This window comes from Gigantopelta aegis, chromosome 2, assembly GCF_016097555.1.
Source record: "Gigantopelta aegis isolate Gae_Host chromosome 2, Gae_host_genome, whole genome shotgun sequence".
In the NCBI taxonomy this organism is placed as follows: domain Eukaryota; kingdom Metazoa; phylum Mollusca; class Gastropoda; order Neomphalida; family Peltospiridae; genus Gigantopelta; species Gigantopelta aegis.
The window spans coordinates 43,184,019-43,243,372 of record NC_054700.1 but is presented as its reverse complement, the minus strand read 5'-3'; the positions used below and the strand labels follow the sequence as shown (position 1 = coordinate 43,243,372).

The 59,354-nt window shown below is 37.8% G+C and overlaps 2 protein-coding genes across 2 annotated transcripts; one reads left to right on the top strand and one right to left on the bottom strand.

The window, feature by feature from the left end:
* Positions 1 to 14,379: 14,379 nt before the first annotated feature.
* On the top strand, positions 14,380 to 20,098 carry LOC121378423 (DNA repair protein complementing XP-A cells homolog). Its single transcript, XM_041506601.1, has 7 exons — positions 14,380 to 14,533; positions 15,603 to 15,759; positions 16,332 to 16,441; positions 17,216 to 17,321; positions 18,201 to 18,366; positions 19,185 to 19,302; positions 19,793 to 20,098. Exons 1-7 carry the CDS (start codon positions 14,521 to 14,523, stop codon positions 19,942 to 19,944), a joined length of 822 nt encoding a protein of 273 aa, XP_041362535.1. The 5' UTR covers positions 14,380 to 14,520; the 3' UTR covers positions 19,945 to 20,098.
* A 4,607-nt stretch (positions 20,099 to 24,705) lies between these two features.
* On the bottom strand, positions 24,706 to 58,369 carry LOC121385946 (T-complex protein 1 subunit gamma-like). Its single transcript, XM_041516743.1, has 17 exons — positions 58,292 to 58,369; positions 58,147 to 58,208; positions 52,022 to 52,072; positions 39,402 to 39,464; positions 38,064 to 38,160; positions 35,815 to 35,935; positions 35,105 to 35,185; positions 34,717 to 34,822; positions 32,362 to 32,444; positions 30,862 to 30,928; positions 30,474 to 30,508; positions 30,041 to 30,220; positions 28,933 to 29,031; positions 28,339 to 28,525; positions 27,327 to 27,467; positions 25,867 to 25,998; positions 24,706 to 25,104 (listed from the first exon to the last, which is right to left on the bottom strand). The coding sequence occupies exons 1-17, from the start codon at positions 58,311 to 58,313 to the stop codon at positions 24,994 to 24,996; spliced, it is 1,638 nt and encodes a 545-aa protein (XP_041372677.1). The 5' UTR covers positions 58,314 to 58,369; the 3' UTR covers positions 24,706 to 24,993.
* Positions 58,370 to 59,354: the final 985 nt, after the last annotated feature.

The following is a 59,354-nucleotide window of genomic DNA, read 5'->3' as shown; positions in this document are numbered from 1 at the left end:
ATCGGATCGAAGTGGACCCGCCGGCCCGCCCTGACGTCTGTACCTCCCCGGTTCGACACCCCCACCCGCCGGCCCTTTTAAGGGCCAATATTATGGCGCCGCTGGAAGGGATCGACCGGTGGTCGCACCAAACCGACCCAGTGCAGAGGGATACCGCCCAGCTGGAAAGCTGGGATCGGCCACATCCGCTGTTAGACGCTGGGTCAACCAGATAGGGACGAAGCCCCTGGTCGTGTACGCCCCAACACTGGAGCAGCTGCCTACAACACCGACCAGAGGAATATTCCCGCACCGGTACGACAGACAACGGGGCAGCTTCCACATCAACAGCGTGGAATCCCGCACCGGTGCACTGCGTACCATGCTGACGATGGAGCACGACGGCGTATACCAGCAGGCATACGTGGGGGAAGGCTCCATACACTGTCAGACCCACGACATGCTGCGCAGGGTGTTCGCGCAGCACTACGGGGACATCGTCAGCAGGTACCAGAGGGAGATGCATCACCTCCCCAACTTCGACAGTGACGCCTGAACACCGCACCAACCCTTAGGGCTAACCTGGTTCGTATAGGTCGGTACGTTTAGGCTTAAATTTAAAAAATCCGACACCCTTTAAATTTTTGGCCGAACCGTCTAAATTTGCGTTCAATCACCAGCAATATTTCGGACATAACGCAACAAATTACTTCAACTTTTTGGCTTAATTCTCCTTCTGAGAAATTTCAAAATTATTACCGCCGCCTCTTCCGCCTCTTCCGCCTCTGCCGGTCTTCGGTGCTCCTTGTGCCAAGTCGTAAGCGAGAAGACAACCACCCCCTCCCCCCCTCCCTGTCTTGGACGGAAGAGCTTGCTTTGCAAGCACTTGCGCCCACGACAGGCGTGCGCTACAACAGCTTGTTCTGAATGTGCACGTTAAACCCTATGACCTGACCTGACCAGCGTCAAAGGCATGTATATGAGGCATGGCAGGCCTTAAAAGATGGCGAAATCACATCGATTCAGCTGCTTCCAAGCTGTTCTGATGTCCATGGCCCAGTCTATTTTGATTAAAAATTTGTAGTACATTTGGTGTCAAAGTGTCACATCACTATTAAACAAATAAAATGTTTTAATCTTGTCAACTTTGTTGTTAGTGTGTTATCGGCTACTGGACGTCAAACATATGGTCATTCTGACAGTTTTTAGAGAAAACCCGCTGTTGCCACATATGCAACTCTTTTATGATAGGCAGCAAGAGATCTTTCGGTATATTAGGCATCAAAGTATGTACAAAGAGTGAAGTGTACCAATGTAAAAAAAAAATGGGGTAGTAATGCACTTGGCGCTCTTAATTTACGTATTTACATCACGTTATAATCTATTAATACGTAATATTAGTAGTAACATTACATAAACAGTGTAGCCAGTCTACGTCATCAAAATGGAAAGACTTCCGAATTCACACACCCCTGAAATTAAAAATAAGATAAGTTATAATATATATTTATATATGGTGCCGTTTTCGCCAACAAAAATGGGTCCGTTTTCGCCATAGAAAATGGTTCCGTTTTGGCACGGTTCCGTTTTAGCCTGTACCCAGTCAGGGCCTGACCATAACATACTTGGAACAGGTGCGTGACCGCCCATGGCTCTGACCTAGTTAGAGGGACAACGCCCCCCCCCCCCCCCCCCCCGTGACCATGGCCTATTTAGAGACACCGTGCTATCCTGTCTGCGGGATGGTGCATATAAAAAATCCCTTGAAACTAATGGGAAAGTGTAGCGGGTTTCCTCTCTAAAACTGTCAAAATTATGTTTGACATCCAGTAGCCGATGTTTAATAAATCAATGTGCTCTAGTGGTGTCGTTAAACAAAACCTACCACTTCTAAGGACTCGGCCTCACGCCAGGTAGTGTGTTTAATTTTAGCGCGCTGAATGTTGAACAGTTAACTGCTTACATCCGGCAAGTGGTGGTATCATGTTTTGTTGTCAGTCGCTAAATAAAATACTCTGCGAAACTTCTACATTCTCAAAGACGCTAAGCGTGTGTGAGAAATACGAAATTATTTAAATAGCTACAAAAAGGAATTCTTGGTCCGCGCTGTTAATCGGACAGCTTAGTCCTAGAGTAGAGTATTAAAGCGATAATATAGTCAGCAAAGGGAGCGTTTCCAGATATTTATGTTGAATAAAGAATAAACGTGTTCGTGCACTGAACGTGATGTGCATTACTGGTAGGTCCATAAATATCGTATAAAACAAAGTAAAGATATGTTTATAGATAGATAAATAGCTAGTTTAACGTGCTCATATACCACTAAGGTTTTGAACACGCCAGATATGTTCAAGATTGATCTACTTCGTCGCGCAAATATATGGTTTAAATGACGGGGCTTGTTGATATTTGCTTATTTATTTATTTATTACTTTACGAATTTTTTCAAGCGGCTTCTTTTTACCATTGTACAAGCAGCTTCTATAACCTGCAGGGTGGGGCCTGCATAGGTGGTTTGTTTTAAAATTTAACATTTCATGTACGTGGTTTAAACAGCAGTTTAATTCACTTATATTAGATTTTAGGGTACATACATATATATATTCACACTGATAAAGAGGTTGTGATAAACTAACCATGCAATATCACTGCTACAGTAGTAAAAACAAAACAAAGTTGGGTTGTTGTTGGGGTTTTTTCCCCATTTATTTCTAAATCCAGAACTTTTATTACAATTTCTTTGTGATACTGACTTTTATTCAAAATTTTAATTTTATCTAGGTGTGATATTTGTCTTTTTGAACAGGCTTTTTTACACAGTGTTTTAATTTAACTGCTGCATTTCGAAATCGATGTGGTTCAACTAAAAAGGCAAAACAAAAATTATTTTAGTAAAAACAAATTGAATGCGTTACGTAACGCAGTTCAGTGCGGACACACACCCCACGCACACACACACACACACACACACACACACATGTACAATACAATACAATAACTTTATTTTCATGTTCATTTATGAATAATAAAAACATGTAACGCCTCATACCGTTTGCGCCTACGCCTCCCGCCTCCCCCACACCCTTAAGTTTCATATAATATTTGAATGACCCCAAAGATAAATAATAATGTATAAAATATTCTGTATGACCCACATTCAGGGAAAAATATCCCAATTGCAGTGAACAGATAACACAGGACAAAAGTAATCAGTCTAAAATATATAAAGGACCACACCAGTAGGTACATTTTGGTTGGGTGCATTTCAGTTTAGGTACGTTTTGACTGGTATTCTGCGAAACAACTCGGTACCTAATTACTTCCCCTTTTGTGTTTTTCTGTGCCAGTTACAACGACGTCGACAAAGTGTTTTTTTCAATCAGTCTAGGGCTTTGACCACGTCAAAACGGTTTCTTGTTGACCAAGGAAGGTGTTTTTATCGTCGGAACAATGACCCGTAAGTTGGCATTAACTAGTTTGACGTTTCTTGTGCATTTAAAAGTTATTTTATTTAAAAAGTATTTCTTGAATAATTTTCATGTAAATTTGACTGTCACAGTTCCAGATTTCGTTTTGTGATTTGACACAATCACATTGTCACATGATAATCATGATTGTCAACATAAACAGCTATCGTCCGTCCCACAGGAGACACCTTTTTTCATGCTATGATATTTACTACAAATTATTGGAAGGACTTTCCTTTGCCTTTGGCCACTGTCACTAACCCTAACCCTAACTATTAATGATAAGTATTAAAATTTTATAATGTTCTTTATACATAACAGTGCCAAAGGAAAGTCCTACCAAATTATTTATTTATGAACCCTTTGTTTATGTTTGTCAACATGCTATTGGCAGAGTAGGGAACTATTTGGGAGGAGGGTACGCTAAATGGTTTGTTTACATATTTAGTTAATTGTATATTAAAATAAAACTGACATCGAAACCGTTGGCGTGCGCTACAACAGCTTGTTCTGAATGTGCACCTAAAACCCTACAACAAAGAAGTCTGCAAATTAAGTGTATCAATTTCGATACAGTGTTGTATCATAGTTTTTAATAATAGGTCGGTCTACATTGTCCGACATAATATATTTTTGGTAGAATAATACAACTTTTTGTTTCAATTCATCCATTTGTGTTAACACATATCATTTGGGATCTTCCGCAACACATCCAAAGTGCTATTTGCCATGATTTTAAGCAGACGATCATAGTTTGCAAAAAGGTGTGTGCATATGTTTCCTACATTTTTTTTCCTTTTTAATTAAATGTTTTTTATATATTATTATTTCCTCTTCGTTTTTAAATTGTTTTATCGTTTTTGTAATCCAATACTTATAAAGGACTTGTGGTGGTGAGCAGAATAATTACACCAGTTATCTCTAGAGCCAGTACAGGTCAAATTCATCCAATTAGCGACAACATTATTAATCGTTTAGTCTAAAACGTGTCAGCTCAGGGTGTCAAATGCTCCAACGGTGTCATCTTTATATGGGAGTTAAAATTTATAATTTTTTTTTTTTTTTTTTTTAATAGTTATTCCATTATGTTAAATATACACAATATGTGTGTTTTTTCATTGATGTGATAAAAAAAAAAAATTCTTTCATGTTTTGATGTTTATCGTTTCGTTTCATGTTCATGATTCAAAATAAAAACATACAAATGCTACACTATGATTTTTTAAAACACTATTTGGCAAATATAGCCTTTTAAATGATTTGAAATGGAACCCACACATAAAAGAGGTTGAGAACGGAGCCACAAGAAAAGTCTCTCTCATGAAAAAGTTGGCAGGCACCAAATAAGGAGCAAACAGCAAGATCCTACAACATGTGTACACAAGAGCCGTCATCAGAGCTGTTATGGAATACGGATCATCAGCAACTGCTGCAAAGACAAATACTAACAGACTGACAAAGATACAGAACACAGGAATGCGCATGAAAACCACTCCAGTCAGTGTACTGGAACAAACAACAGGACTGCTGCCACTAGACATACGAAGAGAGGAGAAACAGCCGAGAAACTAAAGAGGCTTCTATCTCACTCAGCACATCATAAACCACCTTGCCAGACAGCTTGGGCACACTCTGATATCCTACCAAGGACACTTGAAGAACGGGAACCATTGATAGATGTAGATGATTGGACAACATCACCAAAAGACATAACCATTGTAGAGGATGTTCCAGGAATAACCAGGAAGGGAGAACAGTCAGATGCCGTCCTAAAGTCTCTCATGCTGAAAATGCTTCAAGACAAGTACTACACCTCACAATGGACCCATGCCTACACAGATGGCTCGGCTGAAGAGGCCGTAAAAATGCTGGTAGTGGTGTCCACGTAAGATTTCCTGATGAACGAGTAACTTCCAGAATTATACCCAGCAGGAAAACCGTTAACAAACTTCAGAGCAGAAACAAATGTCCTTCTTCAAGCCACCAGAATCATCAATTTGGAGAATCCACTTCCATTATATGTTGTGTTCCTGACAGATTGCAAATCCCTCACTCAGAGCATACCTAGTAATAGCAGTTCAACAGGGACTGGCTGACCTTTGTCGACACATGCACGTTTCAGTCCAGTGGTACTGCAGGGAATGAACATGCTGACAGGCTGGCAAAGGATGGAAGCACAATGGAACAGCCAAATCATCTAATCTCCTTCAGAAAGACCAAAAAAAACATAATTAAGAGAAAGTTACGATGCACCCATGCTACAACCAAGGATCCAATCCATCATCTGGAGAGATACCAAGAGACAACCATTTTCAGGCTAAGAACTGGTCACTGCCATCTCAGATCCCATATGTACCTCATGAAACTGGCAGACACTGATGAATGTCCATGTCAAACAGGACCACAGTCCCCAGAGCACATCCTGCAATTCTACCTCCTCTACGATGAAGCCAGGATAAAGCAATGGCTGAACAGAGCAACACTGGCTGTCAAGCTTTGGGGTTCCAAAGAAGACTTGATAGAGACAGCATTGTTTATCACCACTACCTGACTCCAAATCTAAAGCATGATCAATTATAGCTTGATTGAACACAGAAGAAGAAATGATTTTATAATTTTTAGTTTTATTCCTTTTTTGTATGTTTGCCAGTAACACAGTTAACTTCCTAATACTGTGGATGAGAGTTGGTGGAAGTCAATAGTTGCTGTTTCTATTTTTGTGTTCCTTTATTTCTTTTCATCAGGATAAATTACTTAATTATCAATAAAAAAATAATTAAATGTGAATTGTGATGACAATATTTACATATATTTTCATTGATTTATAGGAGGCAACCAGAGGGAACTGGCTCGAGCCAAGAACATGAAAAAACAACAAAAGGCAGATGCAGCCAAGAAAGGTAGTGGCAAGTCCTTAGAAGAGAGGAAACAGCGGTAAGACCTACAAAACTGCTGTACATTCTATGTCGTGCAACCAGTTTCAGCGGTGCAGTTGTAACCCTCAAAATTCAAATTGTCTTGCAACATCAAGTTAGTACAGATAATAACAAAGTAAATACCCGATAATGATGAAACTGCTGTTGCATGTCAATTTTGCAATAGGTTTCTGTGGTGACATTGGTAAATTGCCATTGCTAAATGCCATCGCAAATTTCAAGGGTGGCTGTTGTTACCGTAAGTTGGTTACATCATAATTTTTCATTTAAGGGAACTGCTAATAAGTTACATTGTTAAATGTTCACAAAGTCACTTGATCAAGTATGAAAGGAACTTTTTTATTATTAATTTGCAGTAATTTTATTTTGCCGAAACAGTAACATTTGGAAATGCCAATTTTAAGATGTTAGTTCAGTGTATGTTTGAGGCAAATGTTTAGGTTACGCCAATAAAATTCATATAACTGAACAATCGATTAGTTAGTAAAAATCACGTGAAAGATAAAATTATAAAGCTAAATGATGGCAAACGTAATTTATATAAAGTTTTAATTTTCCAGAGATGCTGAGATAATGCGACAGAAGCAGATGAAAAGTAACGGTCCAGAAGACGGGGCTAGTGGCGGTGGTACTTCGAAATAACACAACGCTGATCAACAAATCACCACTGAACATTTGAATGCTGTTTCTGATGCGAAGATCCGACAATAGCATGCCTTTGTAAATAAAACTGACATTAGACTTGCAGGTCTTCTTACTCTTTTTTAATAGTGCTGATTTGGGTATTTTAATCTCAAAGAACAGAATTCTTTGTTTCATATTTCTGCTGTCATTGTACATTTCTCTATCGGATTATTCTGTCTTAATATCTTAAAATAAAAAGATGGTCAATCTGGAGTTTGAGTCGTGTTTTGAAATGTTTTACTTTTTTGGGACAAATTGAAGTCAAACATAATGCAATGCAGATGATAATTATTTATTGCTAGCTGTAATTCGTCCGGGAGCCAAGTCCCGATTTTAGGCCATACCCTGCAATCAGAGTTAGTTTTTTTCTTTGGTGATTTTGGTAGACTGGGTGGTAGTCTTCAATTTCCAGGTGGATGACCGTTCGTCACCCTTGAGCAATTCTCTGGATTAATCCTTTTCTGTTGGAACCGCAAAATCAAAAATTGCCATGAAAATGGGGGTAAGGAACACAAAAAGTCACCTAGAACCATTGTTATAGAAGATAATCGATCACGTGACCCCTCAAAATGTGGGTCTTCGGGAGCTCTTTATAATGATAGGTGTTATATGCAATTGGGTTCAATAATTAGGTCAACATAGGTCAAAAGGTCACACATTTTGGGCATTGCCCAAAATCTCGAATACTGTTATAAACACCCTTACACAGGCCAAGAACAAACCTAAATTGTCTCTTTTACAGCTGAATCTGTTTGATTAGATACCCTGCTATGATTTTGACCAACCTATTTTTAAATATATTGCATAATGACCGCCCTGTCGGAAACGAAAGACAACCTATGTCAAAAAGTGCTAAAATAGCTATTTTTGACGGCAAAAGGGGAAATGCCCACAGTAATGCAGCCAGTCAACCTAGAATAACAAATGACCTTCAAATACTTGCATTGGGGAACTCGGAAAGGTTCATCCCATATTTTGACATTCAAGGTCACATTATCACGGTCAAAGGTCAAACAAGTTAACAGTTAGATGTATAGGAAAGATAGTTGTCTATTCTAGGTTTTATACTTGTGACATTGTCTAGCTCTAATGAGCAGACCCTACTCCAAACAGCTCTCTTTGTTTTGTTTTGACCATAGGAAAACTGTCCCAAACTGGAGAGAAAGCCCATACTTCTTTAATTTTCTAAGAATCATTTGGCTCTTTGGCCTAAAATATTTGGTGCACTTTGTAAATTTGGTCTATTGGAACCAAAGCTATGCCATAACCCACATACTTAGTAGATTCAGATGCTGGCACTGTTCAGGACTATGTTTCAAATGTAAAGCAACGTCTTCAAAAACTATTGCAGGACTATGAAGTGTACCTTGTGTTCGACCGTTTCCGTGATTTTAGCACGAAATCCGGAATCAGGGGTGCAAGAGAGGCCAGAGCCAGTCAAGTCCACCATCTCAAGTTAAAGACTACGTTGCCAGCCCAGAAGGTTGGGACTAACTGTAACAGCGAACAAGAAGCAACTCATTCAGATAATTTTTGAAGAACTGTGTCAGGACATATTCTTCCACACGGAAAGCACCAGTGTACACAAGCTAGTGGTCACTGCAGATAGCAACTACTGCCCTGTTGAAATTCAAAATGAGGAGATCAGAAGACGGCGTGATCTCACGACAACCCACGAGGAAGCGGACTCTATTATTGTCCAGTAGGTGTTGCGGTGCAGTCTAGAAAGCAAATCCATCACAGTGATGTCTGATGACACTGATGTCCTCGTCCTCCTTGTTTACTATCATGATCAAACTGATCTCAAAGTCTCATTCATTATGGAATCCTCGATTAAAGGCAGGACGGCCATAGACATTGGTGAGACAGCAAAACAATACAGGATGATTGTACAGGATCTCCTCCCAGCTCACGCCCTTTCGGGCTGCAACACGGTTGCCATCTACTTCGGCATTGGAAAGGGAATGGTGTTCCGAGTCCTTCAGGCAGGCCACACCTTGTCTGCTGTTGGTGACGTTAATGCAGACCTAATAGATGTCTACAAGCAAGCTACGACATTCATATCCGCATTCTATGGCATGAAGAATGCAGCAAATATGTCGGAGATTCGTGTTCAACTTTGGGCTGCCAAAAAATGGTAAAAGCATCACCTCGTCACCCAAACTGTGTTCACTGCTACATACAATGGAAACATTCTTAAATAATGTAAAACGAGCGCACTACCAAGCCATTCTGTGGCGTTAACTTAAGGAAAACGACCCATCTCAACTGAATCCTGAGGACTTCAAATGGAAGAAAGAAATAGAGACCAAGACACTTACACCTGTCACACTCCCTGAAGACTTTGCAAGTCCCCCAGATTATGTTTTTACCCTGATGAAATGTGGCTGCTCTAGTGATCGCCCTTGCTCAAGAAGGTGCAGTTGCAAAGATGTTGTTCTCTTACCATGCACAATGTTCTGTGCCTGCTACAGCACAGGTTGTTCTAGAGAGGGTTAATTAAGTGTTAGAATTGATGTAAAAAATTGGGATAAATGAGAGTCTAGATGGTACATGTAGGCCTACAGACTACTTCATGAATAGATCAAGACTACATGTATTATCATTAGAATACATATTGCATTGAAATTTTAAAGAGTTACCTGTGGGCTGGTAGAAATACCTCTAATACTTTCGATAGTGTCAACACTTTTAATATGTTGCCGAGTACAGTCACTTTCGGCTCAACCTAAAAGAACTAAATTGTGTGAAAGTGAGTGGCATTGCAGATGCAGTTATCGTCTATGAAATCAAGTGCACTTGATTGACTTTTGATCTGGCTGCATTACTGAATGGCTGCATTACTGTGGGCATTTTCCCTTTTCCTGCAATAGTTTTTGAAGACGTTGCTTCACATTTGAAACATAGTCCTGAACAGTGTCAGCATCTGAATCTACTGAGTCTGTTGGTTATAGCATAGCTTTGGTTCCAATAGACCAAATTTACAAAATGCACCAAATATTTTAGGCCAAAGAGCCAAATGATTCTTAGAAAATTAAAGAAGTATGTTTTTTTCTCCAGTTTGGGACAGTTTCCTATGGTCAAAAGAATGTTTAACAAAGAGAGCTGTTTGGAGTAGGGTCTGCTCATTAGAGCTAGACAATGTCACAAGTATAAAACAATGTCACACGTATAGTGTTGCCATCTTTGTTTTAGTGTGTTACTAATTGCTGCCTGTCAAATTGCTGCCTTGAATGTCAAAATTTGAAGGAGGTCATTTGTTATTCTAGGTTGACTGGCTGCATTACTGTGGACATTTTCCCTTTTGCTGTTAAAAAGAGCTATTTTAGCACTTTTTTGACATAGGTTGTCTTACGTTTCCTACAGGGCGGTCATTATGCAATATATTTTAAAATAGGTTGGTCAAAATCATAGCAGGGTATCTAATCAAACGGATTCAGGTGTAAAAGAGACAATTTAGGTTTGTTCTTGGCCTACGTAAGGGTGTATATAACAGTATTCGAGATTTTGGGCAATGCCCAAAATGTATGACCTTTTGACCTATGTTGACCTAATTATTGAACCCATTTGTATATAACACCTATCATTATAAAGAGCTCCCCAAGACCCACATTTTGAGGGGTCACGTGATATATTATCTTCTATAACAATGGTTCTAGATGACTTTTTGTGTTCCTTACCCCCATTTGCGGTTCCAACAGAAAAGGGTTAATCCAGAGCATTGCTCAAGGGTGACGAGCGGTCATCCACCTGGAAATTGAAGACTACCACCCAGTCTACCAAAATCACCAAAGAAAAAAACTTTAACCCTCGATGCAGGGTATGACCCCTCGGCACCCGGACTAAATTCATACTTTGCATGGGAAACTTTGGATGGGATGTGATGACCTTATACTGGGTTTGTGGCGGGACGTAGCTCAGTGGTAAAGCATTCGCTTGATGCGCGGTTGGTCTGGGATCGATCCCCATCGGTGGACCCATTGGGCTATTTCTCACTCCAGCCAGTGCACCACGACTGGTATATCAAAGGCTGTGGTATGTGCTATCCTGTCTGTAGGATGGTGCATATAAAAGATCTCTTGCTGCTAATCGAAAAGAGTAGACCATGAAGTGCGACAGCAGGTTTCCTCTCTCAATATCTATGTGGTCCTTAACCATATGTCTGACGCCATATAACTGTAAATAAAATGTGTTGAGTGCATCGTTAAATATAAAACATTTCCTTCCTTATACTGGGTTTTCCTCAAAATGTACAACCGCCATATATAAAGCCAGCCCTCATTAGCAAAGATAGCAGTTAGCAGTGCAAATCAAAAGAGAAGCTATCCGAAGGATCAAAAACTGTTAACTTACGGCCCTGTGTATTATAGATTTTAATGCTTATATTCAGATAATGTTCAAGCATGCTGTTTGTGGGCATGGCTGTTGGAACAGTAAGCTGTCTTTTATATACATACCGGCGTCGTGGTAGGCCATCGGTCTACAGGCTGGTAGGTACTGGGTTCGGATCCCAGTCGAGGCATGGGATTTTTAATCCAGATACCGACTCCAAACCCTGAGTGAGTGCTCCGCAAGGCTCAATGGGTAGGTGTAATCCACTTGCACCGACCAGTGATCCATAACTGGTTCAACAAAGGCCATGGTTTGTGCTATCCTGCCTGTGGGAAGCGCAAATAAAAGATCCCTCGGAAGAGTAGCCCATATAGTGGCGACAGCGGGTTTCCTCTCAAAATATGTGTGGTCCTTAACCATATGTCTGACGCCATATAACCGTTAATAAAATGTGTTGAGTGCGTTGTTAAATAAAACATTTCTTTCTTTCTTTCTTTATATACATTTCCCCACAAATAACTAAGGGGTTTGGAGGTTGAACTTCTCCCCTGCTCAAAGTGGATTTTTTTTTTTTCAATATATTTTTCAGGATATCATGACCCAACTATTCCCAACTCCTACTAAAATCTTTGCTCCCCACACCAGTTTAACAGGATAACGTTGGCTGTTGGTTTAGTAGTCATAGAGAGAGCAGGACGTAACCCAGTGCCTGGCAGTGGTAAAGCGCTAGACTGCTATGCAGTCGATCTGGGATCGATCTCCATCCATGGTCCCTTTGGGCTATTTGTCGTTGCAGCTGATATATAAAATACCACAGTTTATGCTATCCTGTGTGTGAGATGGTGTATGTAAGATATCCCCAATTGCTTCTAATACAAAAACCGGCCTCGGTGGCGTAGTGGTTATGCCATCGGTCTACAGGCTGGTAGGTACTGGGTTCGGATCCCAGTCGAGGCATGGGGATTTTTAATCCAGATACCGACTCCAAACCCTGAGTGAGTGCTCCACAAGGCTCAGTGGGTAGGTGTAAACCACTTGCACCGACTAGTGATCCATAGGTGGTTCAACAAAGTTCATGGTTTATGCTATCCTGCCTGTGGGAAGCGCAAATAAAAGATCCCTTGCTGCTAATCGGAAAGAGTAGCCCATGTAGTGGCGACAGCGGGTTTACTCTCAAAATCTGTGTGGTTCTTAACCATATGTCTGACGCCATATAACCGTAAATAAAATGTGTTGAGTGCGTCGTTAAATAAAACATTTCTTTCTTACTTTCTAATATAAAAATATGGCGGGTTTTTTCTCTAAGACTACAATAAAAATTTGTTTAAAAAAAATGTTTAACATATTATAACAGCCGATGATTAATAAATCAATGAATGTGTTAAAAAACCCACACGTAATTTTAACTTCTTATCAGTCAATGACTCGGGGGCGGCACAGTGTAAAAAAAAAATAGTGGTACGGCTCGTGGTTGCAAGACTCGCCTTTCAAATTACTTGTAAGCACATTTTCACAGATATAACAAATATAACATACACACACAAAAGTGGTACGGCCATGCCGTACCTCTTTGAAAAGTGTATGGCCGTACCGTCTGCGCCGCCCCTGGGACTCATGGAATGTGTTTGCAGCAGAGTGTTCCAAAGCATCCCATTGAAGTCAAAATAACCAAGTGTAACTTTACCTTGGTATCAAGAAGAACCAAGATATCCAAAATCTGTGCTTCGTGGAAGCATGGAATCGTAATAAATTTGGGAACTAAATTTGCAGCCCAGTGTCAATGTAATGTAGAACTTTCAGCTTCTAAGAAATTGCATTCTGTTTCAATGTCAACTGAAAACTTTGATTCTTTAACGCGGGGGGGGGGGGGGGGGGGGGGGTCCCGTTAATTTACACATACACACACCATGCGATTTTCAGCTGCACCCCAACATTTTTCGGGTTAGCAACAACCCTGATCAGACTAAGCATCAACAAAAAATCTTATGAACAAGTACAAGTTAATGTGAAATCCTACGAACAATGGATCCAGTCTATTTGAAGGGTTGGGTCAACAACATCCAACTTTAATGGATGGCTAAAAGGAGTGGGGGGGGGGGGGGGGAGGAGGGAGAGGACGTACACATTGCCAAACCCACCTTCCTCTCTCACTTGAAAGGCGAATGTTAATACTCCAGTAACTGCATGGTCTCCGTTTGTTCATCAAGATTAACCTTGAATGCAAGTGCAAACACAAATGCTTGGACTTGCATTCAAGGTTAGGCCCTAATCTTGATGAACTAAGAGTTCCCCGTTTGCGATGCCTAGTTTGTTTATACATTTATACTGGGGTTTTTTTTAAATGTACAAATGATAGTTTTGTACCTACTCCATGTGAGTCTTTTCATGTCTAAATCCAGCTGATCTAGATCTATTGTCACTAATGAAAGAAGTGTTTTACTTAACGACACACTCAACACATTTTATTTACGGTTCTATGGCGTCAGACATATGGTTAAGAACCACACAGATTTTGAGAGGAAACACGCTGTCGCCACTACATGGGCTACTCTTCCGATTAGTAGCAAGGGATCTTTTATTTGCGCTTCCTACAGGCAGGATAGCACAAACCATGGCCTTTGTTGAACCAGTTATGGATCACTGGTCGGTGCAAGTGGTTTACACTTACCTATTGAGCCTTGCGGAGCACTCACTCAGGGTTTGGAGTCGGTATCTGGATTAAAAATCCCATGCGTCGACTGGGATCCGAATCCAGTACCTACCAGCATGTAGACCATTTTTTAATTTAAAAAAAAACTATTAAATTATAAAATAATACATATAAACAGTGTGGGTCCCCCCCCCCCCCCCCCCCCCCCACACACACACACACATACACAACCCACCCCCGAATTTGCTGCTTTCGTTTCTTTTCCCAGTTAGGAATTCGATGTACCGGGAAAATCCGATGTTTTCCGATTGCAGATGCCCTGTACCGGAATCGGCCGATCTGTTGTGCAACACATTTTCATCCAGTGTTTTGGTTTGAGAATGATCACAAGCTAAATTAAAACACCGAGTCTGTATTACTGCTGTCTGTTAATGTTAGATGTCCCTGGTTTTATGACATTGCAGCTTTTATAATGAAATGTGATGGTAAGAATTTTTACATATTTTCGATCATCTTCTTGGATTTCCTTCATGTGATTATGGCTCCATGGTTATTAAATATTTCTCGTCCCAAACCAAAATAAAATGCTGGTTCTATATTCGATAAAGCAGTTACCTAATCAAAGCCTTTAGGGTTTAACTGATACAGTATATTTACAGGGCATATACGTGTGTATATCTGCTCATTAATTGCATGCTTTATTCTATGGTTTAATTAATCAATGTGCTCTTTCGCCCTTATTACTAGTTCACCCCGAGTCATTTTGAACAGGGTCGATTTGTACCACAAACCGAGTCGTTTTACCCTAATTTTTAGTTTGTTAATAAAGTACATTTATTTATTGATTTTTAGATTTCACACATTGCGTGTTTATATTTACAAATACATTTTTTATAATTTTTTTATTTCCAATATCATTTACTCACGAAATACGTACATGCCTTAGATAATATATTCACAACATGACTAATTTAACTTATAAAGAGTCACACTGCATAGTACTGATGTGCTGTGGTTTCTTATTAAATATACTATATACCCAGCTGAGGTTCAAACGCTGAGTTTGGTATGTTGATTTTTCCCAGTTTCAGTTGAGAGAAAATAAACCGCTGATAAGGCATTAATATCCAAAGACAAAAAATTAACTAATATTTGGTAATGCATAATGAATAAACATAAGAAAAAAGACTTCAAAACTATAATTTAAAAAAATTGGGGGGGGGGGGGGGAGGGGCGAAACGACTTGGTACGAATGAGATTTAGGGGGAACCAATCCTGGGTGAATAGGACTAAGGGTGAAACAACTCATGGTTCGAAATGGTTTTAGGGAGAAACGACTTGGAGTCATGTGCTCTAGTGGTGTTGAAGTATTATAAAATGAGATTCACATATTTAAATTATTTACCGTAGTTCGGAGGGACGTAGTAAGTTCAGAAACGTATTGACATAACATGCCCCGTGCACTAATATTTGTCCCAGCTTTTCAAAATATACCCCCCCTCCAATGTACAAGTACATACATGTATGTAGTTGTTTTTTCTTTCTTTTGCAAAGGTGAGTCAGCAACATGTAGTAATGTAGAGGAGGATGAACCAGTTGAGGTAAAGCTGTCAGACAAACAGCGAGCCCAAATTGAGCGGAACCGGCAGAAGGCATTGCTGATAAGACAGGCTCGTTCACAGAGCCAGCCAAACACAAATGAAAAACAGGGGTATGTCATCGTAAAATAGGGAAGTCTTAATATTTTTGTTACATATTCACAAAGATTGATATGTTTTTTAAAAAAGTTTGTTTTAACAACACCACTAGAGCAAATTGATGAATTAATCATCGGCTGTTGGATGTCAAACATTTGGTAATTCTGACATATCATCAGAGGAGACCTCCTACATTTTTTCTAATGCAGCAAGGGATCTTTTATATGCACTTTCCCACAGACAGGAAAGCACATACCACGGCCTTTGACCAGTTGTGGTGCACTGGTTGGAACCCCCAAAAAAAACAATCAAGTAAATGGATCCGCTGAGGTGGTTCGATCCTGTAAGCACCTCGAGCTATCACTCAACTGACTGAGCTAAATCCTGCCACTTTTTTTATCAGTTAAATGGAATCTTTTATATGCAACATCCCACAGACAGAATAACACATACCAAATATGATATTAAAAAAATTTCTTTTTTGTTTCACACTTTAATTCATTCTTTGAGACCATGTATGGTTTGTTATATATGGTATGTATTTGATCTTTATGTTCAATAATAAAAAAAATTGTGTGTTTAACAGACTGACGTTAAAACGACCTCGGCAGGAGATAGACACTGGAGCGGGATTTTTTATTGAAGAAGATGAAGAAGTGCTTTCTAAGGTTGCGACAAAGGTCAAACATCCATTGGGTAAGACATGCACAATGACATATTATGTCCTTCAGGAATCTTTATCACTGGGTATAGCAAGCATCCTACTAGTGTTAAATGGGGAGGGGGGCAAGTAACTTAATGTTAAAACACTCACTTAGAGTTAATATGAGTTATGTATCAGTCTGCTAGGTTTATGGTTTAAAAATCGATGGTGATCAAGAAGCTGGTCTGCTGAAATTATATAGAGGAGAGCAACTGCTCTCGGTGTACAAATTCACAGTAATTGTAGTTAAATAAATTAGTCATAGAGGTTGTGCCGAGGTAAGCAGCTTTTCGCGCATGTAAAAATAATTTTGCATGAACACACATGAGCAAAAGCAATTGCTCACATCAAGCCATAGGGACTGAGTTAGGTTTTTTCCATCTCATCTTGACCACCACAGTCTGGGGGGAAATACCTATGAAAGATCCCTTCTTGTTGTTTGGTGGCAGCAGTGTGATTCTGCCTTGGCATCTTGGCCAGTTGTTGCAATAAATATGTTTGACAGCAAACAGCCATTGTAAAAAATGTGCCATGTTGTCCATTCTAAAGAAAAATCTATGAAGCTCTCCGATGGGCGGCACTGCAGGCATGTGTTTGTTTCTGATGTATTTCCTATGATCACTTTATTTTAACACTAAATAGCCATTGTTTAATATGTCAAGTTGTCCATTCTAAAGAGTAATCAGTGACTATCACTGATGTGCGGTATGCACTGCAAACATGCGTTTGCTTCTAGATTTATTTCCTACCACTTTATTTTGTTGCAGGGCCTGTCATGGCAGTCGATAACTTGATTTGCTCCGATTGTCAGAAAGAATTCATGGAGTCCTTCTTGTATGAACATTTTGATCTGGCAGTGTGTGATGTCTGCAGGTAAGTTGGTCAAATTTCATTTTATATTTAAATGTTTTTAGATCAGAGTTAGACAAATATTTTAACCCAGGAGTTACATTTTGATTTATCAGCAATAATGTTTTCAGACAGGTGAAAAATCCTCCAGGCTTATCTAGAATTCTATGCCCAACATTTTCAAAGCAATCTTAGCTCTACAAAATCGTAAAACCATTGTAGGCTATGACGTCACTACAGCACATGCCATTGTGGTGTCATAGCTTATGATTTTATGATTTTGTAGTGCTAAGATTACTTCGAAAATATGTGCCCAGCATTTAAGGATTACCCATGGTGGATAATTCTGGGCTCAGCTACCCACCATTCCAAATTGTCACCAGGCATTTTCAACCATGTCAGGCTTTTTGTTTGATACTAATATCTTTTCAATAAACAGCTTAGTTATCCAAATTATAAAAAGTGCAAACAAATTTACTTTTTGTCTGACACTCCGAATCATCTAGACACAAACCTGTTACCTGAAAATGGCTTAAATCTAAGGTTCTTTAACCTTTAGACTACTACTAATAAAAATCTCATGGGAATCCGTTATTTTTGAAGACTTTTAAATGTTTTTTGATGTTTTTGTCCAGTGTTACTTTCATCTTGATCATGTAAATAATCATCTGTTGTATTTGAAAGTTGTGTTAAAATGGTGATTGTTCTATTACCAAGGTTTAATTCCATCAAATTAGTAAATAAAATCACCAGCTGTCATATTTGTTTCTTTATTATTATGTGTGATATTTTGGTATATACACAGAACAAACATTAGTTAAGGGACATAGCTTATAGAGCTACTGCCTCTGAAAATGTGAATATTATCTTTCTGTACAATAATTTTCTATACTTTGTTTAAAGGGAAAAAGAAGAAAAATACAAACTGATCACAAAAACAGATGCTAAAAGCAAATATCTGCTAAAAGACTGTGACTTTGACAAGCGAGAGCCTCCACTCAAGTTTATAATTCGCAAGAATCGTCAAAACCCACGGTGGGGAGACATGAAACTATACCTCAGTATGCAGGTGGGTTATTTATTATTTAAATGTGTCATAATATTTACAGACTTCCCTGTCAAAATAATACTGTCTTTCCTCTAAGACGAATTTAGATTGTGGGAAGCCATTTAAGATATATCCATATTAAATATATATATTTTAGCTCCCCTAATATGATGAGGTTTATATTTCTACAGCAATGGTTATTTTGCTTTTTGTAGACATATTTTCAAAGATTCAAATGTTAAATATTGCCGTATAATGTACACCACATGTATGCCTTTTGCTTTACCATGCAACAGCAGTAATTTTTATCGATTGGCATAAAAGTGCCATCAGTGATGCTACCAATTTACATCAATTTTAATGCTGTCAGTGTCATCGTTAAGTTCTAGCCCTGACTTCATCTGGGCGGGACGTAGCCCAGTGGTAAAGCGTTTGCTTGATGCGCAGTCAGTCTGGGATCAATCCCTGTCAGTGGGCCCATGGGGCTATTTCTCACTCCAGCCAGTGCATCACGACTGGTATATGAAAGGCTGTGGTATGTGTTATCCTGTCTGTGGGATGGTGCATATAAAAGATGCCTTGCTGCTAATCGAAAAGAGTAGCCCATGAAGTGGCAACAGCGGGTTTCCTCTCTCAGTATCTGTGTGGTCCTTAACCATATGTCCATTGCCATATAACCATAAATAAAAGGTGTTAATTACGTTGTTAAATAAAAAAATTCCATTTCCATTTCATATCTGCATCTAGCCTAATTGACACTAATAGACTAATATATTTTTTCATATTTTTATCTGGTGGTTATATAATAGCAGACACATTTGCAAGATTTCTTGTTGCAGGCAGAAGCGAGAGCTCTCGAAGTGTGGGGCAGTGAGGAAAACATTGAAGAGCAACATGAACAACGGGTAGAGAACAGAGAAAAAACGAAACAAAAGAAATTTGATAAACGGGTTAAAGGTATACAATTTGTGTTTGATATCAAGTTTGTTTTGTTGTAACACCACTAGGCCATATTGATGAAAGACGGTATGTATTTTGGGGTTTTCAATGCATATATCAGATATCATATATCAGATTTATCAAAAACATTTCTCATTCCAGCCAGTGCATCATGACTGGTATATCAAAGACCATGGTATATGCTATCTTCTCTGTGGGATGGTGCATATAAAAGATCCTTTGCTATTAATGGAAAAATGTAGCAGGTTTCCTCTCTAAGACTAAATGTCAAAATTACCATATGTTTGAAATCCGATAGCCGCTGATCAATAAATCAATGTGCTCTAGTGGTGTCATTAACCAAAACAAACTTTAACTTTAATCTAAGCAAACTGTTTTCTGCTGGACAGTTAGAATACATATCTGATGATATGTCTACGACTATGTACAATGTTTTTTGTTTTGTCTTCATTGCATATTCTCAGAATATTTAGTTTTCTTGTTACAGAACTCAGGATGGCAGTACGGAGCAGTCTGTGGAGAAAAACGACGACAAACCACGAACACGAGTATGGAGAAGAAAGTTACAATGAGGATGAGGACGAGTATTCAAAAACATGTAAAACATGTGCTTACGTCATGACGTATGAAAAAATGTGATCGTGTTCACAGGCACAATACTTCCTAATTAGTGTTTTCCCTAGCTTGTGTTAGCATGGTGCAGCACCATGCCTCAATAGTCTAGTGCCATCTTGCCTTAATGAGCACCATGCTGCCCTGAGATTAAACAAGCCTTTTTCACCAATTAATTCTAAAATTGCCTTTATAAAACACCCCAAAAGGTATTATTAATTAATAAAATATGTCTTTTATATCTTTCATCATTCATTTACATTAATGTTTATTTCAATTAATTTTTTTTTATTATAATGAAAATGGTGAAAATGTCCCTAAAATTTCTAGGGAAATCACTACTAATGTTATAGCATTTCTGTTACCAACAAACCTGAATGGAAGACGATAGTAATGATGTATCAGGTATGAAAATGACTTGGAACCAAACAGGCACCAAAACCCCCCAAAAAAAATCCAAAATATGTTGGTGGTTTATTAACACACGAGCATAGTCAGGATTTTATAAGTGGTGGGGGCACCCACATTCACATTGACTATGAGATGTGTTATTGGGAAACCTTTTTCCCCCTAAGACACCCCTGTAGCATGGTAGCTAAGGATTGGCTCTAAGATCAGTAGGCTCAGAGTTCGAATCCAAACACTGTCTGCCATCCAGACTTGAGTTTTAACAGCACATTGAGGTAATGTATGACCACTACATGGACTAACCATTAACTTTGTCCTGAATTGACTGCCTGGATAGTTGAGGTGTGCAGAGGACAGTGTCCTTATAACTACACTAGGACAAAACTGAAATTGAAATTTTTTGTGGCAACTTCCCCAGAGAATAAAATCCATCTTGAATATTTTATTTGGTTGATACATACATATCTGAGCAGCATTAATATTTTTTATAAACTTTGGGACCATCGTCACTTTTTGATGATTGGAATTTTTTAATCGAGTTTCTGTCATATTACACCAACATTTCTTTTGTCATTGTTTTGCACACTGAAGCACAAAGTAATCTCCACAAGTATGTATAGTGATTAATATATATAAACTATATAATGTATTATTATACATTGTGTCAGTAATGTAATTTGTATTCATTTGTATATAAACCAGAGATTTGATAAAATGTTTTTGTTTTGAATGTTTCACAAATTTGCATGGATTGTAACCTTAGAACAAAATACAACCTACTAGTTAGAATCATTTCAAATACTCTTGAATGTCGAGTTTGGTCAGCATATTGTTATTATAAAGTAATTACTGTGTTTGAATTTCCATTATGGATATGTAAAAACATCACCACTTTTGCATAACTTCAAGATTTAAAATAGCCTCATAGTCATAATGCTAAAACCGGCCTCGGTGGCGTTGTGGTTAGGCCATTGGTCTACAGGCTGGTAGGTAATGGGTTCGGATCCCAGTCGAGGCATGGGATTTTTAATCCAGATACCAACTCCAAACCCTGATTGAGTGCTCAACAAGGCTCAATGGGTAAGTGTAAACCACTTGCACTGACCAGTGATCCACAACTAGTTCAACAAAGGCCATGGTTTGAGCTATCCTGCCTGTGGGAAGCGCAAATAAAAGATCCCTTGCTGCTAATCGGAAAGCGTAGCCCATGTAGTTGTGACAGCGGGTTTCCTCTCAAAATCTGTGTGGTCCGTAACCATATGTCTGACGCCATATAACTGTAAATAAAATGTGTTAAAACTTTTTTCTTTTTTTTTTCATAATGCTAATTAATAAAGTTGCCCATGGTAACTAGATTTTTGTTTTAAAATCATTGCCAGTTACCAAAGGCTGTTTCAGAATGTATTACAAAAGACACGGGTCTGAAGGCACTATAATTATTATTTTATATCTGGTGGGACTTCCTACACCTTTTCCACTACCCGGTATATGTTAATTTTAGTTTTTAGTTTTACTAGAACACATTGATTTATTAATCATCAGCTATTGGATGTCAAACATTTGTTAAGTTTGACATATACTCTTAGAGAGGAAACCTGCATCATCCCACAGACAGGATATCACACACCACGGTCTTTGGGTGCACTGGCTGGAATGAGAAATAGCCCACTGACGGCAATTAATCCAAGACTGACAGCACATTAGGCAAGCACTTTACTGTCCTGTCCCCAATTTTACAGTTACATTACACCAATTCAGAAAGTTCAGTTTTCACCGTCGAATATTTAAGAGTAAAAGTAGATGCAGCTCTCGCAGTAATATCCATGTAAATACTATTATCCATTGCCAATACATTTTTATTAGTCTCCAACCGGTAAGGGCCCCCAATTTTGTAGGGAGGCAGGCTTTTGCCCAAATTGAACAAAAATGCCAGAATCTGGATAACTACATTTATTTATATTAGTATTACTACCAAAGAGTTGTATAGGATTGCAAATGAATCACTGCACATTTTCCCATAGATTACAGATAATTTTGTGGGTAGAATAATGGAAATCGATGGTAAAAAGGTATCAGGTCAGCACATATTGCCCAAATATCTATAGTTTTTGTCCGAATTTGAGGATTTCCTCCAGCACTAGTAGGGGGGCAGTTGTCCTCGCCCTGACCGGAGGGGACTATATATTTTGTCTCCATCCTATCTGTACCATATATACTGATGTCCAAAAGAAACTTTACAAGGCTTGAAATTGTATTATAGAAAACCAACAAATGATGTATGGTAGAATATGAAAGTATCATGAAGTTCAGTATCAAATTATTCACATTTTTTATGCATGTAAAATTTCTTTTGGACATCTAGTTTTCCAGACTTTTTTCACAATGCCTCAAGATATTGAGCTGAAATTTTGTGTATAGCTTTATCATATACTGGTCACAGATAAAAGTTCGACTTTCATGACGCTTATGGCCCTTACACTTTAGAAGTAAAAAAATTTGTTAGACCCCATATGGGACATTTATTGCTTTACCAGTACTTTCAGAATCTTTTAGTAGTTGATATGCAGTATACACAGATTAAAATAAAAAATTAAAGTGAAAAAGGAACATTAATTAAATCTCTTAAAAGCCATGTAGATTAAACAGATGCCACACATTTTGGTGTATGTGTGTGTTGATGAGCTATACGAGTTTATTAAAAAATGTCGACATTATCAGCAATGAAAATTAATTTGTTCCAACATAACTTATATTTTGACACAAGGTCTCCTGTATGGTGATGGGGGGTAAATGGCTCAGGAAGTATTAATACTAATATTTTATCAACCAGATTATTTAATTTCAATTATAAACAACAAAACATCAATTTTTTTTTTCCCTCGGGGATATTTTATTTATGGTACAAAATTTGATTTATCACAAATTTGTATATTAAAGCAGATACAGACTTTATTTCATAATGTACTGATCATAAAGACTGGCAGAGAGAAGAGATTGCCGTGTATTCAAAATGACTGCATCTATACTCCTAAACTAGTTACGTCTTGGTACTCTCTATGCAACATGTTTCTGTGTGCTTTTGTTTGCTAGTCAGTGGTGTCACTAAACAAAACAAACTTTTTGTTTTGTTTACTAGTCGAGATAACCACAATTAAACATTTCTTTTTATGACTGTCCATATGATTTATCTATTCAAATCTTTTGACTGCAAAATCTTTAAAATAATATAGCAGGCTACATTATCATAAAACCATCTTCGGCCAAGGCATCACAATAACAGTGGTTTTACAACAAGATAAGTTTAGAAAATATAGGCACAGGTTTAAAAAGTAGATGTTACAATTCTCTTACCCCAGTGAAATCTGGTTAATCTCCAACCAAATAACGATGTTATTTGATGAGTCATCGGTTCATTCATAACAGATACAATCTAGCCTCTTGGTATTTATCAGGCAAAATACACACTAGTTTTAAAGGGACTGTCCCGAGTTTTCAGCCATTGTAGCATGTTTCCTACAAAAATATCCCTTTTAACAACTAAAATTACTAAACATATCTTTTTCTCATTTACAGTGTCAGTCTGTATGTTTAATGACACCACTAGAGTACATTGATTTACTAGTCATCGGCTATTGGATGTTAAACAGTTGGTAATTTTGACAATCTGAGGGAACACGCTACATTTTTCCATTAGTAGCAAGGATCTTTTATAAGCACATTCAAAAAGACAGGATAGCACATACCATGGCCTTTGATATACCAGGCTGGAACGAGAAATAGCCCAATGGGTCCACCAACGTGGATTGATCCCACACCAACCGCACATCAAGTGAATGCTTTTCCACTGGGCTACGTCTCGACCCTCTAGTTGTCCAAATGCTTGTAGTGGTTCCTACTTTGTTTTACTCCTCTGAAAGAAATTATTAGAATGCAATAGAAATGAAGACGACTAGAAACACACTGGGTACACAGTCCATTATTTTAAACAACAAAATATAATTAATATGTAGAAAGTTGAAAAAATGACACATCCTTACTGTGAATTATTCAAGAAAATCTGCGATGAAATGCAGGTAAAGTTCAACCAACAAGTAGGACATTGTTATACTTTTGAACTTCAGCAATATTAAGCCTCGATCACTATAAAACAGCGCAGCTAAACTGTTGTCGCATCGTGCAGCGTGTATTTAAAAACCAGTTGTGCGAGAGCAATTTTTAGTCAGACCAATGGCATCCGACACAACCAAACATGTTTGATGGTAGACCACCGTCAAGTTGTTGCATCGTCTAATGTGATCTAGGCTTTACTAAATATCAAACAAAAACAATGAAGCATTGCTCAGTAGTGAAAGGGAGAAGAATAAATAATAAAAAATAAAGTTCACAGGTAAGAAATATATTTATTTATTTTACAAACAGCAAAAGCATTTGATGAAATCTTGATTTTAATGGTGAGACTTCACGATCCAAATGAAGATATCTGAACAGTTTAACACATGAATATTTGAAAAAAGTTCTAGCAAAAAAAAAAAGAATAGATGCAGTCAAAAAGTCTATGGGTGCAGAAATGCCAACAGATGCAATCACATCTTTGTCTTCAGGGTTTTTCAGTCCAGTAAATGTATGGACTGTGACCGAGAGTGACAGTGAATTCTATTAGTTGTGGTTTTAATCTTCAGGTCCTGGTGTCTGAGTAGCCTGGGGTGCTGCGCTACCAATGTCGGATTGCTTCTTCGTACCTGACACAATGTCGTCAATTCTCAGCAGTAACATGGCAGTCTGAAACAGATGAGAAATTGCCATTTTAGGACACTCATTATGAATGACTACAAAGCAGATCGTCTTTTATTTATCAAACATATATAAGAATATATTGACTTACAACAATGGTAACAGTGGCACACTTGATATTTTACAAAAATGTAGGGGGAAAAGTTGAAATGCAAATTTTAAAATATCAAATACCAAATGTTTACCAAAATTTTCAATGTTGCCATAAAATAATACTAACACCTGTCTAAAAAAACAATTTACTGAGCATGTTTGATTGTTATTCTATCATGTTCTGTGAATGTTGAAAGCTATTTTGACAAAGACTGGTCCTGTCTCGACTAGTCAAGAATGGCCCTGAAATGTAGTATTATGCTGTTAAAAATGGACGAGTTTATTTGGGGGTTTTAACGACACCACAAGAGCACAGTGATTAATTAATCATCAGCTATTGAATGTCAAACATTTGGTAATTCTGACTCGGTCGTCAGAGGAAACCCACTACATGCAACCAGGGATCTTTTAGATGCACCATCCCACAGACAGGATAGCACATACCACGGTCTTTGATATACCAGTCGCGATGCACTGGCTGGAGCCCAATGGGGCCACTGATGGGGATTGATCCCAAACCAACAGCTGTGTTTATGAAGACTGGTCAGGTCTCAACTACAGTCGAGAATGGATCTGAATAGCAGCATTTACGCATCTCGCCTAGCTGAAGAAAATGGATGGGAAAGTTTAAGTGTAAATCACTGATTGTACACGTACCTCGATGGCTGTCTTGAAGACCTGGTATTTGACAGTGATTGGCTCCCACACCTCGTACTCCTTCATGTCCACTATGCTGCCTGTCGTTCCGTCAATTCCCCAGGTGCTGCAGTTCGGCTGAGCATGTTTCGCCTGTGATCAATAACAAACATACTTATTATCCATATGGTTCAACATAACAGAGTTAATAATAATCATACGAAGCATACGTGTAATAACAAGTGTTATTATCCATATTGTTCAACATAACCAAGTCAATAATAATCATACAAAGCACGTGTAATAACAAGTGTAATAACAAGTGTAATGACGTAATTTTGGGCAGCGACGTTACAACATGATGGTGCTTATCCAGTCCTAGCTTAGACTGTGCAATTTAAATATGACGTCATTTCGTCGTCTTGTTCTAGTTGTGGCTGAAACATTTCGAGTTGGGTCTTGTTATTCATAAAGAAAACCACACTAATAATATGGATAATAAAGAAATTATTACTCACGTGTGAGTTGTACTAATTTTATGAAACTCATGTCAGGATTCATGTATTGCCCTTGTTTCTTAACATCAGTAGGACACACAAGCTCGTATAATAATCTCCATGTAGTGAATAGTTATAACATGAGCTTGGTGAGTCATAAAATACCAACACTTCATTAGTTTATAGACAAGTGGTTGTATGATTTAATAACTGCATCATTGATGTACATACAAAACCGTAAATTTTTCAATGATCATAAAAGCCTTCACACGCCATCAATAACCCATCCACAGAAATAGCCATTAGCGACTGTAGTATCTGAAATGTGTTCCTGCCAACTAATAAAAGGTAATTTTTTTTTATTACCAACAAAGGATCGTTCTTTCAGATAGAAAGAAAGAAATGTTTTATTTAACAACGCACTCAACACATTTTATTTACGGTTATATGGTATCAGACATGGTTACGGTCCACACAGATTTTGAGAGGAAACCCGCTGTCGCCAGTACATGGGCTACTCTTTCAGATTAGCAGCAAGGGATCTTTTATTTGCGCTTCCCACAGGCATGATAGCACAAACCTTGGCCTTTGTTGAACCAGTTATGGATCACTGGTCGGTGTGAAGCACTTACTCAGGGTTTGGAGTCGGTATCTGAATTAAAAAACCCAGTACCTACCAGCCTGTAGACCGATGGCCTAACCACGACGCCACCGAGGCTGGTCTTCTTTCAGATAGGGTCAGCACATATTACAGCAAGTGATATACCAATTGCAGGACATCAGTTACAATGACAAAAAGACCAATAGGTCTACCAAAAGTGATCAATCATATATAAAAAAAACCCAGTAACACTACAGTCTACGTGAGCACTAGGCTGCTGCAGAAACACAAGCCAAATTGACTATTATAACCAAAACTCAAAACTATTCTTCAAGATGAACACACTATTTGCCTTTACAGCTTTTTACATAAAGACTACGTACCCGAAGAGCCGTCAGTGTTCTGATAGTGCTGGCTCCACAGTTCTGTATCAGAGTCCTCGGACACACTTCCAGGGCTCGCGACACAGCCCGGTACGGCCATTGGTGGATTCCCGTTATACTCTTCGCCTTCTCATTCAGTGCCTACAAATACAAACAAGCTTAATAAACTTGTGTGAGAAAAAAACATTTATTGACATCCCAGCATATTGTTTTTATTATTAGTAGTAATGACTATCGTAATTTTTGACAATCTGCCTGGCAAATGAGAAAATGTCACATAGATTTCTCTGTTAATTTGTATGTTTTCGCATACCCAATAGCTGGTGTGTTTTTGTGCTGGTGTGTTGTTAAATATTCATTCATTCTTTCTTTCAATTTACAGCAAAGTTCCTTTCAATGCAATTTTTCACAGCCATAATAGGTTAGATCATTGCCCATAAAGGACTAGATGGAAGGACAATCGATCTGTCCAGTAAGATTATCAACACAGATTCCATAATTATACTGTTCAAAATATTGTTAGTTTCGGGTGAAAAGCAGACAACTTTACAGAGCTATATACAGCAAAAGTAATTTTTTGAAAACCATCAAGACACCAATATCAGGTGACCTAATTGACACTACAACATGTACCTGATCCATTCAAACTGGACAATAATAGAATTTATGATAAAAAAAAAATGTTTCCCCTTTAAAATACTTTCTCCAATATTTTGTGAACAAGAGCTCTCACAATAGAGCCAAATCCAGTGACTAACACACAATAATGACAGATTAAACAGTAAGTGGAAATGCCATTAAACATGCATTCCTTACATTAAACTAGTAATAATAAATTTACGTCCCACATTTGTCCACTAAAGCTTTTCAATGCACTAGGCTGAATGTAAATGCCAATTCCAAGAAACAAAGAAATCTTCCACTATTGTACCCATGAGAGCGATACACAGGCTTAGTTAAGCCGTACACACACAGATCAATACAGATTCATTAGTGTTAATTTTGTGTGTACCTGAGCCAAAGCCATTTCCGTGGCTCCACCACCTGGAACCAACTGAGGGTTTACCATAACGTTCCGGGCCACGTTCATGGCATCCTGGAGATTACGTTCCACCTCATTCAGAATGTCCTTACTGGCCCCTCGCAGTAGAATTGTGCACGCTTTTGGATCTTTGCATTCTACGAGGAATGTAAAGTAACTGGAAAAAAACAAAACAAACATTTATTGCCAAACAACTTACCATTATGGAACAAAAATAAATCCTGGTATATTTATTTTAATAGCTTTTTATATTGTTTCATTTCTTTAACTGGAAAATATTAATATTATTTGATATCAATCATTTTAAATTTTTGTACCTTTGTTTAAAATTCAATAGCTTATTCTTCATTCATAAATATTTTAAATATTACATGTGAATGACATAATAAAACATTTACAAAGTATTATTTAAGTCAAGACCGCAGAGATTAAGGTACAAATTCAATAATTGTATACTTGGTTGTACACATGCTAAATCTAGTTCATGAATAAAGTCTTTGGGTGCCCATGGGGCAAGATGAATCCTAATTAAAATTGTTTAATGACTAGTTTAAGCTAACTTACTCATCTCCTATTTTCTCAATTTCAAAGAGACCACACGAGGTACCAATGTCTTCTTCACGTATCTCATCTGTTCGGTTGGCTATTGTTGCTCCACAAGCTCTAAAAAATATAAATTATTAAATGACTTTAGAACAAGCTTAAAACATCCAGCCTTCTCGAACATTCTCAATTCACTTTTGGCTTTGTTTTTCCTCTTCTTTTTTTAAATTAACACAGAGACATGTTTTTCATAATCATATAGGGGCAAGATGTAGCCCAGCTGTAAAGCACTCACTTAATGCAAGTCAATTTGGGATTGATCCCTGTCAGTGGGCCCATTGGGCCATTTTTCGCTCCAGTCAGTGCACCACAACTGGTACATCAAAGGCTGTGGTATGTACTATCCTGTCTATGGGATAGTGCATATAAAAGATCCCTTGCTGCTAATCGAAAAGAGTAGCCCATGAAGTGGCGACAGTGGGTTTCCTCACTCAATATCTGTGTGGTCCGTAACCATATGTCCGACGCTATATAACCGTAAATAAAATATGTTGAGTGCGTCATTAAATAAACCATTTCCTTCCTTCTTCATAATCATATAAACCTTCGCTGGTCAAAATTGGATACTGGTACTATTAATTACATTAGAAGGTACCGTTTCGTTAATACATTACTCATGCCATTACTCATGCAAATCTAATTTTTCTTAACTTAATTTTTATTCACACATTTTAAATTTAGAACATCATTTACATACACATGAAAAAGGTACCGAGTTACCTGAATTGAATTTATTTTTGTATGATCTACAAATGGGTTAAAAAAATCATAAAAAAATCATAGGTTTGCAAAAGGTTTTAATAGCACCATTATAAAATAAACAATAATTCCACAGAATTAAGTCTTGCCTACCATAAACGTTTTCACCGATCTGTGATGAACATCCATAGGTGCAATTATAAACCAAGTATCATTGATCTAGGACTTGCAGTTTGTAAGCAACTGATTGAAACACAAAACTTTAACATTAAATGTAAATGCAAAAGTTGATGCCACCACTGTCAAGGAAAGTAATACCTCTAGCTCGGCTTTTACTTCATAAAGGTGAGATGAAAAACAAACCACTCACCTGGCAATCCTGTTGTTGTCCGATTTCCTCACCCTCCTGATGACACTGACACCGGCCTTGACAAAGAAGTGCTGTGCGAGGTCGGACACGCCTTTCTCCGTGATCACCAGGTCGGGTTTGAACGCCAGAACCTCGTTACACATTTTCTTAATGTAGTCTTCCTCCAGTTGCAGAAGTTTCCTGAAAGTGGAAACCAGGAAAAGAAATAAATTAAAGCAAGTATGTTACTAATGTAAGTTTATATTGTTAGTCATGCAGATTATATTATTAGCGTTAGATTAATTACCAGATTTAATAAGAGTCTGAGACATTGATGTGATAATGCCATACATGTATGTGTGTGGGACATTATCAGAAATTTAAAAACATGGACCAAGATTCCTGAAAAATAGTGTGAAAAGTTTCAATTAACTAATAAAGAAATATAACTTACGTGAAATCTTCTTCTTTTGTCATTTCAACATTTGTCTGAAAGAACAAAACAAATAAAAATGTAAATATTATAATACCGCAAAATAACTAAATAAAATAATAGAATGTTAGTTTGATATTTGACACGTTTAATAATGAACAAAAATATAATTTATACTTTAAATATTACTGTTCTAGTGTTATCTTATAATATTCTGTAATTGAGTAATGCAAGTTCAAATTTAATCTATTCTAAACAATTTTTTTTTAATGAATGAGTGTTAACAAAAGTTGCCCTGAGAAACAATTCCATGGATCTTATTTGCCTGAAATTTCAACATTTAAGTCTAAATTCAGTCAGATGAATCATTTGGAGTGAAATCCAGTAATTAGTTTTCTGCAATACATACCACACTTTCTCCTTTCTTATATTCCAAGTTACAATCCAGCAACATAATTCGTGGGTTTTGAATTTTCCTGAAAAACAAAATGAATGCCTTACTGTCAAACATCAGCATTAAATCTATTTTGCCTTTCTAAAAATATGTCACTTATTTCCCATTTATTTTTAAACTACCAGATATTAGCGATCTTCACAAATCCTGTGGTACATCATAATTTGCTGCAATTTTTAAGATGTTATCGACTAACAAACTTTTTAACAATTGTAATTACATATCAAATATATGTTTCTGCATAACATATTAGTCGCTGTATATTAAACGTGTTTCTGATCGTTCTAATATTTGTACAAGGTTAAATTTCATTTTATTTCCTAAAATATGTTTTTTCGTACATACAAAATTATTTGTAGACAAAATCCAGTTTGGGCTTCTCACAAATATTAAGACGACCAGAAACACATTAAATATACAGACACTGATATTCTAAACAAGAAAATTTATTTAATATGTAAATTTAATAGTAGGACTATTTTATTAGTCGGAAACATCTTACAATGCAGAAAATTCAGGAATGTCCCTTTAACATCTATTGACGTTTTGTACTAACAATAAATAAGTAGCCCACTCCCATGGCTAGTGATATTCAGTGTTGGGCTAGTAAATAATTACTATAACTAGCCCTACGGCTAGTGGGGAAAAAAAACCCTTGTCAAATGCTGCATTTACTTATTTTGTAAATATGAATATCCTGCCCCCTCTTTCCACCCCAGTCTAAGGATTTTTAAGCTCAATCTTCCTCTTTAGGTGGCATATCTGATTATTACTATTAGTAAAATTGTATTTATTTAAAGCAGGGCTAGTGAATTTTTAATCATGGCTAGTACATTTTTAAAATCACTGATCCCATGGCTAGTGAATTTTTATAAAATTCTAGAAGCTCTGCAGTCTTACTAGCCATGTGCCACAGACACCTGACATTCCCACTAAAGGTGATAAATCTTGTTACCTATCTCATTTCAAGTGAGCACACTACTATAGCTACCAGGGCTTGCTCTGCCACTCACCAATTGCGAATTTTAAAAGCAGTTAGCGAATTTTATTTTAGTTTGGTAAAATAATTTCATGTAATAATTGACATTTTTTAGAAAATAACTGACAATTTCTGAAGTTTAGTAAACAATTTGGCAAATTGCTTTGCTCACCCAAAGGTAGCCCTGGATACATCTTACTCATCAGGGCCCAGTTGTTCAAAGCATGGTTAAATTAACCATGGATTAGTCTAATGTTTTCCTTTTAAACTTTATTCCTGCACAAATACAAAATAAACAGTAGATTTGATCATGTATTGATACCTTTGATCGTTCTAAATAAAGTTTCAATAAAAAAAATTTAATTGTTATTTATATTGATTCAATCATTTGTTTTGAAATTTCCATTAACAACTGGTTAAGCTAACATAGTGTTAGAACTGTCCCAGATATTTGCTGAATGTTTTCGTCGTCATACCTTTTCATTTTGGGATGCGTGACGTCTTTGTTGACCATAACACCTTTCAAAACACGTGAATCTTCCAGCAGTCCACCTGGAATCTGTAACATGCACAAAATCTTACAGGAACAGATCAACTACGGTATATCACATTTTATGATTTCAGCACAGCAAATCTTCTAGTAGTCCATTTGCAATCTTTAAAAAAAACCTAACTCTCATCTAATGCTTCTAGCTATAGCATAGCACGTATAACACAATGAAAGGAATGGCTTCCTTTATTATTTGGAATTTAGGACTTGATCTTAATTTCTAGCATCAATGGTTCTCCATAATTTGGGGTGTTAAAGTAAGGAAAATCCAACACTCTTGCTTACATTCGGGAATAAAAGTTACGAAAATCTAGCACTCTGCTTATACTTTAGATCCTAAAATTATTGCGATCATAGTATGACTGCGAAAAATGCAAGATCGTGTTATTCGCATTAATAATATGACACATTTATTTCTGTTTTGTCCAACAATAGTCCAGCATGCTACGTGTCACACGCTATTAAAACAAAAAAAGATTAAAATTCCTATATATTTATAAAACAATTAAAGCATAATTCATCGTAGGCAAGACAGACTAACTGTCCAATAATCAAGCTTGAATAGGTTTCAGCATGCTAATCCCGAGGTCGACCATTTGTTTGTTTTTACTGTTCAAGTTCGCTGCAACTTTCTCGGCATATCTTAGGAAGATACAGTAAAGTTTGTTTTATTTAACAACACCACTAGAACACATTATTTTTTATCTTATTATCGGCTATTGGACGTCAAACATATGGTCATTCTGACAGTTTTTTTTAGAGGAAACCCGCTGTCGCCACTACATGGGCTACTCTTCCGATTAGCAGCAAGGGATCTTTTATTTGCGCTTCCCACAGGCAGGATAGCACAAACCATGGCCTTTGTTGAACCAGTTATGGATCACTGGTCGGTGCAAGTGGTTTACACCTACCCATTGAGCCTTGCGGAGCACTCACTCAGGGTTTGGAGTCGGTATCTGGATTAAAAATCCCATGCCTCGACTGGGATCCGAACCCAGTACCTACCAGCCTGTAGACCGATGGCCTACCGAGGCCGGTATTAGGAAGATACAGTTGTAATGGTACATGTATGCTAATGTTTAGCCAGATTTAGGTAAATGATTGCTGCAAAAATATGCTTTGAGTTGATTTCACTAGAGACACTAGGGACTAAATAGAACAGCTGATCTCTGAAAATGCCTGCAACTCGGATTTAACAGTGGACAATATTTCGAAATCTGGTTTTTACCTAAGTAACCAATTGTTCGGTTAAGTGAATTATATTTGGGCAACCTGTGGGTTAAGTGATCGGTTACCTCAGTTATGTTGAAAGTTTAAATACATAATGTTTAGTTAAAACACAAAGTTAAAAGAAAATAGAATTTTTTTTTATATATAAAACAGATTCTTTAGTGCTTGCTAAAGTTAACAATACTGTAAAAGGACTAAATATCAACCCCAGTACTAAAATAAAATAGATACACTTCCAGATTTCTTTTCTCGTTTTGTGGCGGCCAAGTTACTTTCACTTTATCGATGGTACTTCTATACTACAGTGACGTTGTTTGTTTTTTAAAGCTTGTTATGCAGTGTTAGTATTTTTGAACTTTTGTGACACTTTTGGATTCCTGTTTACGTTAAAACTGTTTTCAACATTTATAAAATATTATGTCTAATATATATTCCTTTGGAGATAAAATAGCAGTAGATAATTTAACAGCCCTTCTTTGAAACTTTTGGCTAGACTCTATACTGAGCATTTAGTTTAGACTGGTCGCAAGTTACAACTATTGCAATAAAACATCGTCTACTGGTTTGCTGCGCATCAAGTATCTAAAAATCAGTCTCAAAAATTTGTCGGAATACTAGTCAAACTTTAGGGTCTTGAAATTACAATACCCAAATGTATAATAAACTTCTTGTAATCGTGAAGTTTTACAAGTTTTAATTTCTGAACGTCTACTGTTTATGACGTAACCAATTTAATTTTGCATAACCGACACGTGAACAGAACAGCGGTTCGCGTGAAATATTGTGGCCTGATTTAACAGAGAAGTATGCAGACGTGTGTTATTAGGAAAGTAATATTCCATATGCAGGCCACTCGCATCAATTTAATGTCGCATTTTAGTCTGCCCACCGTCACATTAATTTTGGGATGCGTTAATTTCAGGATCTACAGTATTTGGGTACAAAAGTAAACTAAATCCATCACTCAGCTTATGGAACACCAACGGAAGCATGAAAATAACAATACAGTGGATAGAGAATACTAATTTATCACACACAAAATAAGATATACCTTTTCAATTTTAGCGTATCTTTTGATGTCAATTTCCTTCCTGCCGTTCTCTTCCATGGCAACAGTTGATGTGGCATCCAAAGCAATCTGACATGCTAAATCCATCCTGAAATCATAATACAGGAAATTAATTCAATGAGGTCACAACAAACAAAGGTGTTACATAAAGTTCATGGAAATAAATAATGTACTATACAGTGGTGTAAGTTATGCTTAGACTTAAAGTAGACATCATGGCATGTGTGTCTAGCTCATGAACAAAAATAAAATGACTATGATTTTAATAAAAAACTGTAATGAAACTTTATTTTATTACTGAAACTGTGTCAAGTATGGTTTACTCTACACACCAAATATATTAATTTATAAAGACTGTAAAAAGACATACCATTTGCTGATAAACTTCGTTCCCAAGCAACTCTTGACAATTTTCAGCATCTCTACTCTGTTAGTTATATCAACAGGAACACTGAAAAACAAAATGAAAATTGTTTTGAAAGAGTTATCTTGGTTTCTAAGAATGAAATGCTGTACAAGGATCTTCCTTATTAAGAATTTTTCTTATTTAATTATAACACAGTAGTAGTTGTAATGTAGGATTTTTCTATTAAACTAGTCCGCATTATGAAATAATTCTTCCCACCCCCCTATTCCCCCACTGACATATATATGGATAATAAAATTATTGATCACAAAGACAAATATTTAATCTGTTGCTCATCTAATACAGATATACACTGAATGTGGCAAATATTTTTCACTAGCTGGAAATGAGCATGTTGAATGAAGTCTTATGTTGTAATATTTTATTTAGCCAAGACAAACTCTACATTCTGCTATTTGTACGGTTTTCATACATCTGCCAAATTCTACAAATATCTTGTGGTCAACTCTAACACATTTTAAAGATGGCATTGGAACTGGTTAAGACCCCAAATCCGTAAACATCCTATTTTTACTCCTGGTGCTTAAAAATGTTTAGTCTAAATCAACTGTAAATAGATAATGCAACTTTAATGTCGTAACAATACCATACAAACTGGAGCGTGGACTTAGTTTTATAAGCAAAAGTCCTGCTCAATTTTCTATTTCACTCACCTGATCTTGTCCTTCATGATATCTAGCATGTCTTCAAGCGCCTGTCTGAACGCTGCGATGATCACCGTCGGGTGCATCTGCTGTTCTAGAAACGGCTGAGCTACAGACAGAACCTCTCCCGCTACAAACATAATGAAGAAAAACTTCAATGTCTTTTCATGAATATTGGATGGGGGGTGCTCGCCTGAGGTGCTTGTATCGCAGGATCGAACCACCTTGGTGGATCCATTCAGCTGACTGAATTTGTTCTCGTTCCAACCGGTGCACCACAACTGGTCAAAGGGTGTGGTATGTGTTTTCATGTCTGTGGGAAAGTGCATATAAAATATCCCTTGCTGCTACAAGTCAGAATTACCAAATGGTTGATATCCAATAGCTGATGATTAATTTATCAATGTGCTCTTTTTTCATGAATACATAACATGATTTCTACCTCCATGTAATCCCCCACTTTTCCCAGTGGACTCATCTGAATGTCCTAACAGCTCATTCGTTAAAATCTTTTGTGTTATGGATACTAAGGTAGAGAGGTCAGGTTATGCATGAAAATAAATTACCAACAGGGCTTTTAGATTATGGTAGCCCCACTCCCATGGCTAGTGATATTCAATATTGGGCTAGTAAATAACTACTATTGCCATGCCCGATGGCTAGTGAAAAACAAAATTGTCAATTGTCGCATTTAAGTCTATTTTGTAAATATGAATATTCAGACCCCACCCCAACCTCCAGTGTTAGTGTTTTTTAAGTTCTGTCTCCCTCTTTAGGCAGGGGCGGGACGTAGCCCAGTGGTAAAGTGCTCGCTTGGTGCCCAGTCGGGTCTGGGATCGATCCCCATCGGTGGGCCCATTGGGCTATTTCTCGTTCCAGCCAGTGCACCACGACTGGTATATCAAAGGCCGTGGTATGTACTACCCTGTCTGTGGAATGGTGCATATAAAAGATCCCTTGCTGTTAATCGAAAAGAGTAGCCCATGAAGTGGTGACAGCGGGGTTCCTCTCTCAATCTGTGTGGTCCATAACCATATTTCTGATGCCATATAACCCTAAATAAAATGTGTTGAGTGCGTCGTTAAATAAAACATTTCTTTCTTTTTCCCTCTTTAGGCATATTTGATTATTACTATTACTTAGTAAAATTGTATTAACTAAAGTAAAGTAGGGCTAGTGAATATGTAATTGTGGATAGTACTTTTTAATTTTTTTATTCTAGAAGCCCTGTTACTAATTATATTTGGTATTATTAGTATGTTTGAGCTGTCGGATAGATTATGTAACCGTTTGTTCACATCAGAAGATAGAAAATGGTTTAGCCACTTGCAAATTTTATTAGCCATTTTTAAAAATAATTTTTAATTAGCCAATGGCTAATTTGGCTACCGACAGCGCGAGCCTTGGATGTTTTCAGTGTGTGGGAGTTTTGGGAAGGGGGGGGGTTACGATAGAAATGATTGATTGCCAACTATACTGTACTTTTAAAAAGTGCTTCACCTATCCTTTATTCAGTTAAATGGTACAGTTGATTCTGTCCATGGGCATCTTCTTTGATCGGCCTTAAGCTTGACTGCTCGGCACGGGAATCCTGTTACGCGTAAGCGCCTTCCTGATGGATTAGCGGTCCCAGTAGATGTGGTAAAATTACTAAACACCAGTTGTGAGCAGACGACTGGTCCATTGTTAGGTATTTAGTAAGTGTTTTACCTGTCATAGTAATTAGGTGTGCTTGATATACTGGTACACAAGTTGTTTGCAAGAGGTAGTCGACTGCCACGCTCGTACTTGTGAAAATTGTTTTTCTAAAGCACTTCAAATCAAGGCGTAGCGGCAATTGATTTAAGGCGCTTCCACGCCGTCAAAGCGCTTACTTTACGGACCAAGGCGTGTCGGGCCGCTACACCCAACGGCTCTGAGGAATCCCCTGATATGACTAGTGCTGATCAAGTCACAATATTAACAAAATTGTATTGTGTAATTTCTTTACACTATTTTTATTGTACACATCATAATTAGTTCTTCAGTCTTTTTAAAAGTCTTTTATACAGGACAGACTATAGTAAAAGCTTTAAATGCTAACTTGAAAACCACTTTCATACACTAATTTGAAAACTGGAAATATCCCAAGTCTACCGAGGAATCATATATATGTTCAACATATGAAAAACACCAAAATAACTCAATAAATTTACTGTACAATAAACGAAATTTAAACAAAGTAGAAATTTCCAAAAATCTGACTTTTAAATCCTCACCCAAAATGATGACCGACTTTGTTCCATCACCAGTTTCCTCATCCTGGGTACGAGCAACTTCTATCATCGACTTGGCGGCTGGGTGCTTTACATTGATCTGTGTAAAACAAACAGAGTCCAGTTATCAATATTTTTATCAGAGAACAAACAAACCACAGGATGATCAGAAATATATTGATACTGAAAACAAGAACATTTTTCATTTATGATGTAATTTAAGTTGGTAGATGGATTCTAGTGGCACCAGCAGGTTTTCTCTCTAATTATCTTTATTGTCCTTAACAGTATGTCTGATACCATCTAACTGTAATTAACATGCTGAATATGTTGTTAAATAAAACTTTTGTTTTTTTATATGGGCTTTAATATTCAAAAACATTTAAACAACGGAACAAAAACTCAGGTGTCCCCATCTGCCCTGGGGTTTTTCACAACAGAACTAAAGGTTCAGTAATTACTGTTCACCATCTTCTGAATTGAATCTATCAACCTGGCCCCATGCTTATAAACCTTAAAGTCTAGACTTTAATCAAGTCCAGACTTTAACGTCATGGCAACGCCATTCAAATAACATTACGTTTTAAAGTCTGGACTTTATTAAAGTCTAGACTTTAAGTTTTATAAGCACGGGGCCAGTATGACATTTTTGGAGGATAAATCATATCCATCATTATCACTGAATAAGCACTGGATATATAACAGACAGATAGATTAAAAAAAAAATCATGAATGTTATATGCATTATTTATTTGTGGTGTCATGTTACAATTCAATAGTCTGCCAATTAAAGAATAATACTGTGAGAATTAACAGTTTCACAGTCCAAATGACAAACATTTGTCCAACATTTCTTTTATTATTCATCAATTATTTAAAATACACTGCAGAGTTTAGCCCTTGGTCCTGGGTCACTAGCCCTCGGTCCTGGCTAGTGAATTTCTGGTCTGAGCTAGTGGAAATTATCAATGCATTACTATAATACATAGGACGCTAGTCAAAGCTTCTGTAAGGGCTAGCGACTTTATCAAACATTTGTCGAACACGGCACTGTACAAGAAAAAGTAACAATACTGTGCATGATGATATGGTCTTTTATTTATTTCATGTAACAAAGATATTTTTCCTTTTGACGAAAATATTTTGCTGTGAACAGTGTTGCTGCTTAGGCACTTACACGAAAAACATACGTAGTTCATTTCCCTAATTCCAAAGTAATATGAAAAAAAACCAATAACCCAAAACCCCAACTCCACAATTTGATAAAACAGCTCATTTAAGTTTATATTATGGATACAAGACGAACAACATCCACACACAACACACAACGCCAGATCTTACCTCTCTGAGAATTGCATTGCCATCGTTGGTCATTACAATGCCCCCCATGGGATCCATCAACATCTGAAAAAAATCAAAATAATTCAATAAATGTTCGGAATAACAAACGGCCAACAAGAACAAGCATACAAACAAGTCACAATTTCAAAAGATGTAATGCACACCATTTTCATCAGACACAAATTTAGACAGGGGCTCAAAGAGCCCAGCCCCCATCACCACTACCAAATTTTTGATTAAATAATTTTGCATTGAACTTCATTACCTTATTATGGGCACCCCATAAAAAAATAAAACTTGATCTGCTCCTGTTTAAGACAGAAAATGTGAATTAATGAATACTGTGCATCTACTTTTTAATTTAACATCCAATAGCCGATGATTAATTAATCAATGTACTCCAGTGCTCTTTAAGTGAAAACTGCATTATATTTCATAACCTGCAATGATGCTACAAACAGCTAGTAATTATAAATCAGGGTTACAATGTGTTAAAATGATAGATTTAATGTCTACATGTATTAAGATCTTTGGCCGAGACCAAAAGAAAAGAATATTTGTTACCAGTCAGACCTCAACATTTAAGAAGAACCGTCACTCATACTTCCCCTGGATAACTCCCCTTACTACCTAAATTTCTATGGTAGTATTTTAAATGGCTCCTCAGATTTTTTTTTTTTTAGGAATTTCAAAGCAATCAATCATCTACCCCCCCCCCCTTTTTTTTTAATGTCGAGGTCTGCAGTCTCATAAAAAAAAAGTTTGTTTTGTTTAACGACACCACTAGAGCACATTGATTTATTAATCATTGGCTATTGGATGTGAAATATATGGTAATTTTGACAGTCACAGAGAGGAAACCCGCTACATTTTTACATTAGTAGCAAGGGATCTTTACCACTCAAACCAATAACATGTGCCAGACTTGCAGACACTACAGTGAATTCCAAAGGGTATGGTTATCATAATGACTAAATTTATCAATAAATAAATGAAAATTCAATGTTATGCATTGGCTTATGCATTTACACACACAAAGAGATATGACATCTGTTAACACAACGGATGTCCAGTTAATCAGTTGAGGGGATCTCTTCCAGTATTGATCAGGAATCTCTGATGGCATGCACACACAATCAAACACACACACACACACACTGATCTAAATGTGAGGTTAACCCTGGATTACGAGACACACAAAAAGAATTGGGATAAACATGTCATGAATAATGAAAACACACCAAAGTGATGAGTTCATTGCAGGAAATTGGAGCAGAGAATGTTTCATTTTGTTTGACAACAGGAGTTAAAAGTGGATGGTGAACTTTATATGTATGTTAAGGTAAGGACACACACAAAAACCAAACACACCATAAACGAAGTAGCCTTTGAAAGGAAAAAGAATGATAATGTTTATATTGTCATTATTCCATTATTGATCCTACAAAATTGGGACCAAAAGTTAATTAATTCTAGCAACTGGAACTGATGGCATTTGACAATGTGTTAAGTGGAATGTGTGATCCATAGACGGAAGTAGTAATTAATACTAAAGGTAATCCTCGGTGAACATGTTTGTCAGCGATACTTTATATTAATTATTTATACAATATTGACAACAGCTGTGACCAACACAACACTGGACCAACAGTGAACAATTCATTTATAAGAAAAGGAATGTTTCTTTAACACATCGTCATCAGCACATTTTAAACTATGATTACTTAGTCTGTTGTCATCACACAGCGTACTCTTTTTATATAATGTAGACGTCAAAGTGATATACTCGTCATGGGACACTGGTTGGATTGGGAAACTATCCAGAGTCATCACACAGTCAAGCCAATTCACTGAAGGACACGTTCGTAACAAGTGACTACATTGTGCCATGCTATCAATACAATCTACAATACATTATGTAAGGTGCTAATACATCTTGTGATATTGGCATTTATCAACAATGCTTCCATTATGTTTTTTTACAACTATAAGTCTCAAAGAGTTCATGGAACACTGTACAACAGACTGTTTAGACAGATGTACTAGCAATCTATATGTACCAGTACATGCATAGATAAAGCGTTTAGCTCACGACATAATAATTATACATCTATTCAGCTGAGCTGTGACTGGGAATATATTTGATGACAGATATTTATGCAAACAACTGGGTTCGTGACACTTGATGGCAGGAAAATTGACATCTGTATCAAATCAATGCATGTGTTTGCCTTGACAGTATAGCAGTGCCATGCAAGCCGAGATACAAGCACCCCAACACTAGACAAGATTATTGATGTTAGTGTGAATTCATTGATCATCACTTCAAAAACCTGTCATGTTTCGCTGCTGCAGTTCAGGTAAATATTAATTGTAATCAGTAGAGGTATATGTTTATTAATTTCAGTATGGTATCCAGGTGAGACAGAATTTGACATTGTAGGGTTGTTCCAGAATTAATTGGTGGAGAGTGGGGGGGGAGAAGGATGCTTTTTTTTTTTAAATTGCAATTAACCACAAAATATGAACAGGGGAAAGATGTGGCACACACACACCTAGGAGCGCTGGATGAAATTTTGACACTGGGGCAGCAGAGAGGGTGGCTGTGGGAGGGGTGGCCCCATTTTGCAGATGTTTCAAGCACTATCTACTTTAGGGTGATATTGTCAGAATATTAAAACAGAAAGAACATTAAAATATGTACAATGTAGCTAGTGAAAAAGATTGGGGCAGCAGCTGTCACACCAGCTCTGATACACCTGCTGATAAAAAAAAAACCTAAAAAAAAAAAAAAAACCATATAATTTTTCCATATTTCCATGATGCAAGAATAGCATTGTTAATTGGCCGAGATTTTTTTTAATTGTCATGATTTTCTCACAGATCATTCATAACATCTTGACTTATAAAAAGCTAAATAAACTTTTAGTGATTGTTTCAAGTTGAACCTTGTATTTGAAAGATTGAAAGAAACAAATATTTTAATTAATGACACACTCAACACATTTTATTTATGGTTATATGGCGTCAGTCATATGGTTAAGGACCACACAGATACTGAGATTGGAAACCTGCTGTCGCCACTTCATGGGCTACTCTTTTCGATTAGCAGCAAGGGATCTTTTATATGCACCATACCACAGACAGGGTAGAACACGTTGTCCTTACCGTACCTATACATCAGTTGCATCAGTTATGCAATAGTCTGTCTCAGTGTTTCTGCCAGTTATGGAATTGAATGCAACCAGAGTCAACGGGGTATGGGGGACCTCGCCCAGAAAGAAAATGGGTTAGGGTTAGGGTTAAGAAAATCAGTAATAATAAAGAGTAATTAATTGTGTCAAAAGGTTACTGACAAAAATAAAATCTGCCAAAATTTATGAGTATGGCGTCATACCAGTTTTACCCTCTGGCAGAAAGTGTAGCCAAAATCAGTTTCAAAGAAGCACTTTAGGTAGTCCAATATCAAGGAACACCGATTGTCCTTATACACTAAATATACAGTGCTCGAAATTTAGACAATCTTGCAATGGCAATTGTGTACAAATAACAAAATAATGATAAAAATGTTCAACTGCAAGATTTTGCAACAGCTTTTTATATTGTGACTGCTAATTGCCATCGGAATTTCGATGGCTGTATATATGTAAGGCCTTCCATATAACTAGTGATATGTTGCAAAATGTAAATAAATCTCATCGTTATAATTAATTAATGATCATGAATCAGTCGGCAGTATTTCTACCAGAAAAACCTTTTGGCACTATGGAGATTGGGTGGGTGAGTGGGCTCCTCCAGAAAGAAAATGGGTTAAGTTTAGGGTTAAGGTTAAGAAAGAGTAATTAATTTGTCAAAAAGTTAACTTAAAAAATAAAATCTGCCAAACAATTTGGGTATGGCGCCATACCCGTTTTACATTCTGGCAGAAACCCTGGTCGGGATCATTAAAGTATAGTGGTAAAGTGCTCGCTTGATGTGTGGTCAGTTTGGGATCAATCGCTATCAGTGGGTCAATTGGGATATTTCTCGTTCCAGCCAGTGCACCATGACTGGTATATCAAAGGTTGTGGTATGTGCTGTCCTGCCTGTGGGATAGTGCATATAAAAGATCCCTTGCTACTACTGGGAAGAAATGTAGCAGGTTTCTTCTCTTAAGACTATTTGTCAGAATCACCAAATGTTTGACATCCAATAGCCGATGATTAAAAAAATCAAATGCGCTCTGGTGGTATTGTTCACCAAAACCAACTTCAAGTTATGAAGTATACTGGTATATGTTTACTGTGACCCCTGTCATATCATCCAAAATTTACATTAATTTCAAATCTGAGCAATCAACCATTCCTCATTTCCACAAATTGACCTATATCCCTTGGGAGTCATGAGACTTGCTCTTTCATTTGATGGAAAACTGAGAACTGGGATAAAGTTAGTGGTTAAAATTCTGTCCTGCACCAGAACAATGATACAGTGTTTGGGCTAACTGACATTATTGACCTTTCTCTACTGAAGGGAATTGTTTTTGCAGGGAATTAAATTCACACTCAAATCATGACTAAGCAATTCCCCTTTCCCCCATGAATATATTTCCTTTTACAGTAGAAAAAAAAAGGTATGTAATATAGATATTTTGGGATTCCATTTTATAATCTTATGACCCAAAATCTGGGATTCGCAGTACAGAATCTGGCTAAATTTGCAGCTTTTAATGGGTCAAATAAAGTCTTTCTTTCTTAACAAATTCCCCAACATTTTTTAATGCAATACCCTATTAGGCATTTAGTAGGTAAACCATTCATTGCACAATGCTTTCAAATGAACAATAATTAAATATGCATAACTTTTAAAGGCAATACTGTGATCACTGCATGACCCAAGATGTTTTTGGGCCGGTATTGATTTCCGTTGCGGTTTGCATGTCATGTCAGGCATGTCTATTAATGCTGGCTGTCATATATCAGTGTTTCCATAAAGCAGAATTACATGTAGTAATGGACCTGTCCTCCACAGGCACTAAGCTCATTATATACACTCAGGAACGCGATATCGTCATTTGAAGCAAACATCATCTCCACATACATTATTCATAACTTGACCAATATGTACTTTACTCTTTAAAAATGTAATGGCATGACCCAAAGATATGTCTTGAATACATCAGCCCTGACCCTTTAAGAACAGCTATCACTCTCACTCCCCATCACTCCCAAGATAGTTAAAGGAGAAGACCTTTTAGCTCCTCTTAGCATGTGAATTTACATGGGAACAGTATGGTAATATCTTAGTTGGCTCCCCATAATGTATGTTACCGTATTTGACCAGGAATAAGCACATGTTCGGGAATAATCCCACTTACTTTGTTCACACATTTAAAGAATTGAGCAGAAATCTGTGAATAAGTCTAGCATGTGCTATAGTGACGTCGTAGCTTAAGACTGTCTTAGAGAGCTTAGAAAATCCTAAGCCAGGTCACCAGAGACTTCGCTATTTCACCCATGAAGTTCGCGGAGATTAACATTTGATTAAACTTAAAGCAGACAGTGCGTGAATGTACTGTTTGTCAAAACAGCTTGACTGACAGAAATGGTCAATTTTGGATTGTTCGAATAGTGGTGTTCATTTTTAACTACCACTTTTTTCTATTTACTGTGACTGTCGATTACTACCAATTAAAAAAAAAATCTGTAGACATGAACACCAATCATGAAGCCCTTGCTGTTTTAATAAAAGCATTTGTTTTTATAGTAGAATTAAAAAACCTGAACGTTTATTATTGGCAAAGTTGCATGTAAAGAGGTTCAAAAATACACTAATAGGGGACAAAACTCAAGCACTGAAATAAGTCGAGACTGATCACTCAGGTTACCACAAGTCATTCTCCACAAAATCTCAATTAAACAAAAATTACACCCTCTAATTTGATCAATTGTGGCTTTTATTAAATATACATATAATACATATATGCATATCAACTAGTATAATGAGAACAGTGATCTGAATGGATCGGTTTATCTGCTATGGGATGTTGTAGTATAATAGTAATAATAATGGATAAATTTGTTGAAACCCATAGGTTATGAGGCCTGTATTTTGTGGTAATAATGGGAACATCGCAACAGTACCAGGAGGTATGTATCATCAACTGGATTAGCATTGCGTCTTGTGGATGATGTTGGGTTGGAAGGGAAAGATGTTCCCGCACACGAGGAGATCGATTCAGGCATGCATTTAATGGACAATGACATTGAGGACAGGTTTTAATTTGGTGGGACCACATGGAACTGGAGCAATGGAAACCGACATGAGAACTTAGTGTTAGTAATTAGTGCCTGAGTGTTCTTTGTGTGCATTTATGTTAAAAAAATAAAACAAATGTAAAATAATATATGAATACTTTTTATTGATGACTGAAATTTATTACTTTTTTGCTGGTTGTGTATTATATATGAATTCTTGAAAATAACATTAAATTATTAAAAGTCTGTGTTTACTGTGTCTGTCCTTCATCTGGCAATAAACTGACCCCTACAATCGGGCCTGAATCTTGCCGACAAAATTAATGTTTTCTTTACCAGAAGTCGGCTCAAGTCGCCAAATTATTAGCAGTAGTGAAAAACCAGCATAATATACTACTCAAAAGAATTTAATGGTCAAAAATTTATAACCAAATAAGTTTCAGTGTGTATTAGATTGATGATGTAAACTACACCAAAAAATTTATTTATTGTTCCATATTTACAAAAAAACACAAATAAACGTCACTGTATAAAGAAAGTCACATGACATGCTGTCAAAGTTGAAGGTTGTCAAACATGGATTTTACACATTAGAACATTCGTTTAATAGTGTGTGAATTCACCCCTGGCGCAAATACACTCGACACATCGTTGCCTCATGCTGTTGATCAGACGTCTGAATAACTCTTGGGGAATGGCCTGCCACTCTGCCATAAGAAGTTGACCCAGATCATGAAGGTTGGCCGGAGGGCATGGTTATCCCGAACTCTCCTGCCTAATTCGTCCCAGGCATTCTCTATTGGGGCCAAGTCAGGCGAATATGCTGGCCAATCCATCCTGGCGATACCTTGTTGTCTGAGAAAGTCCGTTATCACCTGGCGCGGTGGGGTCTGGCATTGTCATCCTGCAGAACTGCCCCGCCGCCAATCTGCTGAAGGCCTGGGAGAACAAACGGCCGGATAATCTCATTCAGATAGCGGATTCCATTCAGACTGCCATCCACCACATAGAGGGGGGTCCTGTGGTGGATAGAGATGCCGCCCCACACCATGACGCTGCCAAAACCGAACCGGTGACGTTGTCTAACGTTAACGTCAGCGAAGCGCTCCCCAGGACGTCTGTAGACACGAACCCGACCGTCGTTGAACTGGAGACTAAACCTGGACTCATCAGTGAACATCACTCGACCCTACTGAACACGTTGCCACCGCAGATGAAGCGTGCACCAGTGACGTCTGGCCGTTCTGTGACGTGGTAGGAGTGGTGGTCGAACAGCCTGGCGACAGCAGCGTAGATTATTGGCTCTCAGATGATTGCGTATGGTTTGATCAGACACTCGAGTTCCAGTCGCAGTCCGCAGATTTTCACGTAATCGGCGTGCAGTGGTTGTGCGTTGACGTAGAGCCATATTGGTGATGTAGCGGTCCTCTCTATTTGTAGTGTTTCGGGGTCTTCCCGAACGTGGATGATTTCGAACAGAATTCGTTGCTTAGTACCGTTGCCACAGTCGGTCAACGATACTCTGACTGACACCAAGTCTCAGAGCAACATTTCTTTGCGTATTGCCATCCTGAAGCCAAGCAATAGCCCTTCCTCGATCTTCGATAGTCAGTTGAAGTCGTACCATTGTCGAATTTGGAGTGTGCACCGTACACGAACGCAAGCTCCAATTACACAGAAATTCAGCATTATGAACATGGAATACACGTGCAAAACGTGCAAATAAACATTTTGTTAAAAAGCAAGTTATGGGCACTTAGCAGACCTTTCGCTTTCGCCCTAATTTACGTGCAAATGTAAGCATGTTTTCGCCATTAGAACTAGTCGACAGCGTCAATGACAGTGGATTTTAATTCATTTATTATGGGTTGCTTAGACCCACTTTCGTCAAAATGGAACAATACCATGCGTGACATTATGGTCTAGCTAATATAACTGACATTCAGAAAATAATGTCGAAAATATCGTCTGACACTTAAATTCTTTTTGAGTAGTATATTTTGAACCAAATCCAATTTCAAAAATGAAATCACACAGCAGATGTCAAGACCCAGACTTGTTTGGTGTCATTTCTCACTTGGTACTGTGTCACCGTGTTTTTATGCTGGCACCACACGTCACTCTGTTTGCTGTGACCAGTCAAGCGTTGTTAAACTTCAGGTACATTAATTTCAATAATGCCAGAACATACTAATTACTATTTTCATTGTAATATAATGACACATTATCAACTACATATTATTATTAAATTATTAATGAAACATACAATTGTTTTGTTTAAATTTTATTACCGGAAGTATTATTTTATATCAAAATTTTTCTCAATGAAAATTAAACATTACCAAATGTATCGATAAATGTTCACTTCGGAGTCTTCGCCTATTTTTATCACACTTCTCCTACTTTAATTCTAGATTAGTGGGTAGGTACAATATGGAATTATATTCCAGAGCTCGAATTTAACAGCAGCCATCCAGCAAACTGCCCCATTTTGCATGTTACGTACTAAGTACTGACTGGTCATAATATTCGAACACAACTCCTGAAAATTGTTTTATTATATATAAGATGAACGTTCACATCCCATTGTTCTCCACCCGAGGGTCCATTGAGCTATTTCCTGTTCCATCCAGTGCACCACAACTGGTGTATGAAAGGCTGTGGCATATGCTATCCTATACTCAGGGTTTCTGCCAAAGGGTAAAACGGCGCCATACCCAAAATTGTTTGCAGATTTAAAAAAAAAGTTAACCCATTTGACAAAATTAATTACTGTTATCAATACTGTATGATTTTCTTAACCCTAACCCTAAACTTAACCCATTTTCTTTCTGGGTTAGCCCCCATACCCATACCCATACCCTGTTGACTATGGTTGCATTCAATTCCATAGCACCATACCCAAAAATTTATTTCTGGCAGAAACACTGTATACTGTCTGTGGGATGGTGCCAATAAAAGATCCCTTGCTTTGACTGTATGTCAGAATTACCAAATGTTTGAAATCCAATGGCCAATGTCCTCTGAAGTCCGAACCAAATTGTTAACATCTACAATAAATTACTCTCCTACTTTTAATTAGTTAGGATTTCCCTCAAATTTTGTCCAGATACAAATCGTAAAAATACCATTACAGTGACAGATTCCACATACAAGACTAATGATGTCAGTGATATCGACTTCCCCAGGGCTACCTCTGGGTGGGCAAAACAATTCGCCAAATTGTCTATTTAACTTAAAAAATTGCCAGTTATTTCCTAAAAGCAAAAGTCAATTATTACATGAAATTATTTCGCAAAAATAAAATAAAATTCGCCAACTCAGTGTTCTCGCTGCTCCATTTAAGCGGGGCAGCCCGCCCCGCTATTGCATTTTGCTACCCTCCTTTCACGTTCTCCGCCCCTCTTTATTTTCCAGCACCTATCTCCGCTATTTCCAAATGCACACTTTTTTTCCACACATAAAAAAACACAACGATCAGTCTGCACACTGGACTTTAAAGGAAACAAGTCACGTTGTGTACGAAAAAGCAATTGATGAAACCTTTACGACAGTTACTGTAACGTAATAACTGAATAAATATTTTGTCTTGTCTTGTCTGTGTAACGTAATTTAACAGCCTCTATTTTGTCCCATACATGTATCCATTTGTATGTTTAATGCACACATTAAAAGTTATATTTTATTTGAGCAATTAATTTTTTTAATTTTTTTTTACTGATTCAGCAATCTCTGATTGAAAACCCCCCACTTATTTTCCGCACGTGATTAGAACAGTCATTCTGGTTTTTGGTTCCACTAATTATTGTCTGATATTTTGTCTTCAATTGCAGATATAATCGGTTGTAACTGATGATTTTTACTTTCTGTCATTTCTGTTTAAATATTGAGTAGTTCTTATAAAATATTGTAAACTTTTAATTTTTTGTAGTGTTTATCAAATAATATATACACCGCCTTTACAAAAAACGAAACTACTTTTTATCAGCTGGCGATAATATTTTATCACAGCAATCGATTCATTCGATGAAGATGGAAATAACAAAAAATGTATCGACATTAGGGGATCATTTACAAATATCTTTGTTGTTTTTCATATATACTCTTCAAAAAAAGAAACGCAAAAGGGTACAAATGGGTTATAACTCCGATTTTTATGTTTCCTACCGGTTCATGCTTTGTGAATATAAGGTCATTGCATGTCCCAAACACATTCCCACGGTTACATTCGATAAAACGCAGCTACTGTAAAATAAAGTTTCAAAATGTGAATATTCGCAAAAACGCAGCCACGTGCAAACCATGTCACCACTGCACGTGCGTTGTCTGCACGTGCAACATGAACACCGACAGTATAAAAGTGCAGGGTGTTCGCTTGCCTGGCCTCTGTATCTGGCCGACAGTTGACAATCTAGGACATGCCACGTCTCAGTGAACCGCAGAGAAACAATGCCATCGGCCGACTAGACGCAGGCGAATCCAGAACGGCCGTTGCCAGGGCATTCCATGTGTCCCCAAGCACCATCTCCAGACTGTGGGACTGTTACCAGCAACATGGATCAACACGTGACCTCCCTAGATCCGGTCGACCGCGGGTCACTACCCCCGGGCAGGACCGCTACATCCGGGTACGCCACCTTCGGGAACGATTGACTACTGCCACCTCCACAGCCGCAGCAATACCAGGTTTTCGCAGGATATCCGACCAGACCGTACGGAACCGCCTACGTGAGGTAGGAATTCGTGCAAGACGTCCAGTTCGAGGTGTCATCTTAACACCACAACACTGTCGACTCTGACTGCAGTGGTGCCAGATTCATCGACAATGGCCTCAACTGCGATGGAGACAGGTGTGGTTCAGTGACGAGTCCCGATTTCTGCTCCGACGTCATGATGGAAGATGTCGCGTGTATAGGCGTCGTGGTGAACGTTATGCGGCAAACTGCGTGCAGGAAGTGGACAGATTCGGCGGGGGTAGTGTCATGGTGTGGGCAGCCATCTCACACACTGGCAGAACTGACCTGGTCCACGTGCAGGGCAACCTGAATGCACAGGGCTACATTGACCAGATCCTCCGGTCACACATCGTTCCAGTTATGGCCAATGCCAACGCAGTGTTCCAACATGACAAGGCCAGGCCTCACACAGCACGTCTCACAACGGCTTACCTACAGAACAACAACATTAATGTCCTTCCTTGGCCATTGATATCACCGGATTTGAACCCAATTGAGCATCTATGGGACGAGTTGGACCGACGCCTCCGACAGCGACAACCACAGCCCCAGACCCTGCCTGAGCCGACAGCAGCCTTGCAGGCCGAGTGGGCCACCATCCCCCGGGACGTCATCCGTACTCTGGTTGCTTCAATGGGCAGGCGGTGCCAGGCAGTTGTCAACACACGCGGAGGCCACACCCGGTATTGACTCCAGATGACCTTGACCTTGGTGGTGTGTCCTATCACTTACTCACAATGGACTAGAGTGAATTGTGAACAATCCTCCAACATTTGGTAATTATCGGACTCACCATTCAATAATTAAATCAATTCTCCAAATGTTACGACAATGTGGTTTTGCGTTTCTTCTTTTGAAGAGTATATCTTGAAATCTTTATTAAAATAATATTAAAACTTTGATCGGTTCAGCAAAACCTGAACTACCCGTGATTGTCAGACCGATAACATCTTTGGTTCAATTAAAAGACAACTCTGCCTGTATTTAGTATAAACTTTTTTGCACTATTTCGTTGGCAAAATAAGGAGTATGTGGAAGTCTACCAACACACAACAATATGGTAACCATGTTCACCCCCCCCCCTTTTTTTTTGAAGGGTGTGGTGCATCGTGGCCGTCCTCCTTTAATTTTCACCCAGCGCGAACACTGTGCAACTGTTTTCAAAATTCACAATTGGTGCATTTGGTGAGTGCCAGAGATAGCCATGTCCGCTGAGATTGCATAAGGCAAAATACACGCAGTTTTCTGCCATCTGTTTATGGAATACTCTTCAAGAGTGGTGGATCAATATAATGTAATATAACGCCATGACATGCGCTATGGTATAAAGCACTCATCACAATGTCAGATTAATTACGTCACATACTTAGGCGGCTTCCACAACTCTTGAAGAGTATTCCACAAAAAAGCAAAATGACAGACGGTGAAAAATTGCATGTGTTTTGTCCTAGGAGATCTTAAATTCAATACAAGTCAATGTAATGGTTTTTTCACAATTTATGGTTGGACAAAAGGTGTAGAAAATCAAACGGTAATTAAAGGTAGGAGAATCATTTATTGTAATTGTTAACAATTTAGTTCAGCCTTTAGTCATGTTGTTACACAAAACAAGCTTAATTTTAAAGGTAAATATGAATACATCACTTACTTTTAACATGGCCCGTGGTCCTAGACATGTTCGTATAACGTCTGCAATGGCCTAAAACATAAGAAAATATTGAGTATTCAGAATATAACAAGAAAAAATAAATAAGAATTTACATCTAGCTAAATTTGAGCAATTAATATAGAACGGTCTTGGTGGACAAAGGTAAAATATTACTGGACCTCCAAAATATGTTCGGTCTCTGGGCCCCGTGCCACGAAGCGATCTTAGCCCTAAGATCAACTTAAGTGCATAAGGTAGCTATGCGCTTACGGTAATCTTAGGGCTAAGATCACTTCATGGAACAGGGCCCAGGTCAGAACTGATGTAGTGATGTGGGTCTAAAGTGTTTTGTTGTTTCCGAGTTTGGGGTTGTTTTAGTTGTGTTTTTGTTTGTTTGTTGTTGTTGGGGTTTTTTTGGGGTGGGGGTCAACAAGCATGGGTTACACAGAAAAGGTGGATTATTTTACTCTTTTTATGCCCTCCTAATTTGTCTTGGTATGCCCTCAATGGCCAGTGTTACCTCATTTGTTTTGGTACACAGTGTCCATATAGCCATTGCAACCGTTATGACCGACTTTACCCCCAAATGACTTCATTTGGACCCAAAATGTCATGGTGCAGAACAATATTATTATCTGAGGTGACACGCTATTATTTCTGTTGTAGCCACTGAGAAATAAAAATTTTTTTTTAAAAATAATGTTTTGACACACGGACCAGAGGTCAGCAAAATTACATTTCATGTTTATTATTAATTTAAACAATGCTAAATTACACATATACTGAACAAAATAAGAAACTTCCGCTAACTTTGCTTGAACACAACTTGATGAAAACAAACCGGGGGAATAATTGTTATATATGCGTTTAAAGAGTGTTCCATGATTCATCGTTTGGTACAAAAATCATGGCCATAGGTTAACAGAAACTGAGAGAAATTTTGACCAAGTGTGGCAGGGGTTTAAAAAAAAAAAAACCCACTTAATAACGGGTATGACCACCTCTTGAATTGACCACTGCAGTGCATCGCAGGCGCATAGAATTGACTAAAGTGTTGATTTCTGCCTATGGAATATTGTTCCATTCCTGATCGAGCGCTTGACGAAGTTCGTTGACGTTAGCGGGTGGGTTGGGACGACGCCGCAATCGTCTGTCCAGACTATCCCAGGCATGCTTGATGAGGTTGAGATCAGGACTTTTAGTGGGCCAGTCATCAATGAAATCAATGTTATTTGTTCTAAGAAAATTTACAGTGTCTCTAGCTGTATGAGAGGTGGCATTATCATGCTGAAAAATCAAGATGTTGGCGTTGTTATGGAACAGAGGAACGACGTGATGAGCGAGAATGTCACCGCGGTAACGTTGAGCATTTAAATTGCCATCAATGACGACTAGTGGTGAACGATAACCATGGGCAATGGCTGCCCAGACCATGACATAACACCCACCCCCGAAACGATCTCGTTCAAGAACACAACAGTCAGCATAGCGTTTATTCCTCCTACGGTAGACGCGCACCCTGCCATCACCACGTTGTAAAGAAAATCTGGATTCATCCGAAAAAAGAACGGTATTCCAGCGTCGCCGTATCCAATGAGGGTGTACACGTGCCCAATTAAGACGATTTAGACGATGACATTGCGTTAAAACGCATCCGACGTAAGGACATCGTGCATGTAAACCGTTCTCCCGCAGACGATTATGAACAGTTTGCCCACTAATTCGGTTATTATGAATCCCAGGTGTGTTAGCAGCAGTAGCAGTGGCAGTATGGAATCGATTGCGCAAATGCGTGTTCATGATATAGCGGTCTTGACCACGCTTTGTAACATGCGGACGTCCACGACGTGGCAAGTCGTTGGTGCTTCCTGTCGTTCGAAATCTTATGCAAAGATTTCGTATCGCTCGACTAGAACTCCCAACATGCTTTGCAATGTCTTCTGTCGACATGCCAGCATCAAGCATGCCAATCGCCTGTTTGCATAAATTATTGGGTATTCTTGGCATACTAAAAATGCTACAATGTAAAAAAACTTTAATTTTTTTTACAAATTCTGAAGCGTTTTCGTTCACTTGACAACAATGTCAGTAAGACAAGTAAAACAAATTGACCGAATACTACACGGGACATGTTGAACCATGCATGCACGTGCAAATTGAATTTCACGTTGTCGACGATTAACAGTGCAAAAATAATCGATAAAATTCATGAATCCTGATAATACAGCTCAAGGCTAATACTACCTATATAATTTCATTACACAATGAAAGAAAGAAAGAAGTGTTTTATTTAACGACGCACTCAACACATTTTATTTACGGTTATATGGCGTCAGACATATGGTTAAGGACCACACAGATTTTGAGAGGAAACCCGCTGTCGCCACTACATGGGCTACTCTTCCGATTGGCAGCAAGGGATCTTTTATTTGCGCTTCCCACAGGCAGGATAGCACAAACCATGGCCTTTGTTGAACCAGTTATGGATCACTGGTCGGTGCAAGTGGTTTACACCTACCCATTGAGCCTTGCGGAGCACTCACTCAGGGTTTGGAGTCGGTATCTGGATTAAAAATCCCATGCCTCGACTAGGATCCGAACCCAGTACCTACCAGCCTGTAAACCGATGGCCTGCCACGACGCCACCGAGGCCGGTCATTACACAATGAATTCTTTAACACAACAAATACTATATGTACAAATCGGAAGTTTCTTTTTTTTTTCAGTATATGTACAAATATAAATTCATAATATATGGATATTTAATTAACATTCGGTACATGTTATATGACGTACCGTATATCTTCGCCTGTAAGTCAAAAAAATTTTCACCCAAAAATTATTTTATAATTTTGGGGGGAGGGGGGGGGGGGGGCGGGTGTGACTTATAAGAGGGTAAAAAAAATTCCACACAAAAATATTACCATTTTGGGGATTATTTTACAAGTTTTATTGTTGAAGTATGTCCTGTATTTATACTCAAATATGTTAATTTGACAAATTTATTTTTTTATAACCTTTTTTTTTTTTTGACATTAGAACGCTTTTGGTTATGCGAAAAGGCGTGCGATCTCGCTCAAATGCCAAGACAACAGTCCACTTGGTTAAAATAACAGTCATCACTAATAGCAAAAATGTAAACATTACTAACTACCTGTTGCCGGAGTTTATTTTGAAATCTGCTCACTGTCATTAATGGTTGTTCAAACAATATCTTGTTGGTGATTAACTTCATGAATATTACTGAGCTTTCCCGTAAAATAGACTGATCTCTGCAGTTCACTAGAACAATAGGGACACACATCATTTGGTACAAAAACCAGTGTACTTTCCAGAGTTATCCTCCTTACATGTAATATGGCGGCAAAACATGATTAACCGATGATGCATGTACTTTCAGTTTTATCGTAGTGATCTGTTGTCAGTGTTAATAAATAAAGTTGTTGTCTGTGCACAATATCATGCTGTACAGTGCCATACGGTAACAGTCAAACAGCTTTCACTATCTACTAAGGGAATATTTTGTTTTGATGCTATGTAGTTTGATTGGAATATTGTGATGTACAAAACGTGAAAACCGAAGTTTGTAAAATAATTTTCTTTTGTTCAAATATTGTACATTATTGTTCTCATGTGCTGAAAATAAGTAATACTTCAATATTTTAAGTTGTTTTTCATAGGTCGACTTATAAACGGGTCAATAAAAAAAAAAATGTTTTCATGGCTTGAAATTAGGGACTCAACTTATAGCCGAGATCGACTTACAGGCGAAGATATACGGTAAGTTATGTCAGATTCTTTTGGCAAGTTTAAATTTTGGAAAGAGTTCCGTTTCCCTCCAATGACCTCATTAATGTACATCTAATTTGCAGTTATCAAATTCTGGATGTAAAAATATGGCTTGTACTTTCTCCCTCATATATATTATCTGCAGGTATTTAAAAAATATTAGAGAGGTTTCTCAACTATACCGTTACTATTACGGATAGTGATTGGTCACCACTTCCAGTGTAGTTGGTAATGTACTAACAATTTGCTTCATTGTTTATGATTAAACTGCCTGCTATATTAATACAGTTCATGGCTAATATATAATTTAAAAAATAATAATAGTAACACTTCTGAGAATGCCACCATATTTCAGTCACCAACTGACGATCTGCGAGAAACTAGTTAAACTGTTAGTACTGTTATCGAATCATAGCTATTAATTATGCTTATCTGTAACAATAATGGCACAATGATGATTGTTCTGTGTTCGGTTTGAAAACAGGTAACATGTTTCCTTCCGACTGCTTCCAGTACAAGCCTCTGCTGTTGTTTGTGTACGGTCCATAGTTAGTGTATTTATTTTCTCTTTCAGATAAATCTCTTAGCACCTGATACTTTTATTTATTTATTTGTATTTATTTATTCATTCATTCATATTATTATAGTACTGCAGGGGCAATATTACGTTATTCATATACTGTAGGTGTCTTATGGAAAACATACACATACAGACCGCTAGATTCATATTCAACCCCCATTCCCCTGTTCAGACCACGCACTGTTCGTATTTAGTATGTATTCCTCCTGTTCCAGGTGGTTTGGTATTATGGATCAATCAAATACTTATTTCCTGCATATAAACATTTTTTCTGTGTATGTAGTCAGCCCTCATTAGCAGAGGCCATATACACTGCTGTCATTCATATAGCCACTTCGTATATAAACACCGTCTACTTTACAGTTTTCTTTAAAAATGTAACACTTCCTATTCCAAGCCAGCTGTAATTACCCATGGGGTCATAGCATAGCTTGCATAATAATGAATTAGACAAAGTGAAAAATTAATGTGGTGTTTAGATTTTTCCACGTACAACAAATGATAAATTTACTTGTACATGCAAAGACCTAACTAATTGGGATTGTCGCTGTTTAAAATGCTTCCGTTACTAAAATAAATTAATGTATAAGCTTACTATCGTTCAGTACATGATACATGAGTTTGGCAAATCCTTTTGACACTGTGGTTATTCAGGGGATGCCAGTCACGTGACTCCAAAAATAATGTCACACTTCTTCACTCCAAACAGCTGTTATTTTTTTTACTGAATTATGGACCGTCAACATAATTCAATTATTTTTGCAAAATATAAGTAATAAGTGGGATATGGTAGTTATGTAGATGGTTAAATAAAGCACTTTTAGCGACAAATCAAATGTGTATATTTTCAGATATTATTTTGTTAGGTCATTAATTAGGTCAACCATTCGTGAAGTAGTGATTTAATATACATGCCATGTTTTGTTGTGAAGAGATAAAATGCATGTCGTTGCCAAATGCTGACATTCTTCAGCTACTCCCATAAACCGGGCTATTGTTTTTCAAGAGTGATGCATGTCACCAAAACTGTTATGCAATGAATCTGCAAAGCAGATGAGACTGACGATGAGAGCGGTGTGAAACTGTTTATTTAGGTTGGTTTAATATTACACACAATTTAATACAGTGTGCACTGTGCAATTTGGAGTTTCGTGTATACATTTCCATATGTATAAAAAAAAAAAAAAATGTCTACTTTGTTACTTATCTTTTCCTCATTTGTGCAATTTATTTTTAGGAAGGTTTTCTTAATTCAATAAAAGAATTTTGCATGTATCAAAGGCAGTGGTATGTGCTGTTCTGTATGTTCTGTACATATATACATGATATAGGCCTACAGTTCCCTTGGTGATAATGGAAAAATGCAGGTTTCTTCCCAGACTGTGTTAAAATTAATACAAATTTGACATCCAACAGCCAATGATAAATAAACCACTGTGCTCTAGTGTTGTTGTCATTAGCTTTCCAAGCCTTTTGTCGTTTGTGCATTACTCAACATAATTTGAGTTGATGGCAACAGCCAACACTCCCGCAGTCCCTCCGACTCCCTGTCACCGAGCCCGTGTGGTCTCACCTCAATCCTCTTAACAAAATTACCAAACAAAGTGTTATTGTTTTTAACTTTCAGTCATATTCCTATTATTTCATGATTCAGGTATGGTGTCCAAAACCACATGTTTGTTACAAGAATGTTCTGGAATGATGCTTGTGTCGCTAAGAATATCAATGGCGATCACCATGCGAGCACGCGACTTACCTTTCCGGCGGCAATATTCCCCAACTGCACCTTTCTTCCAGACTCTCGCTTGGTATTTTGATCTGCAATGAAAAAAAGTCATGTCAAATCATCAGCAGCTTACATTATTAAATACAAACGAGAAATACATAGACAAAATACTCACTGAGAACGATAATCGCAGGCATGATGACTTCTGTCTAAATGAAACCGAGGCTATTCATAAGCCTGCCATCTGTTGGGAAATCTGTGTGTTTTGTGAATGGTCTCCCTTAGATCACAAATCGATTTACAGCTGACTACATGGAAGGAAGGAAGGAATGAAATGGTTTATTTAACGACGCACTCAACACATTTTATTTACAGTTATATGGCGTCGGGCATATGATTATGGGCCACACAGATATTGAGGGAGGAAACCCGCTGTCGACACTTCTTGGCCACTCATTTTGATTAGCAACAACTTGAACAAGGGATCTTTCATATGCACCATCCCATAAACAGGATAGCACATACCACGGCCTTTTATGTACCAGTCGTGGCTGGAGCGAGAAATAGCCTAATGGACCCACTGACGCGGATTGATTCCAAACCGACCGCGCATCAAATGAGTGCTTTACCACTGGGCTACATCCCGTCCCTCTACATGAAAACACCGGTCTCGGTGGTGTCGTGTTATTAGCCATCGGACCTAGGGCTGGTAGGTAAGGGGTTCGCAGCCCGGTACCAGCTCCCACCCAGCGCGAGTTTTAGTGAGTCGGTGGGTAGGTGTAAGACCACTACACCCTCCTTTCTCTCATTAACAACCAACAACCAGATCTAGCCGAGGTGTGTGCCCAAGACAGCGTGCTTGAACCTTAATTCGATATAAGCACGAAAATAAATTGAAATGAAAAATGACATAGAAATCTTTTGTAAAGACAACGTGTGGAAGAGGATAAATTTGTCAGGGGACTAACAGGAAAAGGGCAAATGGATCAACTCGTCAAAAGGGTTATAAATTTTTCTTTTTAAAGAGAATAAAAAGTGCACTTTCATATTTTTAAAGGGCGGAAGGGTTCCATGGATCGAGACAGGCCAATAGAAACGATATGTTAAGTGGGATGTGCACACTCTATAGTGGAGGGTAGGGGCACAGACACATTTATATGTATATACATTTGTTTGGCAAGAACAAACAAAAAAGGAGAAAAGTTTGGATCTGAAATGAGGGGGGACATGCACCCGTT

Bases quoted from the DNA above. Each gene is read 5' to 3' on its own strand.
- LOC121378423 (XM_041506601.1), top strand. The intron at 16,442-17,215 runs GTAAGACATGCA...ATTTTGTTGCAG, and splicing joins AAAGGTCAAACATCCATTGG to GGCCTGTCATGGCAGTCGAT. The intron at 17,322-18,200 runs GTAAGTTGGTCA...CTTTGTTTAAAG, and splicing joins GCAGTGTGTGATGTCTGCAG to GGAAAAAGAAGAAAAATACA.
- LOC121385946 (XM_041516743.1), bottom strand. From the start codon at position 58,313: ATGCCTGCGATTATCGTTCTCA. The intron at 30,929-32,361 runs GTATGACGACGA...TTTGTTTTTCAG, and splicing joins ACGCATCCCAAAATGAAAAG to GAAAATTCAAAACCCACGAA. The intron at 30,221-30,473 runs GTAAGTTATATT...TTCCACTTTCAG, and splicing joins ACAAAAGAAGAAGATTTCAC to GAAACTTCTGCAACTGGAGG.